The sequence below is a fragment of the Narcine bancroftii genome (assembly GCF_036971445.1).
Source record: "Narcine bancroftii isolate sNarBan1 chromosome 14 unlocalized genomic scaffold, sNarBan1.hap1 SUPER_14_unloc_1, whole genome shotgun sequence".
Taxonomy (NCBI): Eukaryota; Metazoa; Chordata; class Chondrichthyes; order Torpediniformes; family Narcinidae; genus Narcine; species Narcine bancroftii.
This window is the reverse complement of record NW_027211810.1, coordinates 234,175-306,263: the sequence shown is the minus strand read 5'-3', so window position 1 is coordinate 306,263 and position 72,089 is coordinate 234,175.

Here is a 72,089-nt window from a genome sequence, read left to right as displayed (position 1 = left end):
GTTTATGGATCTACATTTTATTTTCTTGTAGAAAGGTACTTTTAAAACCTCTGACAAACTTTTTACATGTGCTGTTAAGCTGTATACAATGTACTTCATAACTGAGAAAACTGTTTAATCTTTTGCTAAAAAAACATTTATTTCAATGTTTCTAGCTTTATATTAGCATTTATTTCCATGTTTTGAGATTGAAATTTAAAAGCGAATTTCTTTATCTACATTTTGCTTTCTGTGTGTAAAGTACATTTTCCAACTTCTTTAAACTTTAACGTGGTCTTAATAGTTAAACATGCAAATTCATAGATGTGAAACCATGTTTAAATATTTCTCAAAAAACATTTATTTCTATGTATCTAATTTAATTTTACCATTTATATTATTCTTTTCAAAATTGAAATCTATATGTGAATTTCAAGTCTACATTATAGTTGCTTGTAGAAAACTACTTTTACAACCTCTGACAAACTTTTTACATGTGCTGTTAAACTGTATACAATGTACTTCATAGCTGAGAAAACTGTTTATTCATTTGCTAAAAAACATTTATTTCAATGTTTCTAGCTCCATATTAGCATTTATTTCCGTTTTGCGATTGAAATTTAAATGGAAATTTCTTTATCTACATTTTGCTTTTTGCATGTAAAGTACATTTTCCAACTTCTTCAAACTTTTTACGTGGTCTTAATATTTAAACATGAAAATTCATAGATGTGAAACAAAGTTGAAATATTTCTCTGAAAAGCATTTCTTTTTATATTTGAAGTTTCATTTTAGCATTTAATTATTCATGAAGAAATTGAAATTTACATGCGAATTTCCTAATCTACAGTTTGTTTTCTGGTTCTAAAGTATATTTTTAAACTTCTTCAAATGTTTTACAATGAAAATAAATAGATATGAAACTATGTTTAAACGTTTCCAAAAAAGCTTTTACATTAATGTTTGTAGCTTCATTTTAGAAATTACATTATGCTTTTTAAATTAAAAATGGTGAATTTACTGTTCTACTTTTAATTTCCTTTTGGAAAAGTATTTTTACAACTCACAATTGTTCTTTTTATATATATAAACAACGCAGTTCATGTTGAGAAACATATGTTTAATCTTTTACTGAAAAGCAATTATGTCAATGTTTTCAGCTTCATTTTAGCATTTCTTTATTTAATCTTGGTCAAATTGTAATTTAAAAGAAATATTTCTCAGAAAAGCATTTCTTTTTATGTTTCTAGTTTCATTTTAGCATTTATATTATTCTTTTTATAATTGAAATGTAGATGTGAATTTGCTTGCTTGTAGAAAAGTACCTAACAACCTCTGACAGACGTTTTACATGTGCTGTTGAACTATAAACAACGTAGTGTAAAGCTGAAAAATCTAAGTTTAAACTTTTTCTGAAACACATTTATTTCAATGTTTGCAGTTTTATATTAGCATTTAAATATTTCACAAAAAAATCATTTATTTTTATGTTTTAGCATTTATATCATTCTTTTTGAAATTGAAATTTAAATGCATATTTCTTTTTCTACAATTTGTTTTCTGATTGTAAAGCATATATTTTAACCTCTCAACGTTTTACAAGAGGTATTAATATTTAAACATGAAAAAACGTACTGAGAAAAATATGTTTAATCTTTTTCTGAAAAGGATTTCTTTCAATATTTTTAGCACCATTTTAGCATTTATTTATTTATTCATGATGTAATTGAGATATTAAAGCGAATTTCATAAACTACACTTCGTTTTCTGGTTGTAAAGTATATTTTTAAACTTCTTCAAACGTTTTCAATGAACATAAATAGATGTGAATCAATGTTTAAACATTTCCAAAAAAGTAGTGATATCAATGTTTGTAGCTTCATTTTAGAAATTAGATTAGGCTTTTTTAAATTAGAAATGGAGATGTGAATTTACTGTTCAACTTTTTAATTCCTTTTAGAAAAGTGTTTTTACAACTCACAATCGTTCATTTTATATATAAACAACGCAGTTCATGTTGAGAAAAATATGTTTAATATTTTACTGAAAAGCGATTATGTCAATGTTTTCAGCTTCATTTTAGCATTTATTTAACCTTGAAAATATTGATATTAAAAGCGCATTTCCTTATCTACGGTTTGTTTTCTTGTTGAAAAGTATATAGATCAACTTCTTTAAATGTTTACAAAGAGTTATTAATATTAAAACATGAAAATTCATAGATGTGGAAAAAATACAGTAATATTTGTCAAAAAGGCATTTCTTTTTATGTTTTTGGTTTCATTTTAGCATTTTTCAAATTGAAATTAAAATGCATATTTCTTTTTCTACAATGGTTTCTGGTTGTAAAGTATATATTTTAACCTCTCAACGTTTTACGTTATTAATATTTAAACATGAAAATACATACTGAGAAAAATATGTCTAATCTTTTTATGAGAAATTATTATTTCAATATTTTAACTTCATTTTAGCATTTATTCATGGTGAAATTGAAATATAAAAGCGAATTTCCTAATCTACAGTTCGTTTTCTTGCTGTAAAGTATATTTTATAAATTTCTTTCAACGTTTTCCAATGAAAATAAATAGACGTGAATCAACGTTTAAACTTTTCCAAAAAAGCATTTTTAGTCATGTTTATAGCTTCATTTTAGAAATTTGATCATGCTGTTTTAATTTGAAAATGGAGATGTGAATTTACTGTTCTACTTTTTAATTCCTTTTAGAAAATTTTTACAACTCGCAATCGTTCTTTTTACATATAAAAAACGCAGTTAATGCTGAGAAAAATATGTTTAATCATTTACTGAAAAGCGATTATGTCAATGTTTTCAGCTTCATTTTAGCATTTATTTAACCTTGGTGAAATTGTAATATAAAAGCGAATTCCCTTATGTACGGTTCGTTCTCTGGTTGTAAAGTGTATATTTCAACTTCTTTAAACGCTTTACAAGTGTCATTAATATTTAAACATGAAAATTCATAGATGTGAACCAAAGTTGAAATATTTCTCTGAAAAGCATTTCTTTTTATATTTGAAGTTTCATTTTAGCATTTAATTATTCATGAAGAAATTGAAATTTACATTTACGTTTTTCATGTACTGTTTATATATTAACAAGTAAGTTCATAGATGAGAAACCTATGTTTTATCTTTCCATAAAATGCATTTATTTCAATGTGTGAACGTTTATTTTAGCAGTTATTTTTACTTTTTCTAATTGAAATTTAAACGTGTATTTCTTTATCTACATTTTCTTTTCAGGTTGTAAACTATAATTTTAAACTTTGTTAAAAGTTTTACAAAAACTATTAATACTTAAACATGAAAATTCATAGATGTGAAACTATGTTTAAACATTTCTCAAAAATGCATTTATTTTAATGATTGTCGGTTCAATTTAACATTTATGTTATTGTTTTTAAAATTGATATGTAGTAGTGAATTTATGGATCTAAATTTTATTTTCTTGTAGCAAGGTACTATTAAAACCTCTGACAAACTTTTTACATGTGCTGTTAAACTGTATGCATTGTACTTCATAGCTGAGAAAACCAAGTTTAATCTTTTGCTGAAAAAGATTTATTTCAATGTTTTAGCTCCATATTAGCATTTATTTCCATGTTTTAAGATTGTAATATAAATGCGAATTTCTTTATCTACATTTTGCTTTCTGCATGAAAAGTACATTTTCCAACTTCTTTAAACTTTTAACGTGGTCTTAATATTTAAACATGATAATTCATAGATTAAAAACCATGTTTAAACAATTCTCAAAAAAAGCATTTCTTTTAACGTTTGTAGTTTCATTTTAGCATTTAAGTTATTGTTTTTAAAATTACAATGTAGTAGTGAGTTTATGGATCTACATTTTATTTTCTTGTAGAAAGGTACTTTAAAAACCTCATACAAACTTTTTACATGTGCTGTTAAACTGTACACAATGTACTTCATAACTGAGAAAACTATGTTTAATCTTTTGCTAAAAAAACATTTATTTCAATGTTTCTAGCTTTATATTAGCATTTATTTCCATGCTTTGAGATTGAAATTTAAAAGCGAATTTCTTTATCTACATTTTGCTTTCTGTGTGTAAAGTACATTTTCCAACTTCTTTAAACTTTAACGTGGTCTTAATAGTTAAACATGCAAATTCATAGATGTGAAACCATGTTTAAATATTTCTCAAAAAACATTTATTTTTATGTATCTAATTTAATTTTACCATTTATATTATTCTTTTCAAAATTGAAATCTATATGTGAATTTCAAGTCTACATTATAGTTGCTTGTAGAAAACTACTTTTACAACCTCTGACAAACTTTTTACATGTGCTGTTAAACTGTATACAATGTACTTCATAGCTGAGAAAACTGTTTATTCATTTGCTAAAAAACATTTATTTCAATGTTTCTAGCTCCATATTAGCATTTATTTCCGTTTTGCGATTGAAATTTAAATGGAAATTTCTTTATCTACATTTTGCTTTTTGCATGTAAAGTATATTTTCCAACTTCTTCAAACTTTTTACGTGGTCTTAATATTTAAACATGAAAATTCATAGATGTGAAACCATGTTTAATCATTTCTCAAAAAAGCATTTATCTTTATGTTTGTAATTTCATTTCACCATTTATATTATTCTTTTGATTTCTTGTAGAAAAGTACTTTTTTGCATTTCTCAAAAAAGCTTTTCTTTCTATGTTTGTAATTTCCTTTTACCATTTATTTTATGCTTTTCAAAATTGAAATCTGGATGTGAATTTTAAGTCTACATTTTAGATGCTTGTAGAAATATACTTTACAACCTCTGAAGAACGTTTTTCATGTACTGTTTATATATTAACAAGTAAGTTCATAGATGAGAAACCTATGTTTTATCTTTCCATAAAATGCATTTATTTCAATGTGTGAACATTTATTTTAGCAGTTATTTTTACTTTTTCTAATTGAAATTTAAACGTGTATTTCTTTATCTACATTTTCTTTTCAGGTTGTAAACTATATTTTTAAACTTTGTTAAAGTTTTACAAAAACTATTAATACTTAAACATGAAAATTCATAGATGTGAAACTATGTTTAAACATTTCTCAAAAATGCATTTATTTTAATGATTGTCGGTTCAATTTAACATTTATGTTATTGTTTTTAAAATTGACATGTAGTAGTGAATTTATGGATCTAAATTTTATTTTCTTGTAGCAAGGTACTATTAAAACCTCTGACAAACTTTTTACATGTGCTGTTAAACTGTATGCATTGTACTTCATAGCTGAGAAAACCAAGTTTAATCTTTTGCTGAAAAAGATTTATTTCAATGTTTTAGCTCCATATTAGCATTTATTTCCATGTTTTAAGATTTTAATATAAATGCGAATTTCTTTATCTACATTTTGCTTTCTGCATGAAAAGTACATTTTCCAACTTCTTTAAACTTTTAACGTGGTCTTAATATTTAAACATGATAATTCATAGATTAAAAACCATGTTTAAACAATTATCAAAAAAGCATTTATTTTAACGTTTGTAGTTTCATTTTAGCATTTAAGTTATTGTTTTTAAAATTACAATGTAGTAGTGAGTTTATGGATCTACATTTTATTTTCTTGTAGAAAGGTACTTTTAAAACCTCTGACAAACTTTTTACATGTGCTGTTAAGCTGTATACAATGTACTTCATAACTGAGAAAACTGTTTAATCTTTTGCTAAAAAAACATTTATTTCAATGTTTCTAGCTTTATATTAGCATTTATTTCCATGTTTTGAGATTGAAATTTAAAAGCGAATTTCTTTATCTACATTTTGCTTTCTGTGTGTAAAGTACATTTTCCAACTTCTTTAAACTTTAACGTGGTCTTAATAGTTAAACATGCAAATTCATAGATGTAAAACCATGTTTAAATATTTCTCAAAAAACATTTATTTCTATGTATCTAATTTAATTTTACCATTTATATTATTCTTTTCAAAATTGAAATCTATATGTGAATTTCAAGTCTACATTATAGTTGCTTGTAGAAAACTACTTTTACAACCTCTGACAAACTTTTTACATGTGCTGTTAAACTGTATACAATGTACTTCATAGCTGAGAAAACTGTTTATTCATTTGCTAAAAAACATTTATTTCAATGTTTCTAGCTCCATATTAGCATTTATTTCCGTTTTGCGATTGAAATTTAAATGGAAATTTCTTTATCTACATTTTGCTTTTTGCATGTAAAGTACATTTTCCAACTTCTTCAAACTTTTTACGTGGTCTTAATATTTAAACATGAAAATTCATAGATGTGAAACAAAGTTGAAATATTTCTCTGAAAAGCATTTCTTTTTATATTTGAAGTTTCATTTTAGCATTTAATTATTCATGAAGAAATTGAAATTTACATGCGAATTTCCTAATCTACAGTTTGTTTTCTGGTTCTAAAGTATATTTTTAAACTTCTTCAAATGTTTTACAATGAAAATAAATAGATATGAAACTATGTTTAAACGTTTCCAAAAAAGCTTTTACATTAATGTTTGTAGCTTCATTTTAGAAATTACATTATGCTTTTTAAATTAAAAATGGTGAATTTACTGTTCTACTTTTAATTTCCTTTTGGAAAAGTATTTTTACAACTCACAATTGTTCTTTTTATATATATAAACAACGCAGTTCATGTTGAGAAACATATGTTTAATCTTTTACTGAAAAGCAATTATGTCAATGTTTTCAGCTTCATTTTAGCATTTCTTTATTTAATCTTGGTCAAATTGTAATTTAAAAGAAATATTTCTCAGAAAAGCATTTCTTTTTATGTTTCTAGTTTCATTTTAGCATTTATATTATTCTTTTTATAATTGAAATGTAGATGTGAATTTGCTTGCTTGTAGAAAAGTACCTAACAACCTCTGACAGACGTTTTACATGTGCTGTTGAACTATAAACAACGTAGTGTAAAGCTGAAAAATCTAAGTTTAAACTTTTTCTGAAACACATTTATTTCAATGTTTGCAGTTTTATATTAGCATTTAAATATTTCACAAAAAAATCATTTATTTTTATGTTTTAGCATTTATATCATTCTTTATGAAATTGAAATTTAAATGCATATTTCTTTTTCTACAATTTGTTTTCTGATTGTAAAGCATATATTTTAACCTCTCAACGTTTTACAAGAGCTATTAATATTTAAACATGAAAAAACGTACTGAGAAAAATATGTTTAATCTTTTTCTGAAAAGGATTTCTTTCAATATTTTTAGCACCATTTTAGCATTTATTTATTTATTCATGATGTAATTGAGATATTAAAGCGAATTTCATAAACTACACTTCGTTTTCTGGTTGTAAAGTATATTTTTAAACTTCTTCAAACGTTTTCAATGAACATAAATAGATGTGAATCAATGTTTAAACATTTCCAAAAAAGTAGTGATATCAATGTTTGTAGCTTCATTTTAGAAATTAGATTAGGCTTTTTTAAATTAGAAATGGAGATGTGAATTTACTGTTCAACTTTTTAATTCCTTTTAGAAAAGTGTTTTTACAACTCACAATCGTTCATTTTATATATAAACAACGCAGTTCATGTTGAGAAAAATATGTTTAATATTTTACTGAAAAGCGATTATGTCAATGTTTTCAGCTTCATTTTAGCATTTATTTAACCTTGAAAATATTGATATTAAAAGCGCATTTCCTTATCTACGGTTTGTTTTCTTGTTGAAAAGTATATAGATCAACTTCTTTAAATGTTTACAAAGAGTTATTAATATTAAAACATGAAAATTCATAGATGTGGAAAAAATACAGTAATATTTGTCAAAAAGGCATTTCTTTTTATGTTTTTGGTTTCATTTTAGCATTTTTCAAATTGAAATTAAAATGCATATTTCTTTTTCTACAATGGTTTCTGGTTGTAAAGTATATATTTTAACCTCTCAACGTTTTACGTTATTAATATTTAAACATGAAAATACATACTGAGAAAAATATGTCTAATCTTTTTATGAGAAATTATTATTTCAATATTTTAACTTCATTTTAGCATTTATTCATGGTGAAATTGAAATATAAAAGCGAATTTCCTAATCTACAGTTCGTTTTCTTGCTGTAAAGTATATTTTATAAATTTCTTTCAACGTTTTCCAATGAAAATAAATAGACGTGAATCAACGTTTAAACTTTTCCAAAAAAGCATTTTTAGTCATGTTTATAGCTTCATTTTAGAAATTTGATCATGCTGTTTTAATTTGAAAATGGAGATGTGAATTTACTGTTCTACTTTTTAATTCCTTTTAGAAAATTTTTACAACTCGCAATCGTTCTTTTTACATATAAAAAACGCAGTTAATGCTGAGAAAAATATGTTTAATCATTTACTGAAAAGCGATTATGTCAATGTTTTCAGCTTCATTTTAGCATTTATTTAACCTTGGTGAAATTGTAATATAAAAGCGAATTCCCTTATGTACGGTTCGTTCTCTGGTTGTAAAGTATATATTTCAACTTCTTTAAACGCTTTACAAGTGTCATTAATATTTAAACATGAAAATTCATAGATGTGAACCAAAGTTGAAATATTTCTCTGAAAAGCATTTCTTTTTATATTTGAAGTTTCATTTTAGCATTTAATTATTCATGAAGAAATTGAAATTTACATTTACGTTTTTCATGTACTGTTTATATATTAACAAGTAAGTTCATAGATGAGAAACCTATGTTTTATCTTTCCATAAAATGCATTTATTTCAATGTGTGAACGTTTATTTTAGCAGTTATTTTTACTTTTTCTAATTGAAATTTAAACGTGTATTTCTTTATCTACATTTTCTTTTCAGGTTGTAAACTATAATTTTAAACTTTGTTAAAAGTTTTACAAAAACTATTAATACTTAAACATGAAAATTCATAGATGTGAAACTATGTTTAAACATTTCTCAAAAATGCATTTATTTTAATGATTGTCGGTTCAATTTAACATTTATGTTATTGTTTTTAAAATTGATATGTAGTAGTGAATTTATGGATCTAAATTTTATTTTCTTGTTGCAAGGTACTATTAAAACCTCTGACAAACTTTTTACATGTGCTGTTAAACTGTATGCATTGTACTTCATAGCTGAGAAAACCAAGTTTAATCTTTTGCTGAAAAAGATTTATTTCAATGTTTTAGCTCCATATTAGCATTTATTTCCATGTTTTAAGATTTTAATATAAATGCGAATTTCTTTATCTACATTTTGCTTTCTGCATGAAAAGTACATTTTCCAACTTCTTTAAACTTTTAACGTGGTCTTAATATTTAAACATGATAATTCATAGATTAAAAACCATGTTTAAACAATTCTCAAAAAAAGCATTTCTTTTAACGTTTGTAGTTTCATTTTAGCATTTAAGTTATTGTTTTTAAAATTACAATGTAGTAGTGAGTTTATGGATCTACATTTTATTTTCTTGTAGAAAGGTACTTTAAAAACCTCATACAAACTTTTTACATGTGCTGTTAAACTGTACACAATGTACTTCATAACTGAGAAAACTATGTTTAATCTTTTGCTAAAAAAACATTTATTTCAATGTTTCTAGCTTTATATTAGCATTTATTTCCATGCTTTGAGATTGAAATTTAAAAGCGAATTTCTTTATCTACATTTTGCTTTCTGTGTGTAAAGTACATTTTCCAACTTCTTTAAACTTTAACGTGGTCTTAATAGTTAAACATGCAAATTCATAGATGTGAAACCATGTTTAAATATTTCTCAAAAAACATTTATTTTTATGTATCTAATTTAATTTTACCATTTATATTATTCTTTTCAAAATTGAAATCTATATGTGAATTTCAAGTCTACATTATAGTTGCTTGTAGAAAACTACTTTTACAACCTCTGACAAACTTTTTACATGTGCTGTTAAACTGTATACAATGTACTTCATAGCTGAGAAAACTGTTTATTCATTTGCTAAAAAACATTTATTTCAATGTTTCTAGCTCCATATTAGCATTTATTTCCGTTTTGCGATTGAAATTTAAATGGAAATTTCTTTATCTACATTTTGCTTTTTGCATGTAAAGTACATTTTCCAACTTCTTCAAACTTTTTACGTGGTCTTAATATTTAAACATGAAAATTCATAGATGTGAAACCATGTTTAATCATTTCTCAAAAAAGCATTTATCTTTATGTTTGTAATTTCATTTCACCATTTATATTATTCTTTTGATTTCTTGTAGAAAAGTACTTTTTTGCATGTGTTGTTTCATAGTTGTGAAACCATGTTTAAACATTTCTCAAAAAAGCTTTTCTTTCTATGTTTGTAATTTCCTTTTACCATTTATTTTATGCTTTTCAAAATTGAAATCTGGATGTGAATTTTAAGTCTACATTTTAGATGCTTGTAGAAATATACTTTACAACCTCTGAAGAACGTTTTTCATGTACTGTTTATATATTAACAAGTAAGTTCATAGATGAGAAACCTATGTTTTATCTTTAAATAAAATGCATTTATTTCAATGTGTGAACATTTATTTTAGCAGTTATTTTTACTTTTTCTAATTGAAATTTAAACGTGTATTTCTTTATCTACATTTTCTTTTCAGGTTGTAAACTATAATTTTAAACTTTGTTAAAAGTTTTACAAAAACTATTAATACTTAAACATGAAAATTCATAGATGTGAAACTATGTTTAAACATTTCTCAAAAATGCATTTATTTTAATGATTGTCGGTTCAATTTAACATTTATGTTATTGTTTTTAAAATTGATATGTAGTAGTGAATTTATGGATCTAAATTTTATTTTCTTGTAGCAAGGTACTATTAAAACCTCTGACAAACTTTTTACATGTGCTGTTAAACTGTATGCATTGTACTTCATAGCTGAGAAAACCAAGTTTAATCTTTTGCTGAAAAAGATTTATTTCAATGTTTTAGCTCCATATTAGCATTTATTTCCATGTTTTAAGATTGTAATATAAATGCGAATTTCTTTATCTACATTTTGCTTTCTGCATGAAAAGTACATTTTCCAACTTCTTTAAACTTTAACGTGGTCTTAATAGTTAAACATGCAAATTCATAGATGTGAAACCATGTTTAAATATTTCTCAAAAAACATTTATTTTTATGTATCTAATTTAATTTTACCATTTATATTATTCTTTTCAAAATTGAAATCTACATGTGAATTTCAAGTCTACATTATAGTTGCTTGTAGAAAACTACTTTTACAACCTCTGACAAACTTTTTACATGTGCTGTTAAACTGTATACAATGTACTTCATAGCTGAGAAAACTGTTTATTCATTTGCTACAAAACATTTATTTCAATGTTTCTAGCTCCATATTAGCATTTATTTCCGTTTTGCGATTGAAATTTAAATGGAAATTTCTTTATCTACATTTTGCTTTTTGCATGTAAAGTACATTTTCCAACTTCTTCAAACTTTTTACGTGGTCTTAATATTTAAACATGAAAATTCATAGATGTGAAACCATGTTTAATCATTTCTCAAAAAAGCATTTATCTTTATGTTTGTAATTTCATTTCACCATTTATATTATTCTTTTGATTTCTTGTAGAAAAGTACTTTTTTGCATTTCTCAAAAAAGCTTTTCTTTCTATGTTTGTAATTTCCTTTTACCATTTATTTTATGCTTTTCAAAATTGAAATCTGGATGTGAATTTTAAGTCAACATTTTAGATGCTTGTAGAAATATACTTTACAACCTCTGAAGAACGTTTTTCATGTACTGTTTATATATTAACAAGTAAGTTCATAGATGAGAAACCTATGTTTTATCTTTCCATAAAATGCATTTATTTCAATGTGTGAACATTTATTTTAGCAGTTATTTTTACTTTTTCTAATTGAAATTTAAACGTGTATTTCTTTATCTACATTTTCTTTTCAGGTTGTAAACTATATTTTTAAACTTTGTTAAAGTTTTACAAAAACTATTAATACTTAAACATGAAAATTCATAGATGTGAATCTATGTTTAAACATTTCTCAAAAATGCATTTATTTTAATGATTGTCGGTTCAATTTAACATTTATATTATTGTTTTTAAAATTGACATGTAGTAGTGAATTTATGGATCTAAATTTTATTTTCTTGTTGCAAGGTACTATTAAAACCTCTGACAAACTTTTTACATGTGCTGTTAAACTGTATGCATTGTACTTCATAGCTGAGAAAACCAAGTTTAATCTTTTGCTGAAAAAGATTTATTTCAATGTTTTAGCTCCATATTAGCATTTATTTCCATGTTTTAAGATTTTAATATAAATGCGAATTTCTTTATCTACATTTTGCTTTCTGCATGAAAAGTACATTTTCCAACTTCTTTAAACTTTTAACGTGGTCTTAATATTTAAACATGATAATTCATAGATTAAAAACCATGTTTAAACAATTCTCAAAAAAGCATTTATTTTAACGTTTGTACTTTCATTTTAGCATTTAAGTTATTGTTTTTAAAATTACAATGTAGTAGTGAGTTTATGGATCTACATTTTATTTTCTTGTAGAAAGATACTTTTAAAACCTCTGACAAACTTTTTACATGTGCTGTTAAACTGTATACAATGTACTTCATAACTGAGAAAACTATGTTTAATCTTTTGCTAAAAAAACATTTATTTCAATGTTTCTAGCTTTATATTAGCATTTATTTTCATGCTTTGAGATTGAAATTTAAAAGCGAATTTCTTTATCTACATTTTGCTTTCTGTGTGTAAAGTACATTTTCCAACTTCTTTAAACTTTAACGTGGTCTTAATAGTTAAACATGCAAATTCATAGATGTGAAACCGTTTAAATATTTCTCAAAAAACATTTATTTTTATGTATCTAATTTAATTTTACCATTTATATTATTCTTTTCAAAATTGAAATCTATATGTGAATTTCAAGTCTACATTATAGTTGCTTATAGAAAACTACTTTTACAACCTCTGACAAACTTTTTACATGTGCTGTTAAACTGTATACAATGTACTTCATAGCTGAGAAAACTGTTTATTCATTTGCTAAAAAACATTTATTTCAATGTTTCTAGCTCCATATTAGCATTTATTTCCGTTTTGCGATTGAAATTTAAATGGAAATTTCTTTATCTACATTTTGCTTTTTGCATGTAAAGTACATTTTCCAACTTCTTCAAACTTTTTACGTGGTCTTAATATTTAAACATGAAAATTCATAGATGTGAAACCATGTTTAATCATTTCTCAAAAAAGCATTTATCTTTATGTTTGTAATTTCATTTCACCATTTATATTATTCTTTTGATTTCTTGTAGAAAAGTACTTTTTTGCATTTCTCAAAAAAGCTTTTCTTTCTATGTTTGTAATTTCCTTTTACCATTTATTTTATGCTTTTCAAAATTGAAATCTGGATGTGAATTTTAAGTCTACATTTTAGATGCTTGTAGAAATATACTTTACAACCTCTGAAGAACGTTTTTCATGTACTGTTTATATATTAACAAGTAAGTTCATAGATGAGAAACCTATGTTTTATCTTTCCATAAAATGCATTTATTTCAATGTGTGAACATTTATTTTAGCAGTTATTTTTACTTTTTCTAATTGAAATTTAAACGTGTATTTCTTTATCTACATTTTCTTTTCAGGTTGTAAACTATATTTTTAAACTTTGTTAAAGTTTTACAAAAACTATTAATACTTAAACATGAAAATTCATAGATGTGAAACTATGTTTAAACATTTCTCAAAAATGCATTTATTTTAATGATTGTCGGTTCAATTTAACATTTATGTTATTGTTTTTAAAATTGACATGTGGTAGTGAATTTATGGATCTAAATTTTATTTTCTTGTTGCAAGGTACTATTAAAACCTCTGACAAACTTTTTACATGTGCTGTTAAACTGTATGCATTGTACTTCATAGCTGAGAAAACCAAGTTTAATCTTTTGCTGAAAAAGATTTATTTCAATGTTTTAGCTCCATATTAGCATTTATTTCCATGTTTTAAGATTTTAATATAAATGCGAATTTCTTTATCTACATTTTGCTTTCTGCATGAAAAGTACATTTTCCAACTTCTTTAAACTTTTAACGTGGTCTTAATATTTAAACATGATAATTCATAGATTAAAAACCATGTTTAAACAATTATCAAAAAAGCATTTATTTTAACGTTTGTAGTTTCATTTTAGCATTTAAGTTATTGTTTTTAAAATTACAATGTAGTAGTGAGTTTATGGATCTACATTTTATTTTCTTGTAGAAAGGTACTTTTAAAACCTCTGACAAACTTTTTACATGTGCTGTTAAGCTGTATACAATGTACTTCATAACTGAGAAAACTGTTTAATCTTTTGCTAAAAAAACATTTATTTCAATGTTTCTAGCTTTATATTAGCATTTATTTCCATGTTTTGAGATTGAAATTTAAAAGCGAATTTCTTTATCTACATTTTGCTTTCTGTGTGTAAAGTACATTTTCCAACTTCTTTAAACTTTAACGTGGTCTTAATAGTTAAACATGCAAATTCATAGATGTGAAACCATGTTTAAATATTTCTCAAAAAACATTTATTTTTATGTATCTAATTTAATTTTACCATTTATATTATTCTTTTCAAAATTGAAATCTATATGTGAATTTCAAGTCTACATTATAGTTGCTTGTAGAAAACTACTTTTACAACCTCTGACAAACTTTTTACATGTGCTGTTAAACTGTATACAATGTACTTCATAGCTGAGAAAACTGTTTATTCATTTGCTAAAAAACATTTATTTCAATGTTTCTAGCTCCATATTAGCATTTATTTCCGTTTTGCGATTGAAATTTAAATGGAAATTTCTTTATCTACATTTTGCTTTTTGCATGTAAAGTACATTTTCCAACTTCTTCAAACTTTTTACGTGGTCTTAATATTTAAACATGAAAATTCATAGATGTGAAACAAAGTTGAAATATTTCTCTGAAAAGCATTTCTTTTTATATTTGAAGTTTCATTTTAGCATTTAATTATTCATGAAGAAATTGAAATTTACATGCGAATTTCCTAATCTACAGTTTGTTTTCTGGTTCTAAAGTATATTTTTAAACTTCTTCAAATGTTTTACAATGAAAATAAATAGATATGAAACTATGTTTAAACGTTTCCAAAAAAGCTTTTACATTAATGTTTGTAGCTTCATTTTAGAAATTACATTATGCTTTTTAAATTAAAAATGGTGAATTTACTGTTCTACTTTTAATTTCCTTTTGGAAAAGTATTTTTACAACTCACAATTGTTCTTTTTATATATATAAACAACGCAGTTCATGTTGAGAAACATATGTTTAATCTTTTACTGAAAAGCAATTATGTCAATGTTTTCAGCTTCATTTTAGCATTTCTTTATTTAATCTTGGTCAAATTGTAATTTAAAAGAAATATTTCTCAGAAAAGCATTTCTTTTTATGTTTCTAGTTTCATTTTAGCATTTATATTATTCTTTTTATAATTGAAATGTAGATGTGAATTTGCTTGCTTGTAGAAAAGTACCTAACAACCTCTGACAGACGTTTTACATGTGCTGTTGAACTATAAACAACGTAGTGTAAAGCTGAAAAATCTAAGTTTAAACTTTTTCTGAAACACATTTATTTCAATGTTTGCAGTTTTATATTAGCATTTAAATATTTCACAAAAAAATCATTTATTTTTATGTTTTAGCATTTATATCATTCTTTTTGAAATTGAAATTTAAATGCATATTTCTTTTTCTACAATTTGTTTTCTGATTGTAAAGCATATATTTTAACCTCTCAACGTTTTACAAGAGGTATTAATATTTAAACATGAAAAAACGTACTGAGAAAAATATGTTTAATCTTTTTCTGAAAAGGATTTCTTTCAATATTTTTAGCACCATTTTAGCATTTATTTATTTATTCATGATGTAATTGAGATATTAAAGCGAATTTCATAAACTACACTTCGTTTTCTGGTTGTAAAGTATATTTTTAAACTTCTTCAAACGTTTTCAATGAACATAAATAGATGTGAATCAATGTTTAAACATTTCCAAAAAAGTAGTGATATCAATGTTTGTAGCTTCATTTTAGAAATTAGATTAGGCTTTTTTAAATTAGAAATGGAGATGTGAATTTACTGTTCAACTTTTTAATTCCTTTTAGAAAAGTGTTTTTACAACTCACAATCGTTCATTTTATATATAAACAACGCAGTTCATGTTGAGAAAAATATGTTTAATATTTTACTGAAAAGCGATTATGTCAATGTTTTCAGCTTCATTTTAGCATTTATTTAACCTTGAAAATATTGATATTAAAAGCGCATTTCCTTATCTACGGTTTGTTTTCTTGTTGAAAAGTATATAGATCAACTTCTTTAAATGTTTACAAAGAGTTATTAATATTAAAACATGAAAATTCATAGATGTGGAAAAAATACAGTAATATTTGTCAAAAAGGCATTTCTTTTTATGTTTTTGGTTTCATTTTAGCATTTTTCAAATTGAAATTAAAATGCATATTTCTTTTTCTACAATGGTTTCTGGTTGTAAAGTATATATTTTAACCTCTCAACGTTTTACGTTATTAATATTTAAACATGAAAATACATACTGAGAAAAATATGTCTAATCTTTTTATGAGAAATTATTATTTCAATATTTTAACTTCATTTTAGCATTTATTCATGGTGAAATTGAAATATAAAAGCGAATTTCCTAATCTACAGTTCGTTTTCTTGCTGTAAAGTATATTTTATAAATTTCTTTCAACGTTTTCCAATGAAAATAAATAGACGTGAATCAACGTTTAAACTTTTCCAAAAAAGCATTTTTAGTCATGTTTATAGCTTCATTTTAGAAATTTGATCATGCTGTTTTAATTTGAAAATGGAGATGTGAATTTACTGTTCTACTTTTTAATTCCTTTTAGAAAATTTTTACAACTCGCAATCGTTCTTTTTACATATAAAAAACGCAGTTAATGCTGAGAAAAATATGTTTAATCATTTACTGAAAAGCGATTATGTCAATGTTTTCAGCTTCATTTTAGCATTTATTTAACCTTGGTGAAATTGTAATATAAAAGCGAATTCCCTTATGTACGGTTCGTTCTCTGGTTGTAAAGTATATATTTCAACTTCTTTAAACGCTTTACAAGTGTCATTAATATTTAAACATGAAAATTCATAGATGTGAACCAAAGTTGAAATATTTCTCTGAAAAGCATTTCTTTTTATATTTGAAGTTTCATTTTAGCATTTAATTATTCATGAAGAAATTGAAATTTACATTTACGTTTTTCATGTACTGTTTATATATTAACAAGTAAGTTCATAGATGAGAAACCTATGTTTTATCTTTCCATAAAATGCATTTATTTCAATGTGTGAACGTTTATTTTAGCAGTTATTTTTACTTTTTCTAATTGAAATTTAAACGTGTATTTCTTTATCTACATTTTCTTTTCAGGTTGTAAACTATAATTTTAAACTTTGTTAAAAGTTTTACAAAAACTATTAATACTTAAACATGAAAATTCATAGATGTGAAACTATGTTTAAACATTTCTCAAAAATGCATTTATTTTAATGATTGTCGGTTCAATTTAACATTTATGTTATTGTTTTTAAAATTGATATGTAGTAGTGAATTTATGGATCTAAATTTTATTTTCTTGTAGCAAGGTACTATTAAAACCTCTGACAAACTTTTTACATGTGCTGTTAAACTGTATGCATTGTACTTCATAGCTGAGAAAACCAAGTTTAATCTTTTGCTGAAAAAGATTTATTTCAATGTTTTAGCTCCATATTAGCATTTATTTCCATGTTTTAAGATTGTAATATAAATGCGAATTTCTTTATCTACATTTTGCTTTCTGCATGAAAAGTACATTTTCCAACTTCTTTAAACTTTTAACGTGGTCTTAATATTTAAACATGATAATTCATAGATTAAAAACCATGTTTAAACAATTCTCAAAAAAAGCATTTCTTTTAACGTTTGTAGTTTCATTTTAGCATTTAAGTTATTGTTTTTAAAATTACAATGTAGTAGTGAGTTTATGGATCTACATTTTATTTTCTTGTAGAAAGGTACTTTAAAAACCTCATACAAACTTTTTACATGTGCTGTTAAACTGTACACAATGTACTTCATAACTGAGAAAACTATGTTTAATCTTTTGCTAAAAAAACATTTATTTCAATGTTTCTAGCTTTATATTAGCATTTATTTCCATGCTTTGAGATTGAAATTTAAAAGCGAATTTCTTTATCTACATTTTGCTTTCTGTGTGTAAAGTACATTTTCCAACTTCTTTAAACTTTAACGTGGTCTTAATAGTTAAACATGCAAATTCATAGATGTGAAACCATGTTTAAATATTTCTCAAAAAACATTTATTTTTATGTATCTAATTTAATTTTACCATTTATATTATTCTTTTCAAAATTGAAATCTATATGTGAATTTCAAGTCTACATTATAGTTGCTTGTAGAAAACTACTTTTACAACCTCTGACAAACTTTTTACATGTGCTGTTAAACTGTATACAATGTACTTCATAGCTGAGAAAACTGTTTATTCATTTGCTAAAAAACATTTATTTCAATGTTTCTAGCTCCATATTAGCATTTATTTCCGTTTTGCGATTGAAATTTAAATGGAAATTTCTTTATCTACATTTTGCTTTTTGCATGTAAAGTACATTTTCCAACTTCTTCAAACTTTTTACGTGGTCTTAATATTTAAACATGAAAATTCATAGATGTGAAACCATGTTTAATCATTTCTCAAAAAAGCATTTATCTTTATGTTTGTAATTTCATTTCACCATTTATATTATTCTTTTGATTTCTTGTTGAAAAGTACTTTTTTGCATGTGTTGTTTCATAGTTGTGAAACCATGTTTAAACATTTCTCAAAAAAGCTTTTCTTTCTATGTTTGTAATTTCCTTTTACCATTTATTTTATGCTTTTCAAAATTGAAATCTGGATGTGAATTTTAAGTCTACATTTTAGATGCTTGTAGAAATATACTTTACAACCTCTGAAGAACGTTTTTCATGTACTGTTTATATATTAACAAGTAAGTTCATAGATGAGAAACCTATGTTTTATCTTTAAATAAAATGCATTTATTTCAATGTGTGAACATTTATTTTAGCAGTTATTTTTACTTTTTCTAATTGAAATTTAAACGTGTATTTCTTTATCTACATTTTCTTTTCAGGTTGTAAACTATAATTTTAAACTTTGTTAAAAGTTTTACAAAAACTATTAATACTTAAACATGAAAATTCATAGATGTGAAACTATGTTTAAACATTTCTCAAAAATGCATTTATTTTAATGATTGTCGGTTCAATTTAACATTTATGTTATTGTTTTTAAAATTGATATGTAGTAGTGAATTTATGGATCTAAATTTTATTTTCTTGTAGCAAGGTACTATTAAAACCTCTGACAAACTTTTTACATGTGCTGTTAAACTGTATGCATTGTACTTCATAGCTGAGAAAACCAAGTTTAATCTTTTGCTGAAAAAGATTTATTTCAATGTTTTAGCTCCATATTAGCATTTATTTCCATGTTTTAAGATTGTAATATAAATGCGAATTTCTTTATCTACATTTTGCTTTCTGCATGAAAAGTACATTTTCCAACTTCTTTAAACTTTAACGTGGTCTTAATAGTTAAACATGCAAATTCATAGATGTGAAACCATGTTTAAATATTTCTCAAAAAACATTTATTTTTATGTATCTAATTTAATTTTACCATTTATATTATTCTTTTCAAAATTGAAATCTACATGTGAATTTCAAGTCTACATTATAGTTGCTTGTAGAAAACTACTTTTACAACCTCTGACAAACTTTTTACATGTGCTGTTAAACTGTATACAATGTACTTCATAGCTGAGAAAACTGTTTATTCATTTGCTAAAAAACATTTATTTCAATGTTTCTAGCTCCATATTAGCATTTATTTCCGTTTTGCGATTGAAATTTAAATGGAAATTTCTTTATCTACATTTTGCTTTTTGCATGTAAAGTACATTTTCCAACTTCTTCAAACTTTTTACGTGGTCTTAATATTTAAACATGAAAATTCATAGATGTGAAACCATGTTTAATCATTTCTCAAAAAAGCATTTATCTTTATGTTTGTAATTTCATTTCACCATTTATATTATTCTTTTGATTTCTTGTAGAAAAGTACTTTTTTGCATTTCTCAAAAAAGCTTTTCTTTCTATGTTTGTAATTTCCTTTTACCATTTATTTTATGCTTTTCAAAATTGAAATCTGGATGTGAATTTTAAGTCAACATTTTAGATGCTTGTAGAAATATACTTTACAACCTCTGAAGAACGTTTTTCATGTACTGTTTATATATTAACAAGTAAGTTCATAGATGAGAAACCTATGTTTTATCTTTCCATAAAATGCATTTATTTCAATGTGTGAACATTTATTTTAGCAGTTATTTTTACTTTTTCTAATTGAAATTTAAACGTGTATTTCTTTATCTACATTTTCTTTTCAGGTTGTAAACTATATTTTTAAACTTTGTTAAAGTTTTACAAAAACTATTAATACTTAAACATGAAAATTCATAGATGTGAAACTATGTTTAAACATTTCTCAAAAATGCATTTATTTTAATGATTGTCGGTTCAATTTAACATTTATATTATTGTTTTTAAAATTGACATGTAGTAGTGAATTTATGGATCTAAATTTTATTTTCTTGTTGCAAGGTACTATTAAAACCTCTGACAAACTTTTTACATGTGCTGTTAAACTGTATGCATTGTACTTCATAGCTGAGAAAACCAAGTTTAATCTTTTGCTGAAAAAGATTTATTTCAATGTTTTAGCTCCATATTAGCATTTATTTCCATGTTTTAAGATTTTAATATAAATGCGAATTTCTTTATCTACATTTTGCTTTCTGCATGAAAAGTACATTTTCCAACTTCTTTAAACTTTTAACGTGGTCTTAATATTTAAACATGATAATTCATAGATTAAAAACCATGTTTAAACAATTCTCAAAAAAGCATTTATTTTAACGTTTGTACTTTCATTTTAGCATTTAAGTTATTGTTTTTAAAATTACAATGTAGTAGTGAGTTTATGGATCTACATTTTATTTTCTTGTAGAAAGATACTTTTAAATCCTCTGACAAACTTTTTACATGTGCTGTTAAACTGTATACAATGTACTTCATAACTGAGAAAACTATGTTTAATCTTTTGCTAAAAAAACATTTATTTCAATGTTTCTAGCTTTATATTAGCATTTATTTTCATGCTTTGAGATTGAAATTTAAAAGCGAATTTCTTTATCTACATTTTGCTTTCTGTGTGTAAAGTACATTTTCCAACTTCTTTAAACTTTAACGTGGTCTTAATAGTTAAACATGCAAATTCATAGATGTGAAACCGTTTAAATATTTCTCAAAAAACATTTATTTTTATGTATCTAATTTAATTTTACCATTTATATTATTCTTTTCAAAATTGAAATCTATATGTGAATTTCAAGTCTACATTATAGTTGCTTATAGAAAACTACTTTTACAACCTCTGACAAACTTTTTACATGTGCTGTTAAACTGTATACAATGTACTTCATAGCTGAGAAAACTGTTTATTCATTTGCTAAAAAACATTTATTTCAATGTTTCTAGCTCCATATTAGCATTTATTTCCGTTTTGCGATTGAAATTTAAATGGAAATTTCTTTATCTACATTTTGCTTTTTGCATGTAAAGTACATTTTCCAACTTCTTCAAACTTTTTACGTGGTCTTAATATTTAAACATGAAAATTCATAGATGTGAAACCATGTTTAATCATTTCTCAAAAAAGCATTTATCTTTATGTTTGTAATTTCATTTCACCATTTATATTATTCTTTTGATTTCTTGTAGAAAAGTACTTTTTTGCATTTCTCAAAAAAGCTTTTCTTTCTATGTTTGTAATTTCCTTTTACCATTTATTTTATGCTTTTCAAAATTGAAATCTGGATGTGAATTTTAAGTCTACATTTTAGATGCTTGTAGAAATATACTTTACAACCTCTGAAGAACGTTTTTCATGTACTGTTTATATATTAACAAGTAAGTTCATAGATGAGAAACCTATGTTTTATCTTTCCATAAAATGCATTTATTTCAATGTGTGAACATTTATTTTAGCAGTTATTTTTACTTTTTCTAATTGAAATTTAAACGTGTATTTCTTTATCTACATTTTCTTTTCAGGTTGTAAACTATATTTTTAAACTTTGTTAAAGTTTTACAAAAACTATTAATACTTAAACATGAAAATTCATAGATGTGAAACTATGTTTAAACATTTCTCAAAAATGCATTTATTTTAATGATTGTCGGTTCAATTTAACATTTATGTTATTGTTTTTAAAATTGACATGTAGTAGTGAATTTATGGATCTAAATTTTATTTTCTTGTTGCAAGGTACTATTAAAACCTCTGACAAACTTTTTACATGTGCTGTTAAACTGTATGCATTGTACTTCATAGCTGAGAAAACCAAGTTTAATCTTTTGCTGAAAAAGATTTATTTCAATGTTTTAGCTCCATATTAGCATTTATTTCCATGTTTTAAGATTTTAATATAAATGCGAATTTCTTTATCTACATTTTGCTTTCTGCATGAAAAGTACATTTTCCAACTTCTTTAAACTTTTAACGTGGTCTTAATATTTAAACATGATAATTCATAGATTAAAAACCATGTTTAAACAATTATCAAAAAAGCATTTATTTTAACGTTTGTAGTTTCATTTTAGCATTTAAGTTATTGTTTTTAAAATTACAATGTAGTAGTGAGTTTATGGATCTACATTTTATTTTCTTGTAGAAAGGTACTTTTAAAACCTCTGACAAACTTTTTACATGTGCTGTTAAGCTGTATACAATGTACTTCATAACTGAGAAAACTGTTTAATCTTTTGCTAAAAAAACATTTATTTCAATGTTTCTAGCTTTATATTAGCATTTATTTCCATGTTTTGAGATTGAAATTTAAAAGCGAATTTCTTTATCTACATTTTGCTTTCTGTGTGTAAAGTACATTTTCCAACTTCTTTAAACTTTAACGTGGTCTTAATAGTTAAACATGCAAATTCATAGATGTGAAACCATGTTTAAATATTTCTCAAAAAACATTTATTTCTATGTATCTAATTTAATTTTACCATTTATATTATTCTTTTCAAAATTGAAATCTATATGTGAATTTCAAGTCTACATTATAGTTGCTTGTAGAAAACTACTTTTACAACCTCTGACAAACTTTTTACATGTGCTGTTAAACTGTATACAATGTACTTCATAGCTGAGAAAACTGTTTATTCATTTGCTAAAAAACATTTATTTCAATGTTTCTAGCTCCATATTAGCATTTATTTCCGTTTTGCGATTGAAATTTAAATGGAAATTTCTTTATCTACATTTTGCTTTTTGCATGTAAAGTACATTTTCCAACTTCTTCAAACTTTTTACGTGGTCTTAATATTTAAACATGAAAATTCATAGATGTGAAACAAAGTTGAAATATTTCTCTGAAAAGCATTTCTTTTTATATTTGAAGTTTCATTTTAGCATTTAATTATTCATGAGGAAATTGAAATTTACATGCGAATTTCCTAATCTACAGTTTGTTTTCTGGTTCTAAAGTATATTTTTAAACTTCTTCAAATGTTTTACAATGAAAATAAATAGATATGAAACTATGTTTAAACGTTTCCAAAAAAGCTTTTACATTAATGTTTGTAGCTTCATTTTAGAAATTACATTATGCTTTTTAAATTAAAAATGGTGAATTTACTGTTCTACTTTTAATTTCCTTTTGGAAAAGTATTTTTACAACTCACAATTGTTCTTTTTATATATATAAACAACGCAGTTCATGTTGAGAAACATATGTTTAATCTTTTACTGAAAAGCAATTATGTCAATGTTTTCAGCTTCATTTTAGCATTTCTTTATTTAATCTTGGTCAAATTGTAATTTAAAAGAAATATTTCTCAGAAAAGCATTTCTTTTTATGTTTCTAGTTTCATTTTAGCATTTATATTATTCTTTTTATAATTGAAATGTAGATGTGAATTTGCTTGCTTGTAGAAAAGTACCTAACAACCTCTGACAGACGTTTTACATGTGCTGTTGAACTATAAACAACGTAGTGTAAAGCTGAAAAATCTAAGTTTAAACTTTTTCTGAAACACATTTATTTCAATGTTTGCAGTTTTATATTAGCATTTAAATATTTCACAAAAAAATCATTTATTTTTATGTTTTAGCATTTATATCATTCTTTTTGAAATTTAAATTTAAATGCATATTTCTTTTTCTACAATTTGTTTTCTGATTGTAAAGCATATATTTTAACCTCTCAACGTTTTACAAGAGGTATTAATATTTAAACATGAAAAAACGTACTGAGAAAAATATGTTTAATCTTTTTCTGAAAAGGATTTCTTTCAATATTTTTAGCACCATTTTAGCATTTATTTATTTATTCATGATGTAATTGAGATATTAAAGCGAATTTCATAAACTACACTTCGTTTTCTGGTTGTAAAGTATATTTTTAAACTTCTTCAAACGTTTTCAATGAACATAAATAGATGTGAATCAATGTTTAAACATTTCCAAAAAAGTAGTGATATCAATGTTTGTAGCTTCATTTTAGAAATTAGATTAGGCTTTTTTAAATTAGAAATGGAGATGTGAATTTACTGTTCAACTTTTTAATTCCTTTTAGAAAAGTGTTTTTACAACTCACAATCGTTCATTTTATATATAAACAACGCAGTTCATGTTGAGAAAAATATGTTTAATATTTTACTGAAAAGCGATTATGTCAATGTTTTCAGCTTCATTTTAGCATTTATTTAACCTTGAAAATATTGATATTAAAAGCGCATTTCCTTATCTACGGTTTGTTTTCTTGTTGAAAAGTATATAGATCAACTTCTTTCAATGTTTGCAAAGAGTTATTAATATTAAAACATGAAAATTCATAGATGTGGAAAAAATACAGTAATATTTGTCAAAAAGGCATTTCTTTTTATGTTTTTGGTTTCATTTTAGCATTTTTCAAATTGAAATTAAAATGCATATTTCTTTTTCTACAATGGTTTCTGGTTGTAAAGTATATATTTTAACCTCTCAACGTTTTACGTTATTAATATTTAAACATGAAAATACATACTGAGAAAAATATGTCTAATCTTTTTATGAGAAATTATTATTTCAATATTTTAACTTCATTTTAGCATTTATTCATGGTGAAATTGAAATATAAAAGCGAATTTCCTAATCTACAGTTCGTTTTCTTGCTGTAAAGTATATTTTATAAATTTCTTTCAACGTTTTCCAATGAAAATAAATAGACGTGAATCAACGTTTAAACTTTTCCAAAAAAGCATTTTTAGTCATGTTTATAGCTTCATTTTAGAAATTTGATCATGCTGTTTTAATTTGAAAATGGAGATGTGAATTTACTGTTCTACTTTTTAATTCCTTTTAGAAAATTTTTACAACTCGCAATCGTTCTTTTTACATATAAAAAACGCAGTTAATGCTGAGAAAAATATGTTTAATCATTTACTGAAAAGCGATTATGTCAATGTTTTCAGCTTCATTTTAGCATTTATTTAACCTTGGTGAAATTGTAATATAAAAGCGAATTCCCTTATGTACGGTTCGTTCTCTGGTTGTAAAGTATATATTTCAACTTCTTTAAACGCTTTACAAGTGTCATTAATATTTAAACATGAAAATTCATAGATGTGAACCAAAGTTGAAATATTTCTCTGAAAAGCATTTCTTTTTATATTTGAAGTTTCATTTTAGCATTTAATTATTCATGAAGAAATTGAAATTTACATTTACGTTTTTCATGTACTGTTTATATATTAACAAGTAAGTTCATAGATGAGAAACCTATGTTTTATCTTTCCATAAAATGCATTTATTTCAATGTGTGAACGTTTATTTTAGCAGTTATTTTTACTTTTTCTAATTGAAATTTAAACGTGTATTTCTTTATCTACATTTTCTTTTCAGGTTGTAAACTATAATTTTAAACTTTGTTAAAAGTTTTACAAAAACTATTAATACTTAAACATGAAAATTCATAGATGTGAAACTATGTTTAAACATTTCTCAAAAATGCATTTATTTTAATGATTGTCGGTTCAATTTAACATTTATGTTATTGTTTTTAAAATTGATATGTAGTAGTGAATTTATGGATATAAATTTTATTTTCTTGTAGCAAGGTACTATTAAAACCTCTGACAAACTTTTTACATGTGCTGTTAAACTGTATGCATTGTACTTCATAGCTGAGAAAACCAAGTTTAATCTTTTGCTGAAAAAGATTTATTTCAATGTTTTAGCTCCATATTAGCATTTATTTCCATGTTTTAAGATTGTAATATAAATGCGAATTTCTTTATCTACATTTTGCTTTCTGCATGAAAAGTACATTTTCCAACTTCTTTAAACTTTTAACGTGGTCTTAATATTTAAACATGATAATTCATAGATTAAAAACCATGTTTAAACAATTCTCAAAAAAAGCATTTCTTTTAACGTTTGTAGTTTCATTTTAGCATTTAAGTTATTGTTTTTAAAATTACAATGTAGTAGTGAGTTTATGGATCTACATTTTATTTTCTTGTAGAAAGGTACTTTAAAAACCTCATACAAACTTTTTACATGTGCTGTTAAACTGTACACAATGTACTTCATAACTGAGAAAACTATGTTTAATCTTTTGCTAAAAAAACATTTATTTCAATGTTTCTAGCTTTATATTAGCATTTATTTCCATGCTTTGAGATTGAAATTTAAAAGCGAATTTCTTTATCTACATTTTGCTTTCTGTGTGTAAAGTACATTTTCCAACTTCTTTAAACTTTAACGTGGTCTTAATAGTTAAACATGCAAATTCATAGATGTGAAACCATGTTTAAATATTTCTCAAAAAACATTTATTTTTATGTATCTAATTTAATTTTACCATTTATATTATTCTTTTCAAAATTGAAATCTATATGTGAATTTCAAGTCTACATTATAGTTGCTTGTAGAAAACTACTTTTACAACCTCTGACAAACTTTTTACATGTGCTGTTAAACTGTATACAATGTACTTCATAGCTGAGAAAACTGTTTATTCATTTGCTAAAAAACATTTATTTCAATGTTTCTAGCTCCATATTAGCATTTATTTCCGTTTTGCGATTGAAATTTAAATGGAAATTTCTTTATCTACATTTTGCTTTTTGCATGTAAAGTACATTTTCCAACTTCTTCAAACTTTTTACGTGGTCTTAATATTTAAACATGAAAATTCATAGATGTGAAACCATGTTTAATCATTTCTCAAAAAAGCATTTATCTTTATGTTTGTAATTTCATTTCACCATTTATATTATTCTTTTGATTTCTTGTTGAAAAGTACTTTTTTGCATGTGTTGTTTCATAGTTGTGAAACCATGTTTAAACATTTCTCAAAAAAGCTTTTCTTTCTATGTTTGTAATTTCCTTTTACCATTTATTTTATGCTTTTCAAAATTGAAATCTGGATGTGAATTTTAAGTCTACATTTTAGATGCTTGTAGAAATATACTTTACAACCTCTGAAGAACGTTTTTCATGTACTGTTTATATATTAACAAGTAAGTTCATAGATGAGAAACCTATGTTTTATCTTTAAATAAAATGCATTTATTTCAATGTGTGAACATTTATTTTAGCAGTTATTTTTACTTTTTCTAATTGAAATTTAAACGTGTATTTCTTTATCTACATTTTCTTTTCAGGTTGTAAACTATAATTTTAAACTTTGTTAAAAGTTTTACAAAAACTATTAATACTTAAACATGAAAATTCATAGATGTGAAACTATGTTTAAACATTTCTCAAAAATGCATTTATTTTAATGATTGTCGGTTCAATTTAACATTTATGTTATTGTTATTAAAATTGACATGTAGTAGTGAATTTATGGATCTAAATTTTATTTTCTTGTTGCAAGGTACTATTAAAACCTCTGACAAACTTTTTACATGTGCTGTTAAACTGTATGCATTGTACTTCATAGCTGAGAAAACCAAGTTTAATCTTTTGCTGAAAAAGATTTATTTCAATGTTTTAGCTCCATATTAGCATTTATTTCCATGTTTTAAGATTGTAATATAAATGCGAATTTCTTTATCTACATTTTGCTTTCTGCATGAAAAGTACATTTTCCAACTTCTTTAAACCTTAACGTGGTCTTAATAGTTAAACATGCAAATTCATAGATGTGAAACCATGTTTAAATATTTCTCAAAAAACATTTATTTTTATGTATCTAATTTAATTTTACCATTTATATTATTCTTTTCAAAATTGAAATCTATATGTGAATTTCAAGTCTACATTATAGTTGCTTGTAGAAAACTACTTTTACAACCTCTGACAAACTTTTTACATGTGCTGTTAAACTGTATACAATGTACTTCATAGCTGAGAAAACTGTTTATTCATTTGCTAAAAAACATTTATTTCAATGTTTCTAGCTCCATATTAGCATTTATTTCCGTTTTGCGATTGAAATTTAAATGGAAATTTCTTTATCTACATTTTGCTTTTTGCATGTAAAGTACATTTTCCAACTTCTTCAAACTTTTTACGTGGTCTTAATATTTAAACATGAAAATTCATAGATGTGAAACAAAGTTGAAATATTTCTCTGAAAAGCATTTCTTTTTATATTTGAAGTTTCATTTTAGCATTTAATTATTCATGAAGAAATTGAAATTTACATGCGAATTTCCTAATCTACAGTTTGTTTTCTGGTTCTAAAGTATATTTTTAAACTTCTTCAAATGTTTTACAATGAAAATAAATAGATATGAAACTATGTTTAAACGTTTCCAAAAAAGCTTTTACATTAATGTTTGTAGCTTCATTTTAGAAATTACATTATGCTTTTTAAATTAAAAATGGTGAATTTACTGTTCTACTTTTAATTTCCTTTTGGAAAAGTATTTTTACAACTCACAATTGTTCTTTTTATATATATAAACAACGCAGTTCATGTTGAGAAACATATGTTTAATCTTTTACTGAAAAGCAATTATGTCAATGCTTTCAGCTTCATTTTAGCATTTCTTTATTTAATCTTGGTCAAATTGTAATTTAAAAGAAATATTTCTCAGAAAAGCATTTCTTTTTATGTTTCTAGTTTCATTTTAGCATTTATATTATTCTTTTTATAATTGAAATGTAGATGTGAATTTGCTTGCTTGTAGAAAAGTACCTAACAACCTCTGACAGACGTTTTACATGTGCTGTTGAACTATAAACAACGTAGTGTAAAGCTGAAAAATCTAAGTTTAAACTTTTTCTGAAACACATTTATTTCAATGTTTGCAGTTTTATATTAGCATTTAAATATTTCACAAAAAAATCATTTATTTTTATGTTTTAGCATTTATATCATTCTTTTTGAAATTGAAATTTAAATGCATATTTCTTTTTCTACAATTTGTTTTCTGATTGTAAAGCATATATTTTAACCTCTCAACGTTTTACAAGAGGTATTAATATTTAAACATGAAAAAACGTACTGAGAAAAATATGTTTAATCTTTTTCTGAAAAGGATTTCTTTCAATATTTTTAGCACCATTTTAGCATTTATTTATTTATTCATGATGTAATTGAGATATTAAAGCGAATTTCATAAACTACACTTCGTTTTCTGGTTGTAAAGTATATTTTTAAACTTCTTCAAACGTTTTCAATGAACATAAATAGATGTGAATCAATGTTTAAACATTTCCAAAAAAGTAGTGATATCAATGTTTGTAGCTTCATTTTAGAAATTAGATTAGGCTTTTTTAAATTAGAAATGGAGATGTGAATTTACTGTTCAACTTTTTAATTCCTTTTAGAAAAGTGTTTTTACAACTCACAATCGTTCATTTTATATATAAACAACGCAGTTCATGTTGAGAAAAATATGTTTAATATTTTACTGAAAAGCGATTATGTCAATGTTTTCAGCTTCATTTTAGCATTTATTTAACCTTGAAAATATTGATATTAAAAGCGCATTTCCTTATCTACGGTTTGTTTTCTTGTTGAAAAGTATATAGATCAACTTCTTTAAATGTTTACAAAGAGTTATTAATATTAAAACATGAAAATTCATAGATGTGGAAAAAATACAGTAATATTTGTCAAAAAGGCATTTCTTTTTATGATTTTGGTTTCATTTTAGCATTTTTCAAATTGAAATTAAAATGCATATTTCTTTTTCTACAATGGTTTCTGGTTGTAAAGTATATATTTTAACCTCTCAACGTTTTACGTTATTAATATTTAAACATGAAAATACATACTGAGAAAAATATGTCTAATCTTTTTATGAGAAATTATTATTTCAATATTTTAACTTCATTTTAGCATTTATTCATGGTGAAATTGAAATATAAAAGCGAATTTCCTAATCTACAGTTCGTTTTTTGCTGTAAAGTATATTTTATAAATTTCTTTCAACGTTTTCCAATGAAAATAAATAGACGTGAATCAACGTTTAAACTTTTCCAAAAAAGCATTTTTAGTCATGTTTGTAGCTTCATTTTAGAAATTTGATAATGCTGTTTTAATTTGAAAATGGAGATGTGAATTTACTGTTCTACTTTTTCATTCCTTTTAGAAAATTTTTACAACTCGCAATCGTTCTTTTTATATATAAAAAACGCAGTTCATGCTGAGAAAAATATGTTTAATCATTTACTGAAAAGCGATTATGTCAATGTTTTCAGCTTCATTTTAGCATTTATTTAACCTTGGTGAAATTGTAATATAAAAGCGAATTCCCTTATGTACGGTTCGTTCTCTGGTTGTAAAGTATATATTTCAACTTCTTTAAACGCTTTACAAGTGTCATTAATATTTAAACATGAAAATTCATAGATGTGAAAGAAAGTTGAAATATTTCTCTGAAAAGCATTTCTTTTTATATTTGAAGTTTCATTTTAGCATTTAATTATTCATGAAGAAATTGAAATTTAAATGCGAATTCCTAATCCACACTTTGTTTTCTGGTTCTAAAGTATATTTTTAAACTTCTTCAAATGTTTTACAATGAAAATAAATAGATATGAAACTATGTTTAAACGTTTCCAAAAAAGCTTTTATATTAATGTTTGTAGCTTCATTTTAGAAATTACATTATGCTCTTTAAATTAAAAATGGTGAATTTACTGTTCTACTTTTAATTTCCTTTTGGAAAAGTATTTTTACAACTCACAATTGTTCTTTTTATATATAAACAACGCAGTTCATGTTGAGAAACATATGTTTAATCTTTTACTGAAAAGCAATTATGTCAATGTTTGCAGCTTCATTTTAGCATTTCTTTATTTAATCTTGGTCAAATTGTAATTTAAAAGAAATATTTCTCAGAAAAGCATTTCTTTTTATGTTTCTAGTTTCATTTTAGCATTTATATTATTCTTTTTATAATTGAAATGTAGATGTGAATTTGCTGATCTACATTGCGCTTGCTTGTAGAAAAGTACCTAACAACCTCTGACAGACGTTTTACATGTGCTGTTGAACTATAAACAACGTAGTTTAAAGCTGAAAAATCTAAGTTTAAACTTTTTCTGAAACACATTTATTTCAATGTTTGCAGTTTTATATTAGCATTTAAATATTTCACAAAAAAATCATTTATTTTTATGTTTTAGCATTTATATCATTCTTTTTGAAATTGAAATTTAAATGCATATTTCTTTTTCTACAATTTGTTTTCTGGTTGTAAAGCATATATTTTAACCTCTCAACGTTTTACAAGAGCTATTAATATTTAAACATGAAAAAACATACTGACAAAAATATGTTTAATCTTTTTCTGAAAAGGATTTATTTCAATATTTTTAGCACCATTTTAGCATTTATTTATTTATTCATGATGTAATTGAGATATTAAAGCGAATTTCATAATCTACAGTTCGTTTTCTGGTTGTAAAGTAAATTTTTAAACTTCAAACGTTTTACAATGAACATAAATAGATGTGAATCAATGTTTAAACATTCCCAAAAAAGTAGTGATATCAATGTTTGTAGCTTCATTTTAGAATTTAGATTAGGCTTTTTTAAATTAGAAATGGAGATGTGAATTTACTGTTCAACTTTTTAATTCCTTTTAGAAAAGTATTTTTACAACTCACAATCGTTCATTTTATATATAAACAACGCAGTTCATGTTGAGAAAAATATGTTTAATCTTTTACTGAAAAGCAATTATGTCAATGTTTTCAGCTTCATTTTAGCATTTATTTAACCTTGAAAATATTGATATTAAAAGCGCATTTCCTTATCTACGGTTTGTTTTCTGGTTGAAAAGTATATAGATCAACTTCTTTAAATGTTTACCAAGAGTTATTAATATTAAAACATGAAAATTCATAGATGTGAAAAAATATAGTAATATTTGTCAAAAAGGCATTTCTTTTTATGTTTGTGGTTTCATTTTAGCATTTATATTATCCTTTTTCAAATTGAAATTAAAATGCATATTTCTTTTTCTACAATGGTTTCTGGTTGTAAAGTATATATTATAACCTCTAAACGTTTTACGTTATTAATATTTAAACATGTAAATACATACTGAGAAAAATATGTCTAATCATTTTATGAGAAATTATTATTTCGATATTTTAGCTTCATTTTAGCATTTCTTCATGGTGAAATTGAAATATAAAAGAGAATTTCCTAATCTACAGTTCGTTTTCTGGTTGTAAAGTATGTTTTATAAATTTCTTTCAACGTTTTCCAATGAAAATAAATAGATGTGAATCAACGTTTAAACATTGCCAAAAAAGCATTTTTAGTCATGCTTGTAGCTTCATTTTAGAAATTTGATCATGCTGTTTTAATTTGATAATGGAGATGTGAATTTAATGTTCTACTTTTTATTTCCTTTTAGAAAATTTTTACAACTCACAATCGTTCTTTTTATATATAAAAAACGCAGTTCATGCTGAGAAAAATATGTTTAATCATTTACTGAAAAGCAATTATGTCAATGTTTTCAGCTTCATTTTAGCATTTATTTAACCTTGGTGAAATTGTAATATAAAAGCGAATTCCCTTATGTACGGTTCGTTCTCTGGTTGTAAAGTATATATTTCAACTTCTTTAAACGCTTTACAAGTGTCATTAATATTTAAACATGAAAATTCATAGATGTGAAACAAAGTTGAAATATTTCTCTGAAAAGCATTTCTTTTTATATTTGAAGTTTCATTTTAGCATTTAATTATTCATGAAGAAATTGAAATTTAAATGCGAATTTCCTAATCTACAGTTTGTTTTCTGGTTCTAAAGTATATTTTTAAACTTCTTCAAATGTTTTACAATGAAAATAAATAGATATGAAACTATGTTTAAACGTTTCCAAAAAAGCTTTTATATTAATGTTTGTAGCTTCATTTTAGAAATTACATTATGCTCTTTAAATTAAAAATGGTGAATTTACTGTTCTACTTTTAATTTCCTTTTGGAAAAGTATTTTTACAACTCACAATTGTTCTTTTTATATATAAACAACGCAGTTCATGTTGAGAAACATATGTTTAATCTTTTACTGAAAAGCAATTATGTCAATGTTTTCAGCTTCATTTTAGCATTTCTTTATTTAATCTTGGTCAAATTGTAATTTAAAAGAAATATTTCTCAGAAAAGCATTTCTTTTTATGTTTCTAGTTTCATTTTAGCATTTATATTATTCTTTTTATAATTGAAATGTAGATGTGAATTTGCTGATCTACATTGCGCTTGCTTGTAGAAAAGTACCTAACAACCTCTGACAGACGTTTTACGTGTGCTGTTGAACTATAAACAACGTAGTTTAAACCTGAAAAATCTAAGTTTAAACTTTTTCTGAAACACATTTATTTCAATGTTTGCAGTTTTATATTAGCATTTAAATATTTCACAAAAAAATCATTTATTTTTATGTTTTAGCATTTATATCATTCTTTTTGAAATTGAAATTTAAATGCATATTTCTTTTTCTACAATTTGTTTTCTGGTTGTAAAGCATATATTTTAACCTCTCAACGTTTTACAAGAGCAATTAATATTTAAACATGAAAAAACATACTGACAAAAATATGTTTAATCTTTTTCTGAAAAGGATTTATTTCAATATTTTTAGCACCATTTTAGCATTTATTTATTTATTCATGATGTAATTGAGATATTAAAGCGAATTTCATAATCTACAGTTCGTTTTCTGGTTGTAAAGTAAATTTTTAAACTTCAAACGTTTTACAATGAACATAAATAGATGTGAATCAATGTTTAAACATTTCCAAAAAAGTAGTGATATCAATGTTTGTAGCTTCATTTTAGAATTTAGATTAGGCTTTTTTAAATTAGAAATGGAGATGTGAATTTACTGTTCAACTTTTTAATTCCTTTTAGAAAAGTATTTTTACAACTCACAATCGTTCATTTTATATATAAACAACGCAGTTCATGTTGAGAAAAATATGTTTAATCTTTTACTGAAAAGCAATTATGTCAATGTTTTCAGCTTCATTTTAGCATTTATTTAACCTTGAAAATATTGATATTAAAAGCGCATTTCCTTATCTACGGTTTGTTTTCTGGTTGAAAAGTATATAGATCAACTTCTTTAAATGTTTACCAAGAGTTATTAATATTAAAACATGAAAATTCATAGATGTGAAAAAATATAGTAATATTTGTCAAAAAGGCATTTCTTTTTATGTTTGTGGTTTCATTTTAGCATTTATATTATCCTTTTTCAAATTGAAATTAAAATGCATATTTCTTTTTCTACAATGGTTTCTGGTTGTAAAGTATATATTATAACCTCTAAACGTTTTACGTTATTCATATTTAAACATGAAAATACATACTGAGAAAAATATGTCTAATCTTTTTATGAGAAATTATTATTTCAATATTTTAATTTCATTTTAGCATTTATTCATGGTGAAATTGAAATATAAAAGAGAATTTCCTAATCTACAGTTCGTTTTCTGGTTGTAAAGTATATTTTATAAACTTCTTTCAACGTTTTCCAATGAAAATAAATAGATGTAAATCAACGTTTAAACATTGCCAAAAAAGCATTTTTAGTCATGCTTGTAGCTTCATTTTAGAAATTTGATCATGCTGTTTTAATTTGATAATGGAGATGTGAATTTAATGTTCTACTTTTTATTTCCTTTTAAAAAATTTTTACAACTCACAATCGTTCTTTTTATATATAAAAAACGCAGTTCATGCTGAGAAAAATATGTTTAATCATTTACTGAAAAGCGATTATGTCAATGTTTTCAGCTTCATTTTAGCATTTATTTAACCTTGGTGAAATTGTAATATAAAAGCGAATTCCCTTATGTACGGTTCATTCTCTGGTTGTAAAGTATATATTTCAACTTCTTTAAACGCTTTACAAGTGTCATTAATATTTAAACATGAAAATTCATAGATGTGAAATAAAGTTGAAATATTTCTCTGAAAAGCATTTCTTTTTATATTTGAAGTTTCATTTTAGCATTTAATTATTCATGAAGAAATTGAAATTTAAATGCGAATTTCCTAATCTACAGTTTGTTTTCTGGTTCTAAAGTATATTTTTAAACTTCTTCAAATGTTTTACAATGAAAATAAATAGATATGAAACTATGTTTAAACGTTTCCAAAAAAGCTTTTATATTAATGTTTGTAGCTTCATTTTAGAAATTACATTATGCTTTTTAAATTAAAAATGGTGAATTTACTGTTCTACTTTTAATTTCCTTTTGGAAAAGTATTTTTACAACTCACAATTTTTCTTTTTATATATAAACAACGCAGTTCATGTTGAGAAACATATGTTTAATCTTTTACTGAAAAGCAATTATGTCAATGTTTGCAGCTTCATTTTAGCATTTCTTTATTTAATCTTGGTCAAATTGTAATTTAAAAGAAATATTTCTCAGAAAAGCATTTCTTTTTATGTTTCTAGTTTCATTTTAGCATTTATATTATTCTTTTTATAATTGAAATGTAGATGTGAATTTGCTGATCTACATTGCGCTTGCTTGTAGAAAAGTACCTAACAACCTCTGACAGACGTTTTACATGTGCTGTTGAACTATAAACAACGTAGTTTAAAGCTGAAAAATCTAAGTTTAAACTTTTTCTGAAACACATTTATTTCAATGTTTGCAGTTTTATATTAGCATTTAAATATTTCACAAAAAAATCATTTATTTTTATGTTTTAGCATTTATATCATTCTTTTTGAAATTGAAATTTAAATGCATATTTCTTTTTCTACAATTTGTTTTCTGGTTGTAAAGCATATATTTTAACCTCTCAACGTTTTACAAGAGCTATTAATATTTAAACATGAAAAAACATACTGACAAAAATATGTTTAATCTTTTTCTGAAAAGGATTTATTTCAATATTTTTAGCACCATTTTAGCATTTATTTATTTATTCATGATGTAATTGAGATATTAAAGCGAATTTCATAATCTACAGTTCGTTTTCTGGTTGTAAAGTAAATTTTTAAACTTCAAACGTTTTACAATGAACATAAATAGATGTGAATCAATGTTTAAACATTTCCAAAAAAGTAGTGATATCAATGTTTGTAGCTTCATTTTAGAATTTAGATTAGGCTTTTTTAAATTAGAAATGGAGATGTGAATTTACTGTTCAACTTTTTAATTCCTTTTAGAAAAGTATTTTTACAACTCACAATCGTTCATTTTATATATAAACAACGCAGTTCATGTTGAGAAAAATATGTTTAATCTTTTACTGAAAAGCAATTATGTCAATGTTTTCAGCTTCATTTTAGCATTTATTTAACCTTGAAAATATTGATATTAAAAGCGCATTTCCTTATCTACGGTTTGTTTTCTGGTTGAAAAGTATATAGATCAACTTCTTTAAATGTTTACCAAGAGTTATTAATATTAAAACATGAAAATGCATAGATGTGAAAAAATATAGTAATATTTGTCAAAAAGGCATTTCTTTTTATGTTTGTGGTTTCATTTTAGCATTTATATTATCCTTTTTCAAATTGAAATTAAAATGCATATTACTTTTTCTACAATGGTTTCTGGTTGTAAAGTATATATTATAACCTCTAAACGTTTTACGTTATTAATATTTAAACATGAAAATACATACTGAGAAAAATATGTCTAATCTTTTTATGAGAAATTATTATTTCAATATTTTAACTTCATTTTAGCATTTATTCATGTTGAAATTGAAATATAAAAGAGAATTTCCTAATCTACAGTTCGTTTTCTGGTTGTAAAGTATATTTTATAAACTTCTTTCAACGTTTTCCAATGAAAATAAATAGATGTAAATCAACGTTTAAACATTGCCAAAAAAGCATTTTTAGTCATGTTTGTAGCTTCATTTTAGAAATTTGATCATGCTGTTTTAATTTGATAATGGAGATGTGAATTTAATGTTCTACTTTTTATTTCCTGTTAGAAAATTTTTACAACTCACAATCGTTCTTTTTATATATAAAAAACGCAGTTCATGCTGAGAAAAATATGTTTAATCATTTACTGAAAAGCGATTATGTCAATGTTTTCAGCTTCATTTTAGCATTTATTTAACCTTGAAAATATTGATATTAAAAGCGCATTTCCTTATCTACGGTTTGTTTTCTGGTTGAAAAGTATATAGATCAACTTCTTTAAATGTTTACCAAGAGTTATTAATATTAAAACATGAAAATGCATAGATGTGAAAAAATATAGTAATATTTGTCAAAAAGGCATTTCTTTTTATGTTTGTGGTTTCATTTTAGCATTTATATTATCCTTTCACCTTGGTGAAATTGTAATATAAAAGCGAATTCCCTTATGTACGGTTCGTTCTCTGGTTGTAAAGTATATATTTCAACTTCTTTAAACGCTTTACAAGTGTCATTAATATTTAAACATGAAAATTCATAGATGTGAAACAAAGTTGAAATATTTCTCTGAAAAGCATTTCTTTTTATATTTGAAGTTTCATTTTAGCATTTAATTATTCATGAAGAAATTGAAATTTAAATGCGAATTCCTAATCCACACTTTGTTTTCTGGTTCTAAAGTATATTTTTAAACTTCTTCAAATGTTTTACAATGAAAATAAATAGATATGAAACTATGTTTAAACGTTTCCAAAAAAGCTTTTATATTAATGTTTGTAGCTTCATTTTAGAAATTACATTATGCTCTTTAAATTAAAAATGGTGAATTTACTGTTCTACTTTTAATTTCCTTTTGGAAAAGTATTTTTACAACTCACAATTGTTCTTTTTATATATAAACAACGCAGTTCATGTTGAGAAACATATGTTTAATCTTTTACTGAAAAGCAATTATGTCAATGTTTGCAGCTTCATTTTAGCATTTCTTTATTTAATCTTGGTCAAATTGTAATTTAAAAGAAATATTTCTCAGAAAAGCATTTCTTTTTATGTTTCTAGTTTCATTTTAGCATTTATATTATTCTTTTTATAATTGAAATGTAGATGTGAATTTGCTGATCTACATTGCGCTTGCTTGTAGAAAAGTACCTAACAACCTCTGACAGACGTTTTACATGTGCTGTTGAACTATAAACAACGTAGTTTAAAGCTGAAAAATCTAAGTTTAAACTTTTTCTGAAACACATTTATTTCAATGTTTGCAGTTTTATATTAGCATTTAAATATTTCACAAAAAAATCATTTATTTTTATGTTTTAGCATTTATATCATTCTTTTTGAAATTGAAATTTAAATGCATATTTCTTTTTCTACAATTTGTTTTCTGGTTGTAAAGCATATATTTTAACCTCTCAACGTTTTACAAGAGCTATTAATATTTAAACATGAAAAAACATACTGACAAAAATATGTTTAATCTTTTTCTGAAAAGGATTTATTTCAATATTTTTAGCACCATTTTAGCATTTATTTATTTATTCATGATGTAATTGAGATATTAAAGCGAATTTCATAATCTACAGTTCGTTTTCTGGTTGTAAAGTAAATTTTTAAACTTCAAACGTTTTACAATGAACATAAATAGATGTGAATCAATGTTTAAACATTCCCAAAAAAGTAGTGATATCAATGTTTGTAGCTTCATTTTAGAATTTAGATTAGGCTTTTTTAAATTAGAAATGGAGATGTGAATTTACTGTTCAACTTTTTAATTCCTTTTAGAAAAGTATTTTTACAACTCACAATCGTTCATTTTATATATAAACAACGCAGTTCATGTTGAGAAAAATATGTTTAATCTTTTACTGAAAAGCAATTATGTCAATGTTTTCAGCTTCATTTTAGCATTTATTTAACCTTGAAAATATTGATATTAAAAGCGCATTTCCTTATCTACGGTTTGTTTTCTGGTTGAAAAGTATATAGATCAACTTCTTTAAATGTTTACCAAGAGTTATTAATATTAAAACATGAAAATTCATAGATGTGAAAAAATATAGTAATATTTGTCAAAAAGGCATTTCTTTTTATGTTTGTGGTTTCATTTTAGCATTTATATTATCCTTTTTCAAATTGAAATTAAAATGCATATTTCTTTTTCTACAATGGTTTCTGGTTGTAAAGTATATATTATAACCTCTAAACGTTTTACGTTATTAATATTTAAACATGTAAATACATACTGAGAAAAATATGTCTAATCATTTTATGAGAAATTATTATTTCGATATTTTAGCTTCATTTTAGCATTTCTTCATGGTGAAATTGAAATATAAAAGAGAATTTCCTAATCTACAGTTCGTTTTCTGGTTGTAAAGTATGTTTTATAAATTTCTTTCAACGTTTTCCAATGAAAATAAATAGATGTGAATCAACGTTTAAACATTGCCAAAAAAGCATTTTTAGTCATGCTTGTAGCTTCATTTTAGAAATTTGATCATGCTGTTTTAATTTGATAATGGAGATGTGAATTTAATGTTCTACTTTTTATTTCCTTTTAGAAAATTTTTACAACTCACAATCGTTCTTTTTATATATAAAAAACGCAGTTCATGCTGAGAAAAATATGTTTAATCATTTACTGAAAAGCGATTATGTCAATGTTTTCAGCTTCATTTTAGCATTTATTTAACCTTGGTGAAATTGTAATATAAAAGCGAATTCCCTTATGTACGGTTCGTTCTCTGGTTGTAAAGTATATATTTCAACTTCTTTAAACGCTTTACAAGTGTCATTAATATTTAAACATGAAAATTCATAGATGTGAAACAAAGTTGAAATATTTCTCTGAAAAGCATTTCTTTTTATATTTGAAGTTTCATTTTAGCATTTAATTATTCATGAAGAAATTGAAATTTAAATGCGAATTTCCTAATCTACAGTTTGTTTTCTGGTTCTAAAGTATATTTTTAAACTTCTTCAAATGTTTTACAATGAAAATAAATAGATATGAAACTATGTTTAAACGTTTCCAAAAAAGCTTTTATATTAATGTTTGTAGCTTCATTTTAGAAATTACATTATGCTCTTTAAATTAAAAATGGTGAATTTACTGTTCTACTTTTAATTTCCTTTTGGAAAAGTATTTTTACAACTCACAATTGTTCTTTTTATATATAAACAACGCAGTTCATGTTGAGAAACATATGTTTAATCTTTTACTGAAAAGCAATTATGTCAATGTTTTCAGCTTCATTTTAGCATTTCTTTATTTAATCTTGGTCAAATTGTAATTTAAAAGAAATATTTCTCAGAAAAGCATTTCTTTTTATGTTTCTAGTTTCATTTTAGCATTTATATTATTCTTTTTATAATTGAAATGTAGATGTGAATTTGCTGATCTACATTGCGCTTGCTTGTAGAAAAGTACCTAACAACCTCTGACAGACGTTTTACATGTGCTGTTGAACTATAAACAATGTAGTTTAAACCTGAAAAATCTAAGTTTAAACTTTTTCTGAAACACATTTATTTCAATGTTTGCAGTTTTATATTAGCATTTAAATATTTCACAAAAAAATCATTTATTTTTATGTTTTAGCATTTATATCATTCTTTTTGAAATTGAAATTTAAATGCATATTTCTTTTTCTACAATTTGTTTTCTGGTTGTAAAGCATATATTTTAACCTCTCAACGTTTTACAAGAGCAATTAATATTTAAACATGAAAAAACATACTGACAAAAATATGTTTAATCTTTTTCTGAAAAGGATTTATTTCAATATTTTTAGCACCATTTTAGCATTTATTTATTTATTCATGATGTAATTGAGATATTAAAGCGAATTTCATAATCTACAGTTCGTTTTCTGGTTGTAAAGTAAATTTTTAAACTTCAAACGTTTTACAATGAACATAAATAGATGTGAATCAATGTTTAAACATTTCCAAAAAAGTAGTGATATCAATGTTTGTAGCTTCATTTTAGAATTTAGATTAGGCTTTTTTAAATTAGAAATGGAGATGTGAATTTACTGTTCAACTTTTTAATTCCTTTTAGAAAAGTATTTTTACAACTCACAATCGTTCATTTTATATATAAACAACGCAGTTCATGTTGAGAAAAATATGTTTAATCTTTTACTGAAAAGCAATTATGTCAATGTTTTCAGCTTCATTTTAGCATTTATTTAACCTTGAAAATATTGATATTAAAAGCGCATTTCCTTATCTACGGTTTGTTTTCTGGTTGAAAAGTATATAGATCAACTTCTTTAAATGTTTACCAAGAGTTATTAATATTAAAACATGAAAATTCATAGATGTGAAAAAATATAGTAATATTTGTCAAAAAGGCATTTCTTTTTATGTTTGTGGTTTCATTTTAGCATTTATATTATCCTTTTTCAAATTGAAATTAAAATGCATATTTCTTTTTCTACAATGGTTTCTGGTTGTAAAGTATATATTATAACCTCTAAACGTTTTACGTTATTCATATTTAAACATGAAAATACATACTGAGAAAAATATGTCTAATCTTTTTATGAGAAATTATTATTTCAATATTTTAATTTCATTTTAGCATTTATTCATGGTGAAATTGAAATATAAAAGAGAATTTCCTAATCTACAGTTCGTTTTCTGGTTGTAAAGTATATTTTATAAACTTCTTTCAACGTTTTCCAATGAAAATAAATAGATGTAAATCAACGTTTAAACATTGCCAAAAAAGCATTTTTAGTCATGCTTGTAGCTTCATTTTAGAAATTTGATCATGCTGTTTTAATTTGATAATGGAGATGTGAATTTAATGTTCTACTTTTTATTTCCTTTTAAAAAATTTTTACAACTCACAATCGTTCTTTTTATATATAAAAAACGCAGTTCATGCTGAGAAAAATATGTTTAATCATTTACTGAAAAGCGATTATGTCAATGTTTTCAGCTTCATTTTAGCATTTATTTAACCTTGGTGAAATTGTAATATAAAAGCGAATTCCCTTATGTACGGTTCATTCTCTGGTTGTAAAGTATATATTTCAACTTCTTTAAACGCTTTACAAGTGTCATTAATATTTAAACATGAAAATTCATAGATGTGAAATAAAGTTGAAATATTTCTCTGAAAAGCATTTCTTTTTATATTTGAAGTTTCATTTTAGCATTTAATTATTCATGAAGAAATTGAAATTTAAATGCGAATTTCCTAATCTACAGTTTGTTTTCTGGTTCTAAAGTATATTTTTAAACTTCTTCAAATGTTTTACAATGAAAATAAATAGATATGAAACTATGTTTAAACGTTTCCAAAAAAGCTTTTATATTAATGTTTGTAGCTTCATTTTAGAAATTACATTATGCTTTTTAAATTAAAAATGGTGAATTTACTGTTCTACTTTTAATTTCCTTTTGGAAAAGTATTTTTACAACTCACAATTTTTCTTTTTATATATAAACAACGCAGTTCATGTTGAGAAACATATGTTTAATCTTTTACTGAAAAGCAATTATGTCAATGTTTGCAGCTTCATTTTAGCATTTCTTTATTTAATCTTGGTCAAATTGTAATTTAAAAGAAATATTTCTCAGAAAAGCATTTCTTTTTATGTTTCTAGTTTCATTTTAGCATTTATATTATTCTTTTTATAATTGAAATGTAGATGTGAATTTGCTGATCTACATTGCGCTTGCTTGTAGAAAAGTACCTAACAACCTCTGACAGACGTTTTACATGTGCTGTTGAACTATAAACAACGTAGTTTAAAGCTGAAAAATCTAAGTTTAAACTTTTTCTGAAACACATTTATTTCAATGTTTGCAGTTTTATATTAGCATTTAAATATTTCACAAAAAAATCATTTATTTTTATGTTTTAGCATTTATATCATTCTTTTTGAAATTGAAATTTAAATGCATATTTCTTTTTCTACAATTTGTTTTCTGGTTGTAAAGCATATATTTTAACCTCTCAACGTTTTACAAGAGCTATTAATATTTAAACATGAAAAAACATACTGACAAAAATATGTTTAATCTTTTTCTGAAAAGGATTTATTTCAATATTTTTAGCACCATTTTAGCATTTATTTATTTATTCATGATGTAATTGAGATATTAAAGCGAATTTCATAATCTACAGTTCGTTTTCTGGTTGTAAAGTAAATTTTTAAACTTCAAACGTTTTACAATGAACATAAATAGATGTGAATCAATGTTTAAACATTTCCAAAAAAGTAGTGATATCAATGTTTGTAGCTTCATTTTAGAATTTAGATTAGGCTTTTTTAAATTAGAAATGGAGATGTGAATTTACTGTTCAACTTTTTAATTCCTTTTAGAAAAGTATTTTTACAACTCACAATCGTTCATTTTATATATAAACAACGCAGTTCATGTTGAGAAAAATATGTTTAATCTTTTACTGAAAAGCAATTATGTCAATGTTTTCAGCTTCATTTTAGCATTTATTTAACCTTGAAAATATTGATATTAAAAGCGCATTTCCTTATCTACGGTTTGTTTTCTGGTTGAAAAGTATATAGATCAACTTCTTTAAATGTTTACCAAGAGTTATTAATATTAAAACATGAAAATGCATAGATGTGAAAAAATATAGTAATATTTGTCAAAAAGGCATTTCTTTTTATGTTTGTGGTTTCATTTTAGCATTTATATTATCCTTTTTCAAATTGAAATTAAAATGCATATTACTTTTTCTACAATGGTTTCTGGTTGTAAAGTATATATTATAACCTCTAAACGTTTTACGTTATTAATATTTAAACATGAAAATACATACTGAGAAAAATATGTCTAATCTTTTTATGAGAAATTATTATTTCAATATTTTAACTTCATTTTAGCATTTATTCATGTTGAAATTGAAATATAAAAGAGAATTTCCTAATCTACAGTTCGTTTTCTGGTTGTAAAGTATATTTTATAAACTTCTTTCAACGTTTTCCAATGAAAATAAATAGATGTAAATCAACGTTTAAACATTGCCAAAAAAGCATTTTTAGTCATGTTTGTAGCTTCATTTTAGAAATTTGATCATGCTGTTTTAATTTGATAATGGAGATGTGAATTTAATGTTCTACTTTTTATTTCCTGTTAGAAAATTTTTACAACTCACAATCGTTCTTTTTATATATAAAAAACGCAGTTCATGCTGAGAAAAATATGTTTAATCATTTACTGAAAAGCGATTATGTCAATGTTTTCAGCTTCATTTTAGCATTTATTTAACCTTGAAAATATTGATATTAAAAGCGCATTTCCTTATCTACGGTTTGTTTTCTGGTTGAAAAGTATATAGATCAACTTCTTTAAATGTTTACCAAGAGTTATTAATATTAAAACATGAAAATGCATAGATGTGAAAAAATATAGTAATATTTGTCAAAAAGGCATTTCTTTTTATGTTTGTGGTTTCATTTTAGCATTTATATTATCCTTTCACCTTGGTGAAATTGTAATATAAAAGCGAATTCCCTTATGTACGGTTCGTTCTCTGGTTGTAAAGTATATATTTCAACTTCTTTAAACGATTTACAAGTGTCATTAATATTTAAACATGAAAATTCATAGATGTGAAACAAAGTTGAAATATTTCTCTGAAAAGCATTTCTTTTTATATTTGAAGTTTCATTTTAGCATTTAATTATTCATGAAGAAATTGAAATTTAAATGCGAATTCCTAATCTACAGTTTGTTTTCTGGTTCTAAAGTATATTTTTAAACTTCTTCAAATGTTTTACAATGAAAATAAATAGATATGAAACTATGTTTAAACGTTTCCAAAAAAGCTTTTATATTAATGTTTGTAGCTTCATTTTAGAAATTACATTATGCTCTTTAAATTAAAAATGATGAATTTACTGTTCTACTTTTAATTTCCTTTTGGAAAAGTATTTTTACAACTCACAGTTGTTCTTTTTATATATAAACAACGCAGTTCATGTTGAGAAACATATGTTTAATCTTTTACTGAAAAGCAATTATGTCAATGTTTTCAGCTTCATTTTAGCATTTCTTTATTTAATCTTGGTCAAATTGTAATTTAAAAGAAATATTTCTCAGAAAAGCATTTCTTTTTATGTTTCTAGTTTCATTTTAGCATTTATATTATTCTTTTTATAATTGAAATGTAGATGTGAATTTGCTGATCTACATTGCGCTTGCTTGTAGAAAAGTACCTAACAACCTCTGACAGACGTTTTACATGTGCTGTTGAACTATAAACAACGTAGTTTAAAGCTGAAAAATCTAAGTTTAAACTTTTTCTGAAACACATTTATTTCAATGTTTGCAGTTTTATATTAGCATTTAAATATTTCACAAAAAAATCATTTATTTTTATGTTTTAGCATTTATATCATTCTTTTTGAAATTGAAATTTAAATGCATATTTCTTTTTCTACAATTTGTTTTCTGGTTGTAAAGCATATATTTTAACCTCTCAACGTTTTACAAGAGCTATTAATATTTAAACATGAAAAAACATACTGACAAAAATATGTTTAATCTTTTTCTGAAAAGGATTTATTTCAATATTTTTAGCACCATTTTAGCATTTATTTATTTATTCATGATGTAATTGAGATATTAAAGCGAATTTCATAATCTACAGTTCGTTTTCTGGTTGTAAAGTAAATTTTTAAACTTCAAACGTTTTACAATGAACATAAATAGATATGAATCAATGTTTAAACATTTCCAAAAAAGTAGTGATATCAATGTTTGTAGCTTCATTTTAGAATTTAGATTAGGCTTTTTTAAATTAGAAATGGAGATGTGAATTTACTGTTCAACTTTTTAATTCCTTTTAGAAAAGTATTTTTACAACTCACAATCGTTCATTTTATATATAAACAACGCAGTTCATGTTGAGAAAAATATGTTTAATCTTTTACTGAAAAGCAATTATGTCAATGTTTTCAGCTTCATTTTAGCATTTATTTAACCTTGAAAATATTGATATTAAAAGCGCATTTCCTTATCTACGGTTTGTTTTCTGGTTGAAAAGTATATAGATCAACTTCTTTAAATGTTTACCAAGAGTTATTAATATTAAAACATGAAAATTCATAGATGTGAAAAAATATAGTAATATTTGTCAAAAAGGCATTTCTTTTTATGTTTGTGGTTTCATTTTAGCATTTATATTATCCTTTTTCAAATTGAAATTAAAATGCATATTACTTTTTCTACAATGGTTTCTGGTTGTAAAGTATATATTATAACCTCTAAACGTTTTACGTTATTAATATTTAAACATGAAAATACATACTGAGAAAAATATGTCTAATCTTTTTATGAGAAATTATTATTTCAATATTTTAACTTCATTTTAGCATTTATTCATGGTGAAATTGAAACATAAAAGAGAATTTCCTAATCTACAGTTCGTTTTCTGGTTGTAAAGTATATTTTATAAACTTCTTTCAACGTTTTCCAATGAAAATAAATAGATGTAAATCAACGTTTAAACATTGCCAAAAAAGCATTTTTAGTCATGTTTGTAGCTTCATTTTAGAAATTTGATCATGCTGTTTTAATTTGATAATGGAGATGTGAATTTAATGTTCTACTTTTTATTTCCTTTTAGAAAATTTTTACAACTCACAATCGTTCTTTTTATATATAAAAAACGCAGTTCATGCTGAGAAAAATATGTTTAATCATTTACTGAAAAGCGATTATGTCAATGTTTTCAGCTTCATTTTAGCATTTATTTAACCTTGGTGAAATTGTAATATAAAAGCGAATTCCCTTATGTACGGTTCGTTCTCTGGTTGTAAAGTATATATTTCAACTTCTTTAAACGATTTACAAGTGTCATTAATATTTAAACATGAAAATTCATAGATGTGAAACAAAGTTGAAATATTTCTCTGAAAAGCATTTCTTTTTATATTTGAAGTTTCATTTTAGCATTTAATTATTCATGAAGAAATTGAAATTTAAATGCGAATTCCTAATCTACAGTTTGTTTTCTGGTTCTAAAGTATACTTTTAAACTTCTTCAAATGTTTTACAATGAAAATAAATAGATATGAAACTATGTTTAAACGTTTCCAAAAAAGCTTTTATATTAATGTTTGTAGTTTTATTTTAGAAATTACATTATGCTTTTTAAATTAAAAATGATGAATTTACTGTTCTACTTTTAATTTCCTTTTGGAAAAGTATTTTTACAACTCACAGTTGTTCTTTTTATATATAAACAACGCAGTTCATGTTGAGAAACATATGTTTAATCTTTTACTGAAAAGCAATTATGTCAATGTTTTCAGCTTCATTTTAGCATTTCTTTATTTAATCTTGGTCAAATTGTAATTTAAAAGAAATATTTCTCAGAAAAGCATTTCTTTTTATGTTTCTAGTTTCATTTTAGCATTTATATTATTCTTTTTATAATTGAAATGTAGATGTGAATTTGCTGATCTACATTGCGCTTGCTTGTAGAAAAGTACCTAACAACCTCTGACAGACGTTTTACATGTGCTGTTGAACTATAAACAACGTAGTTTAAAGCTGAAAAATCTAAGTTTAAACTTTTTCTGAAACACATTTATTTCAATGTTTGCAGTTTTATATTAGCATTTAAATATTTCACAAAAAAATCATTTATTTTTATGTTTTAGCATTTATATCATTCTTTTTGAAATTGAAATTTAAATGCATATTTCTTTTTCTACAATTTGTTTTCTGGTTGTAAAGCATATATTTTAACCTCTCAACGTTTTACAAGAGCTATTAATATTTAAACATGAAAAAACATACTGACAAAAATATGTTTAATCTTTTTCTGAAAAGGATTTATTTCAATATTTTTAGCACCATTTTAGCATTTATTTATTTATTCATGATGTAATTGAGATATTAAAGCGAATTTCATAATCTACAGTTCGTTTTCTGGTTGTAAAGTAAATTTTTAAACTTCAAACGTTTTACAATGAACATAAATAGATGTGAATCAATGTTTAAACATTTCCAAAAAAGTAGTGATATCAATGTTTGTAGCTTCATTTTAGAATTTAGATTAGGCTTTTTTAAATTAGAAATGGAGATGTGAATTTACTGTTCTACTTTTTAATTCCTTTTAGAAAAGTATTTTTACAACTCACAATCGTTCATTTTATATATAAACAACGCAGTTCATGTTGAGGAAAATATGTTTAATCTTTCACTGAAAAGCAATTATGTCAATGTTTTCAGCTTCATTTTAGCATTTATTTAACCTTGGTGAAATTGTAATATAAAAGCGAATTCCCTTATGTACGGTTCGTTCTCTGGTTGTAAAGTATATATTTCAACTTCTTTAAATGATTTACAAGTGTCATTAATATTTAAACATGAAAATTCATAGATGTGAAACAAAGTTGAAATATTTTTCTGAAAAGCATTTCTTTTTATATTTGAAGTTTCATTTTAGCATTTAATTATTCATGAAGAAATTGAAATTTAAATTCGAATTCCTAATCTACAGTTTGTTTTCTGGTTCTAAAGTATATTTTTAAACTTCTTCAAATGTTTTACAATGAAAATAAATAGATATGAAACTATGTTTAAACGTTTCCAAAAAAGCTTTTATATTAATGTTTGTAGCTTCATTTTAGAAATTACATTATGCTCTTTAAATTAAAAATGGTGAATTTACTGTTCTACTTTTAATTTCCTTTTGGAACAGTATTTTTACAACTCACAATTGTTCTTTTTATATATAAACAACGCAGTTCATGTTGAGAAACATATGTTTAATCTTTTACTGAAAAGCAATTATGTCAATGTTTTCAGCTTCATTTTAGCATTTCTTTATTTAATCTTGGTCAAATTGTAATTTAAAAGAAATATTTCTCAGAAAAGCATTTCTTTTTATGTTTCTAGTTTCATTTTAGCATTTATATTATTCTTTTTATAATTGAAATGTAGATGTGAATTTGCTGATCTACATTGCGCTTGCTTGTAGAAAAGTACCTAACAACCTCTGACAGACGTTTTACATGTGCTGTTGAACTATAAACAACGTAGTTTAAAGCTGAAAAATCTAAGTTTAAACTTTTTCTGAAACACATTTATTTCAATGTTTGCAGTTTTATATTAGCATTTAAATATTTCACAAAAAAATCATTTATTTTTATGTTTTAGCATTTATATCATTCTTTTTGAAATTGAAATTTAAATGCATATTTCTTTTTCTACAATTTGTTTTCTGGTTGTAAAGCATATATTTTAACCTCTCAACGTTTTACAAGAGCTATTAATATTTAAACATGAAAAAACATACTGACAAAAATATGTTTAATCTTTTTCTGAAAAGGATTTATTTCAATATTTTTAGCACCATTTTAGCATTTATTTATTTATTCATGATGTAATTGAGATATTAAAGCGAATTTCATAATCTACAGTTCGTTTTCTGGTTGTAAAGTAAATTTTTAAACTTCAAACGTTTTACAATGAACATAAATAGATGTGAATCAATGTTTAAACATTTCCAAAAAAGTAGTGATATCAATGTTTGTAGCTTCATTTTAGAATTTAGATTAGGCTTTTTTAAATTAGAAATGGAGATGTGAATTTACTGTTCAACTTTTTAATTCCTTTTAGAAAAGTATTTTTACAACTCACAATCGTTCATTTTATATATAAACAACGCAGTTCATGTTGAGAAAAATATGTTTAATCTTTTACTGAAAAGCAATTATGTCAATGTTTTCAGCTTCATTTTAGCATTTATTTAACCTTGAAAATATTGATATTAAAAGCGCATTTCCTTATCTACGGTTTGTTTTCTGGTTGAAAAGTATATAGATCAACTTCTTTAAATGTTTACCAAGAGTTATTAATATTAAAACATGAAAATTCATAGATGTGAAAAAATATAGTAATATTTGTCAAAAAGGCATTTCTTTTTATGTTTGTGGTTTCATTTTAGCATTTATATTATCCTTTTTCAAATTGAAATTAAAATGCATATTACTTTTTCTACAATGGTTTCTGGTTGTAAAGTATATATTATAACCTCTAAACGTTTTACGTTATTAATATTTAAACATGAAAATACATACTGAGAAAAATATGTGTAATCTTTTTATGAGAAATTATTATTTCAATATTTTAACTTCATTTTAGCATTTATTCATGGTGAAATTGAAACATAAAAGAGAATTTCCTAATCTACAGTTCGTTTTCTGGTTGTAAAGTATATTTTATAAACTTCTTTCAACGTTTTCCAATGAAAATAAATAGATGTAAATCAACGTTTAAACATTGCCAAAAAAGCATTTTTAGTCATGTTTGTAGCTTCATTTTAGAAATTTGATCATGCTGTTTTAATTTGATAATGGAGATGTGAATTTAATGTTCTACTTTTTATTTCCTTTTAGAAAATTTTTACAACTCACAATCGTTCTTTTTATATATAAAAAACGCAGTTCATGCTGAGAAAAATATGTTTAATCATTTACTGAAAAGCGATTATGTCAATGTTTTCAGCTTCATTTTAGCATTTATTTAACCTTGGTGAAATTGTAATATAAAAGCGAATTCCCTTATGTACGGTTCGTTCTCTGGTTGTAAAGTATATATTTCAACTTCTTTAAACGATTTACAAGTGTCATTAATATTTAAACATGAAAATTCATAGATGTGAAACAAAGTTGAAATATTTCTCTGAAAAGCATTTCTTTTTATATTTGAAGTTTCATTTTAGCATTTAATTATTCATGAAGAAATTGAAATTTAAATGCGAATTCCTAATCTACAGTTTGTTTTCTGGTTCTAAAGTATATTTTTAAACTTCTTCAAATGTTTTACAATGAAAATAAATAGATATGAAACTATGTTTAAACGTTTCCAAAAAAGCTTTTATATTAATGTTTGTAGCTTCATTTTAGAAATTACATTATGCTCTTTAAATTAAAAATGGTGAATTTACTGTTCTACTTTTAATTTCCTTTTGGAAAAGTATTTTTACAACTCACAATTGTTCTTTTTATATATAAACAACGCAGTTCATGTTGAGAAACATATGTTTAATCTTTTACTGAAAAGCAATTATGTCAATGTTTTCAGCTTCATTTTAGCATTTCTTTATTTAATCTTGGTCAAATTGTAATTTAAAAGAAATATTTCTCAGAAAAGCATTTCTTTTTATGTTTCTAGTTTCATTTTAGCATTTATATTATTCTTTTTATAATTGAAATGTAGATGTGAATTTGCTGATCTACATTGCGCTTGCTTGTAGAAAAGTACCTAACAACCTCTGACAGACGTTTTACATGTGCTGTTGAACTATAAACAACGTAGTTTAAAGCTGAAAAATCTAAGTTTAAACTTTTTCTGAAACACATTTATTTCAATGTTTGCAGTTTTATATTAGCATTTAAATATTTCACAAAAAAATCATTTATTTTTATGTTTTAGCATTTATATCATTCTTTTTGAAATTGAAATTTAAATGCATATTTCTTTTTCTACAATTTGTTTTCTGGTTGTAAAGCATATATTTTAACCTCTCAACGTTTTACAAGAGCTATTAATATTTAAACATGAAAAAACATACTGACAAAAATATGTTTAATCTTTTTCTGAAAAGGATTTATTTCAATATTTTTAGCACCATTTTAGCATTTATTTATTTATTCATGATGTAATTGAGATATTAAAGCGAATTTCATAATCTACAGTTCGTTTTCTGGTTGTAAAGTAAATTTTTAAACTTCAAACGTTTTACAATGAACATAAATAGATGTGAATCAATGTTTAAACATTTCCAAAAAAGTAGTGATATCAATGTTTGTAGCTTCATTTTAGAATTTAGATTAGGCTTTTTTAAATTAGAAATGGAGATGTGAATTTACTGTTCAACTTTTTAATTCCTTTTAGAAAAGTATTTTTACAACTCACAATCGTTCATTTTATATATAAACAACGCAGTTCATGTTGAGAAAAATATGTTTAATCTTTTACTGAAAAGCAATTATGTCAATGTTTTCAGCTTCATTTTAGCATTTATTTAACCTTGAAAATATTGATATTAAAAGCGCATTTCCTTATCTACGGTTTGTTTTCTGGTTGAAAAGTATATAGATCAACTTCTTTAAATGTTTACCAAGAGTTATTAATATTAAAACATGAAAATTCATAGATGTGAAAAAATATAGTAATATTTGTCAAAAAGGCATTTCTTTTTATGTTTGTGGTTTCATTTTAGCATTTATATTATCCTTTTTCAAATTGAAATTAAAATGCATATTACTTTTTCTACAATGGTTTCTGGTTGTAAAGTATATATTATAACCTCTAAACGTTTTACGTTATTAATATTTAAACATGAAAATACATACTGAGAAAAATATGTCTAATCTTTTTATGAGAAATTATTATTTCAATATTTTAACTTCATTTTAGCATTTATTCATGGTGAAATTGAAACATAAAAGAGAATTTCCTAATCTACAGTTCGTTTTCTGGTTGTAAAGTATATTTTATAAACTTCTTTCAACGTTTTCCAATGAAAATAAATAGATGTAAATCAACGTTTAAACATTGCCAAAAAAGCATTTTTAGTCATGTTTGTAGCTTCATTTTAGAAATTTGATCATGCTGTTTTAATTTGATAATGGAGATGTGAATTTAATGTTCTACTTTTTATTTCCTTTTAGAAAATTTTTACAACTCACAATCGTTCTTTTTATATATAAAAAACGCAGTTCATGCTGAGAAAAATATGTTTAATCATTTACTGAAAAGCGATTATGTCAATGTTTTCAGCTTCATTTTAGCATTTATTTAACCTTGGTGAAATTGTAATATAAAAGCGAATTCCCTTATGTACGGTTCGTTCTCTGGTTGTAAAGTATATATTTCAACTTCTTTAAACGATTTACAAGTGTCATTAATATTTAAACATGAAAATTCATAGATGTGAAACAAAGTTGAAATATTTCTCTGAAAAGCATTTCTTTTTATATTTGAAGTTTCATTTTAGCATTTAATTATTCATGAAGAAATTGAAATTTAAATGCGAATTCCTAATCTACAGTTTGTTTTCTGGTTCTAAAGTATATTTTTAAACTTCTTCAAATGTTTTACAATGAAAATAAATAGATATGAAACTATGTTTAAACGTTTCCAAAAAAGCTTTTATATTAATGTTTGTAGCTTCATTTTAGAAATTACATTATGCTCTTTAAATTAAAAATGGTGAATTTACTGTTCTACTTTTAATTTCCTTTTGGAAAAGTATTTTTACAACTCACAATTGTTCTTTTTATATATAAACAACGCAGTTCATGTTGAGAAACATATGTTTAATCTTTTACTGAAAAGCAATTATGTCAATGTTTTCAGCTTCATTTTAGCATTTCTTTATTTAATCTTGGTCAAATTGTAATTTAAAAGAAATATTTCTCAGAAAAGCATTTCTTTTTATGTTTCTAGTTTCATTTTAGCATTTATATTATTCTTTTTATAATTGAAATGTAGATGTGAATTTGCTGATCTACATTGCGCTTGCTTGTAGAAAAGTACCTAACAACCTCTGACAGACGTTTTACATGTGCTGTTGAACTATAAACAACGTAGTTTAAAGCTGAAAAATCTAAGTTTAAACTTTTTCTGAAACACATTTATTTCAATGTTTGCAGTTTTATATTAGCATTTAAATATTTCACAAAAAAATCATTTATTTTTATGTTTTAGCATTTATATCATTCTTTTTGAAATTGAAATTTAAATGCATATTTCTTTTTCTACAATTTGTTTTCTGGTTGTAAAGCATATATTTTAACCTCTCAACGTTTTACAAGAGCTATTAATATTTAAACATGAAAAAACATACTGACAAAAATATGTTTAATCTTTTTCTGAAAAGGATTTATTTCAATATTTTTAGCACCATTTTAGCATTTATTTATTTATTCATGATGTAATTGAGATATTAAAGCGAATTTCATAATCTACAGTTCGTTTTCTGGTTGTAAAGTAAATTTTTAAACTTCAAACGTTTTACAATGAACATAAATAGATGTGAATCAATGTTTAAACATTTCCAAAAAAGTAGTGATATCAATGTTTGTAGCTTCATTTTAGAATTTAGATTAGGCTTTTTTAAATTAGAAATGGAGATGTGAATTTACTGTTCAACTTTTTAATTCCTTTTAGAAAAGTATTTTTACAACTCACAATCGTTCATTTTATATATAAACAACGCAGTTCATGTTGAGAAAAATATGTTTAATCTTTTACTGAAAAGCAATTATGTCAATGTTTTCAGCTTCATTTTAGCATTTATTTAACCTTGAAAATATTGATATTAAAAGCGCATTTCCTTATCTACGGTTTGTTTTCTGGTTGAAAAGTATATAGATCAACTTCTTTAAATGTTTACCAAGAGTTATTAATATTAAAACATGAAAATTCATAGATGTGAAAAAATATAGTAATATTTGTCAAAAAGGCATTTCTTTTTATGTTTGTGGTTTCATTTTAGCATTTATATTATCCTTTTTCAAATTGAAATTAAAATGCATATTACTTTTTCTACAATGGTTTCTGGTTGTAAAGTATATATTATAACCTCTAAACGTTTTACGTTATTAATATTTAAACATGAAAATACATACTGAGAAAAATATGTCTAATCTTTTTATGAGAAATTATTATTTCAATATTTTAACTTCATTTTAGCATTTATTCATGGTGAAATTGAAATATAAAAGAGAATTTCCTAATCTACAGTTCGTTTTCTGGTTGTAAAGTATATTTTATAAACTTCTTTCAACGTTTTCCAATGAAAATAAATAGATGTAAATCAACGTTTAAACATTGCCAAAAAAGCATTTTTAGTCATGTTTGTAGCTTCATTTTAGAAATTTGATCATGCTGTTTTAATTTGATAATGGAGATGTGAATTTAATGTTCTACTTTTTATTTCCTTTTAGAAAATTTTTACAACTCACAATCGTTCTTTTTATATATAAAAAACGCAGTTCATGCTGAGAAAAATATGTTTAATCATTTACTGAAAAGCGATTATGTCAATGTTTTCAGCTTCATTTTAGCATTTATTTAACCTTGGTGAAATTGTAATATAAAAGCGAATTCCCTTATGTACGGTTCGTTCTCTGGTTGTAAAGTATATATTTCAACTTCTTTAAACGATTTACAAGTGTCATTAATATTTAAACATGAAAATTCATAGATGTGAAACAAAGTTGAAATATTTCTCTGAAAAGCATTTCTTTTTATATTTGAAGTTTCATTTTAGCATTTAATTATTCATGAAGAAATTGAAATTTAAATGCGAATTCCTAATCTACAGTTTGTTTTCTGGTTCTAAAGTATACTTTTAAACTTCTTCAAATGTTTTACAATGAAAATAAATAGATATGAAACTATGTTTAAACGTTTCCAAAAAAGCTTTTATATTAATGTTTGTAGTTTCATTTTAGAAATTACATTATGCTCTTTAAATTAAAAATGATGAATTTACTGTTCTACTTTTAATTTCCTTTTGGAAAAGTATTTTTACAACTCACAGTTGTTCTTTTTATATATAAACAACGCAGTTCATGTTGAGAAACATATGTTTAATCTTTTACTGAAAAGCAATTATGTCAATGTTTTCAGCTTCATTTTAGCATTTCTTTATTTAATCTTGGTCAAATTGTAATTTAAAAGAAATATTTCTCAGAAAAGCATTTCTTTTTATGTTTCTAGTTTCATTTTAGCATTTATATTATTCTTTTTATAATTGAAATGTAGATGTGAATTTGCTGATCTACATTGCGCTTGCTTGTAGAAAAGTACCTAACAACCTCTGACAGACGTTTTACATGTGCTGTTGAACTATAAACAACGTAGTTTAAAGCTGAAAAATCTAAGTTTAAACTTTTTCTGAAACACATTTATTTCAATGTTTGCAGTTTTATATTAGCATTTAAATATTTCACAAAAAAATCATTTATTTTTATGTTTTAGCATTTATATCATTCTTTTTGAAATTGAAATTTAAATGCATATTTCTTTTTCTACAATTTGTTTTCTGGTTGTAAAGCATATATTTTAACCTCTCAACGTTTTACAAGAGCTATTAATATTTAAACATGAAAAAACATACTGACAAAAATATGTTTAATCTTTTTCTGAAAAGGATTTATTTCAATATTTTTAGCACCATTTTAGCATTTATTTATTTATTCATGATGTAATTGAGATATTAAAGCGAATTTCATAATCTACAGTTCGTTTTCTGGTTGTAAAGTAAATTTTTAAACTTCAAACGTTTTACAATGAACATAAATAGATGTGAATCAATGTTTAAACATTTCCAAAAAAGTAGTGATATCAATGTTTGTAGCTTCATTTTAGAATTTAGATTAGGCTTTTTTAAATTAGAAATGGAGATGTGAATTTACTGTTCAACTTTTTAATTCCTTTTAGAAAAGTATTTTTACAACTCACAATCGTTCATTTTATATATAAACAACGCAGTTCATGTTGAGAAAAATATGTTTAATCTTTTACTGAAAAGCAATTATGTCAATGTTTTCAGCTTCATTTTAGCATTTATTTAACCTTGGTGAAATTGTAATATAAAAGCGAATTCCCTTATGTACGGTTCGTTCTCTGGTTGTAAAGTATATATTTCAACTTCTTTAAATGATTTACAAGTGTCATTAATATTTAAACATGAAAATTCATAGATGTGAAACAAAGTTGAAATATTTTTCTGAAAAGCATTTCTTTTTATATTTGAAGTTTCATTTTAGCATTTAATTATTCATGAAGAAATTGAAATTTAAATGCGAATTCCTAATCTACACTTTGTTTTCTGGTTCTAAAGTATATTTTTAAACTTCTTCAAATGTTTTACAATGAAAATAAATAGATATGAAACTATGTTTAAACGTTTCCAAAAAAGCTTTTATATTAATGTTTGTAGCTTCATTTTAGAAATTACATTATGCTCTTTAAATTAAAAATGGTGAATTTACTGTTCTACTTTTAATTTCCTTTTGGAAAAGTATTTTTACAACTCACAATTGTTCTTTTTATATATAAACAACGCAGTTCATGTTGAGAAACATATGTTTAATCTTTTACTGAAAAGCAATTATGTCAATGTTTGCAGCTTCATTTTAGCATTTCTTTATTTAATCTTGGTCAAATTGTAATTTAAAAGAAATATTTCTCAGAAAAGCATTTCTTTTTATGTTTCTAGTTTCATTTTAGCATTTATATTATTCTTTTTATAATTGAAATGTAGATGTGAATTTGCTGATCTACATTGCGCTTGCTTGTAGAAAAGTACCTAACAACCTCTGACAGACGTTTTACATGTGCTGTTGAACTATAAACAACGTAGTTTAAAGCTGAAAAATCTAAGTTTAAACTTTTTCTGAAACACATTTATTTCAATGTTTGCAGTTTTATATTAGCATTTAAATATTTCACAAAAAAATCATTTATTTTTATGTTTTAGCATTTATATCATTCTTTTTGAAATTGAAATTTAAATGCATATTTCTTTTTCTACAATTTGTTTTCTGGTTGTAAAGCATATATTTTAACCTCTCAACGTTTTACAAGAGCTATTAATATTTAAACATGAAAAAACATACTGACAAAAATATGTTTAATCTTTTTCTGAAAAGGATTTATTTCAATATTTTTAGCACCATTTTAGCATTTATTTATTTATTCATGATGTAATTGAGATATTAAAGCGAATTTCATAATCTACAGTTCGTTTTCTGGTTGTAAAGTAAATTTTTAAACTTCAAACGTTTTACAATGAACATAAATAGATGTGAATCAATGTTTAAACATTTCCAAAAAAGTAGTGATATCAATGTTTGTAGCTTCATTTTAGAATTTAGATTAGGCTTTTTTAAATTAGAAATGGAGATGTGAATTTACTGTTCAACTTTTTAATTCCTTTTAGAAAAGTATTTTTACAACTCACAATCGTTCATTTTATATATAAACAACGCAGTTCATGTTGAGAAAAATATGTTTAATCTTTTACTGAAAAGCAATTATGTCAATGTTTTCAGCTTCATTTTAGCATTTATTTAACCTTGAAAATATTGATATTAAAAGCGCATTTCCTTATCTACGGTTTGTTTTCTGGTTGAAAAGTATATAGATCAACTTCTTTAAATGTTTACCAAGAGTTATTAATATTAAAACATGAAAATTCATAGATGTGGAATAAATACAGTAATATTTGTCAAAAAGGCATTTCTTTTTATGTTTTTGGTTTCATTTTAGCATTTTTCAAATTGAAATTAAAATGCATATTTCTTTTTCTACAATGGTTTCTGGTTGTAAAGTATATATTTTAACCTCTAAACGTTTTACGTTATTAATATTTAAACATGAAAATACATACTGAGAAAAATATGTCTAATCTTTTTATGAGAAATTATTATTTCAATATTTTAACTTCATTTTAGCATTTATTCATGGTGAAATTGAAATATAAAAGCGAATTTCCTAATCTACAGTTCGTTTTCTGGTTGTAAAGTATATTTTATAAATTTCTTTCAACGTTTTCCAATGAAAATAAATAGATGTGAATCAACGTTTAAACTTTTCCAAAAAAGCATTTTTAGTCATGTTTGTAGCTTCATTTTAGAAATTTGATCATGCTGTTTTAATTTGAAAATGGAGATGTGAATTTACTGTTCTACTTTTTAATTCCTTTTAGAAAATTTTTACAACTCACAATCGTTCTTTTTATATATAAAAAACGCAGTTCATGCTGAGAAAAATATGTTTAATCATTTACTGAAAAGCGATTATGTCAATGTTTTCAGCTTCATTTTAGCATTTATTTAATCTTGGTGAAATTGTAATTTAAAAGCGAATTCCCTTATGTACGGTTCGTTCTCTGGTTGTAAAGTATATATTTCAACTTCTTTAAACGCTTTACAAATGTCATTAATATTTAAACATGAAAATTCATAGATGTGAAACAAAGTTGAAATATTTCTCTGAAATGCATTTCTTTTTATATTTGAAGTTTCATTTTAGCATTTAATTATTCATGACGAATTTGAAATTTAAATGCGAATTTCCTAATCTACAGTTTGTTTTCTGGTTCTAAAGTATATTTTTAAACTTCTTCAAATGTTTTACAATGAAAATAAATAGATATGACACTATGTTTAAACATTTCCAAAAAAGCTTTTATATTAATGTTTGTAGCTTCATTTTAGAAATTACATTATGTTTTTTAAATTAAAAATGGTGAATTTACTGTTCTACTTTTAATTTCCTTTGGAAAAGTATTTTTACGACTCACAATTGTTCTTTTTATATATAAACAACGCAGTTCATGTTGAGAAAAAATATGTTTAATCTTTTACTGAAAAGCGATTATGTCAATGTTTTCAGCTTCATTTTAGCATTTATTTAACCTTGAAAATATTGATATTAAAAGCGCATTTCCTTATCTATGGTTTGTTTTCTGGTTGAAAAGTATATAGATCAACTTCTTTAAATGTTTACAAAGAGTTATTAATATTAAAACATGAAAATTCATAGATGTGAAAAAATATAGTAATATTTGTCAAAAAGGCATTTCTTTTTATGTTTCTAGTTTCATTTTAGCATTTATATTATTCTTTTTATAATTGAAATGTAGATGTGAATTTGCTGATCTACATTGTGCTTGCTTGTAGAAAAGTACCTAACAACCTCTGACAGAAGTTTTACATGTGCTGTTGAACTATAAACAACGTAGTTTAAAGCTGAAAAATCTAAGTTTAAACTTATTCTGAAACACATTTATTTCAATGTTTGCAGTTTTATATTAGCATTTAAATATTTCACAAAAAAATCATTTATTTTTATGTTTTAGCATTTATATCATTCTTTTTGAAATTGAAATTTAAATGCATATTTCTTTTTCTACAATTTGTTTTCTGGTTGTAAAGCATATATTTTAACCTCTCAACGTTTTACAAGAGCTATTAATATTTAAACATGAAAAAACATACTGACAAAAATATGTTTAATCTTTTTCTGAAAAGGATTTATTTCAATATTTTTAGCACCATTTTAGCATTTATTTATTTATTCATGATGTAATTGAGATATTAAAGCGAATTTCATAATCTACAGTTCGTTTTCTGGTTGTAAAGTAAATTTTTAAACTTCAAACGTTTTACAATGAACATAAATAGATGTGAATCAATGTTTAAACATTTCCAAAAAAGTAGTGATATCAATGTTTGTAGCTTCATTTTAGAATTTAGATTAGGCTTTTTTAAATTAGAAATGGAGATGTGAATTTACTGTTCTACTTTTTAATTCCTTTTAGAAAAGTATTTTTACAACTCACAATCGTTCATTTTATATATAAACAACGCAGTTCATGTTGAGAAAAATATGTTTAATCTTTTACTGAAAAGCAATTATGTCAATGTTTTCAGCTTCATTTTAGCATTTATTTAACCTTGAAAATATTGATATTAAAAGCACATTTCCTTATCTACGGTTTGTTTTCTGGTTGAAAAGTATATAGATCAACTTCTTTAAATGTTTACCAAGAGTTATTAATATTAAAACATGAAAATTCATAGATGTGAAAAAATATAGTAATATTTGTCAAAAAGGCATTTCTTTTTATGTTTGTGGTTTCATTTTAGCATTTATATTATCCTTTTTCAAATTGAAATTAAAATGCATATTACTTTTTCTACAATGGTTTCTGGTTGTAAAGTATATATCATAACCTCTAAACGTTTTACGTTATTAATATTTAAACATGAAAATACATACTGAGAAAAATATGTCTAATCTTTTTATGAGAAATTATTATTTCAATATTTTAACTTCATTTTAGCATTTATTCATGGTGAAATTGAAATATAAAAGAGAATTTCCTAATCTACAGTTCGTTTTCTGGTTGTAAAGTATATTTTATAAACTTCTTTCAACGTTTTCCAATGAAAATAAATAGATGTAAATCAACGTTTAAACATTGCCAAAAAAGCATTTTTAGTCATGTTTGTAGCTTCATTTTAGAAATTTGATCATGCTGTTTTAATTTGATAATGGAGATGTGAATTTAATGTTCTACTTTTTATTTCCTTTTAGAAAATTTTTACAACTCACAATCGTTCTTTTTATATATAAAAAACGCAGTTCATGCTGAGAAAAATATGTTTAATCATTTACTGAAAAGCGATTATGTCAATGTTTTCAGCTTCATTTTAGCATTTATTTAACCTTGGTGAAATTGTAATATAAAAGCGAATTCCCTTATGTACGGTTCGTTCTCTTGTTGTAAAGTATATATTTCAACTTCTTTAAACGATTTACAAGTGTCATTAATATTTAAACATGAAAATTCATAGATGTGAAACAAAGTTGAAATATTTCTCTGAGAACAAAACAAAGGACTCTACATCACCTTTGTTGACCTCACCAAAGCCTTCGACACCGTGAGCAGGAAAGGGCTTTGGCAAATACTAGAGCGCATCGGATGTCCCCCAAAGTTCCTCAACATGATTATCCAACTGCACGAAAACCAACAAGGTCGGGTCAGATACAGCAATGAGCTCTCTGAACCCTTCTCCATTAACAATGGCGTGAAGCAAGGCTGTGTTCTCGCACCAACCCTCTTTTCAATCTTCTTCAGCATGATGCTGAACCAAGCCATGAAAGTCCCCAACAATGAAGACGCTGTTTACATCCGGTACCGCACGGATGGCAGTCTCTTCAATCTGAGGCGCCTGCAAGCTCACACCAAGACACAAGAGAAACTTGTCCGTGAACTACTCTTTGCAGATGATGCCGCTTTAGTTGCCCATTCAGAGCCAGCTCTTCAGCGCTTGATGTCCTGCTTTGCGGAAACTGCCAAAATGTTTGGCCTGGAAGTCAGCCTGAAGAAAACTGAGGTCCTCCATCAGCAGGCTCCCCACCATGACTACCAGCCCCCCCACATCTCCATCGGGCACACAAAACTCAAAACGGTCAACCAGTTTACCTATCTCGGCTGCACCATTTCATCAGATGCAAGGATCGACAATGAGATAGACAACAGACTCGCCAAGGCAAATAGCGCCTTTGGAAGACTACACAAAAGAGTCTGGAAAAACAACCAACTGAAAAACCTCACAAAGATAAGCGTATACAGAGCCGTTGTCATACCCACACTCCTGTTCGGCTCCGAATCATGGGTCCTCTACCGGCACCACCTACGGCTCCTAGAACGCTTCCACCAGCGTTGTCTCCGCTCCATCCTCAACATCCATTGGAGCGCTCACACCCCTAACGTCGAGGTACTCGAGATGGCAGAGGTCGACAGCATCGAGTCCACGCTGCTGAAGATCCAGCTGCGCTGGATGGGTCACGTCTCCAGAATGGAGGACCATCGCCTTCCCAAGATCGTATTATATGGCGAGCTCTCCAGTGGCCACCGTGACAGAGGTGCACCAAAGAAAAGGTACAAGGACTGCCTAAAGAAATCTCTTGGTGCCTGCCACATTGACCACCGCCAGTGGGCTGATAACGCCTCAAACCGTGCATCTTGGCGCCTCACAGTTTGGCGGGCAGCAGCCTCCTTTGAAGAAGACCGCAGAGCCCACCTCACTGACAAAAGGCAAAGGAGGAAAAACCCAACACCCAACCCCAACCAACCAATTTTCCCTTGCAACCGCTGCAATCGTGTCTGCCTGTCCCGCATCGGACTGGTCAGCCACAAACGAGCCTGCAGCTGACGTGGACTTTTTACCCCCTCCATAAATCTTCGTCCGTGAAGCCAAGCCAAAGAAAGAAAAAAAATTTCTCTGAAAAGCATTTCTTTTTATATTTGAAGTTTCATTTTAGCATTTAATTATTCATGAAGAAATTGAAATTTAAATGCGAATTCCTAATCTACAGTTTGTTTTCTGGTTCTAAAGTATACTTTTAAACTTCTTCAAATGTTTTACAATGAAAATAAATAGATATGAAACTATGTTTAAACGTTTCCAAAAAAGCTTTTATATTAATGTTTGTAGCTTCATTTTAGAAATTACATTATGCTCTTTAAATTAAAAATGGTGAATTTACTGTTCTACTTTTAATTTCCTTTTGGAAAAGTATTTTTACAACTCACAATTGTTCTTTTTATATATAAACAACGCAGTTCATGTTGAGAAACATATGTTTAATCTTTTACTGAAAAGCAATTATGTCAATGTTTTCAGCTTCATTTTAGCATTTCTTTATTTAATCTTGGTCAAATTGTAATTTAAAAGAAATATTTCTCAGAAAAGCATTTCTTTTTATGTTTCTAGTTTCATTTTAGCATTTATATTATTCTTTTTATAATTGAAATGTAGATGTGAATTTGCTGATCTACATTGCGCTTGCTTGTAGAAAAGTACCTAACAACCTCTGACAGACGTTTTACATGTGCTGTTGAACTATAAACAACGTAGTTTAAAGCTGAAAAATCTAAGTTTAAACTTTTTCTGAAACACATTTATTTCAATGTTTGCAGTTTTATATTAGCATTTAAATATTTCACAAAAAAATCATTTATTTTTATGTTTTAGCATTTATATCATTCTTTTTGAAATTGAAATTTAAATGCATATTTCTTTTTCTACAATTTGTTTTCTGGTTGTAAAGCATATATTTTAACCTCTCAACGTTTTACAAGAGCTATTAATATTTAAACATGAAAAAACATACTGACAAAAATATGTTTAATCTTTTTCTGAAAAGGATTTATTTCAATATTTTTAGCACCATTTTAGCATTTATTTATTTATTCATGATGTAATTGAGATATTAAAGCGAATTTCATAATCTACAGTTCGTTTTCTGGTTGTAAAGTAAATTTTTAAACTTCAAACGTTTTACAATGAACATAAATAGATGTGAATCAATGTTTAAACATTTCCAAAAAAGTAGTGATATCAATGTTTGTAGCTTCATTTTAGAATTTAGATTAGGCTTTTTTAAATTAGAAATGGAGATGTGAATTTACTGTTCAACTTTTTAATTCCTTTTAGAAAAGTATTTTTACAACTCACAATCGTTCATTTTATATATAAACAACGCAGTTCATGTTGAGAAAAATATGTTTAATCTTTTACTGAAAAGCAATTATGTCAATGTTTTCAGCTTCATTTTAGCATTTATTTAACCTTGAAAATATTGATATTAAAAGCGCATTTCCTTATCTACGGTTTGTTTTCTGGTTGAAAAGTATATAGATCAACTTCTTTAAATGTTTACCAAGAGTTATTAATATTAAAACATGAAAATTCATAGATGTGAAAAAATATAGTAATATTTGTCAAAAAGGCATTTCTTTTTATGTTTGTGGTTTCATTTTAGCATTTATATTATCCTTTTTCAAATTGAAATTAAAATGCATATTACTTTTTCTACAATGGTTTCTGGTTGTAAAGTATATATTATAACCTCTAAACGTTTTACGTTATTAATATTTAAACATGAAAATACATACTGAGAAAAATATGTCTAATCTTTTTATGAGAAATTATTATTTCAATATTTTAACTTCATTTTAGCATTTATTCATGGTGAAATTGAAATATAAAAGAGAATTTCCTAATCTACAGTTCGTTTTCTGGTTGTAAAGTATATTTTATAAACTTCTTTCAACGTTTTCCAATGAAAATAAATAGATGTAAATCAACGTTTAAACATTGCCAAAAAAGCATTTTTAGTCATGTTTGTAGCTTCATTTTAGAAATTTGATCATGCTGTTTTAATTTGATAATGGAGATGTGAATTTAATGTTCTACTTTTTATTTCCTTTTAGAAAATTTTTACAACTCACAATCGTTCTTTTTATATATAAAAAACGCAGTTCATGCTGAGAAAAATATGTTTAATCATTTACTGAAAAGCGATTATGTCAATGTTTTCAGCTTCATTTTAGCATTTATTTAACCTTGGTGAAATTGTAATATAAAAGCGAATTCCCTTATGTACGGTTCGTTCTCTGGTTGTAAAGTATATATTTCAACTTCTTTAAACGATTTACAAGTGTCATTAATATTTAAACATGAAAATTCATAGATGTGAAACAAAGTTGAAATATTTCTCTGAAAAGCATTTCTTTTTATATTTGAAGTTTCATTTTAGCATTTAATTATTCATGAAGAAATTGAAATTTAAATGCGAATTCCTAATCTACAGTTTGTTTTCTGGTTCTAAAGTATACTTTTAAACTTCTTCAAATGTTTTACAATGAAAATAAATAGATATGAAACTATGTTTAAACGTTTCCAAAAAAGCTTTTATATTAATGTTTGTAGTTTCATTTTAGAAATTACATTATGCTCTTTAAATTAAAAATGATGAATTTACTGTTCTACTTTTAATTTCCTTTTGGAAAAGTATTTTTACAACTCACAGTTGTTCTTTTTATATATAAACAACGCAGTTCATGTTGAGAAACATATGTTTAATCTTTTACTGAAAAGCAATTATGTCAATGTTTTCAGCTTCATTTTAGCATTTCTTTATTTAATCTTGGTCAAATTGTAATTTAAAAGAAATATTTCTCAGAAAAGCATTTCTTTTTATGTTTCTAGTTTCATTTTAGCATTTATATTATTCTTTTTATAATTGAAATGTAGATGTGAATTTGCTGATCTACATTGCGCTTGCTTGTAGAAAAGTACCTAACAACCTCTGACAGACGTTTTACATGTGCTGTTGAACTATAAACAACGTAGTTTAAAGCTGAAAAATCTAAGTTTAAACTTTTTCTGAAACACATTTATTTCAATGTTTGCAGTTTTATATTAGCATTTAAATATTTCACAAAAAAATCATTTATTTTTATGTTTTAGCATTTATATCATTCTTTTTGAAATTGAAATTTAAATGCATATTTCTTTTTCTACAATTTGTTTTCTGGTTGTAAAGCATATATTTTAACCTCTCAACGTTTTACAAGAGCTATTAATATTTAAACATGAAAAAACATACTGACAAAAATATGTTTAATCTTTTTCTGAAAAGGATTTATTTCAATATTTTTAGCACCATTTTAGCATTTATTTATTTATTCATGATGTAATTGAGATATTAAAGCGAATTTCATAATCTACAGTTCGTTTTCTGGTTGTAAAGTAAATTTTTAAACTTCAAACGTTTTACAATGAACATAAATAGATGTGAATCAATGTTTAAACATTTCCAAAAAAGTAGTGATATCAATGTTTGTAGCTTCATTTTAGAATTTAGATTAGGCTTTTTTAAATTAGAAATGGAGATGTGAATTTACTGTTCAACTTTTTAATTCCTTTTAGAAAAGTATTTTTACAACTCACAATCGTTCATTTTATATATAAACAACGCAGTTCATGTTGAGAAAAATATGTTTAATCTTTTACTGAAAAGCAATTATGTCAATGTTTTCAGCTTCATTTTAGCATTTATTTAACCTTGGTGAAATTGTAATATAAAAGCGAATTCCCTTATGTACGGTTCGTTCTCTGGTTGTAAAGTATATATTTCAACTTCTTTAAATGATTTACAAGTGTCATTAATATTTAAACATGAAAATTCATAGATGTGAAACAAAGTTGAAATATTTTTCTGAAAAGCATTTCTTTTTATATTTGAAGTTTCATTTTAGCATTTAATTATTCATGAAGAAATTGAAATTTAAATGCGAATTCCTAATCTACACTTTGTTTTCTGGTTCTAAAGTATATTTTTAAACTTCTTCAAATGTTTTACAATGAAAATAAATAGATATGAAACTATGTTTAAACGTTTCCAAAAAAGCTTTTATATTAATGTTTGTAGCTTCATTTTAGAAATTACATTATGCTCTTTAAATTAAAAATGGTGAATTTACTGTTCTACTTTTAATTTCCTTTTGGAAAAGTATTTTTACAACTCACAATTGTTCTTTTTATATATAAACAACGCAGTTCATGTTGAGAAACATATGTTTAATCTTTTACTGAAAAGCAATTATGTCAATGTTTGCAGCTTCATTTTAGCATTTCTTTATTTAATCTTGGTCAAATTGTAATTTAAAAGAAATATTTCTCAGAAAAGCATTTCTTTTTATGTTTCTAGTTTCATTTTAGCATTTATATTATTCTTTTTATAATTGAAATGTAGATGTGAATTTGCTGATCTACATTGCGCTTGCTTGTAGAAAAGTACCTAACAACCTCTGACAGACGTTTTACATGTGCTGTTGAACTATAAACAACGTAGTTTAAAGCTGAAAAATCTAAGTTTAAACTTTTTCTGAAACACATTTATTTCAATGTTTGCAGTTTTATATTAGCATTTAAATATTTCACAAAAAAATCATTTATTTTTATGTTTTAGCATTTATATCATTCTTTTTGAAATTGAAATTTAAATGCATATTTCTTTTTCTACAATTTGTTTTCTGGTTGTAAAGCATATATTTTAACCTCTCAACGTTTTACAAGAGCTATTAATATTTAAACATGAAAAAACATACTGACAAAAATATGTTTAATCTTTTTCTGAAAAGGATTTATTTCAATATTTTTAGCACCATTTTAGCATTTATTTATTTATTCATGATGTAATTGAGATATTAAAGCGAATTTCATAATCTACAGTTCGTTTTCTGGTTGTAAAGTAAATTTTTAAACTTCAAACGTTTTACAATGAACATAAATAGATGTGAATCAATGTTTAAACATTTCCAAAAAAGTAGTGATATCAATGTTTGTAGCTTCATTTTAGAATTTAGATTAGGCTTTTTTAAATTAGAAATGGAGATGTGAATTTACTGTTCAACTTTTTAATTCCTTTTAGAAAAGTATTTTTACAACTCACAATCGTTCATTTTATATATAAACAACGCAGTTCATGTTGAGAAAAATATGTTTAATCTTTTACTGAAAAGCAATTATGTCAATGTTTTCAGCTTCATTTTAGCATTTATTTAACCTTGAAAATATTGATATTAAAAGCGCATTTCCTTATCTACGGTTTGTTTTCTGGTTGAAAAGTATATAGATCAACTTCTTTAAATGTTTACCAAGAGTTATTAATATTAAAACATGAAAATTCATAGATGTGGAATAAATACAGTAATATTTGTCAAAAAGGCATTTCTTTTTATGTTTTTGGTTTCATTTTAGCATTTTTCAAATTGAAATTAAAATGCATATTTCTTTTTCTACAATGGTTTCTGGTTGTAAAGTATATATTTTAACCTCTAAACGTTTTACGTTATTAATATTTAAACATGAAAATACATACTGAGAAAAATATGTCTAATCTTTTTATGAGAAATTATTATTTCAATATTTTAACTTCATTTTAGCATTTATTCATGGTGAAATTGAAATATAAAAGCGAATTTCCTAATCTACAGTTCGTTTTCTGGTTGTAAAGTATATTTTATAAATTTCTTTCAACGTTTTCCAATGAAAATAAATAGATGTGAATCAACGTTTAAACTTTTCCAAAAAAGCATTTTTAGTCATGTTTGTAGCTTCATTTTAGAAATTTGATCATGCTGTTTTAATTTGAAAATGGAGATGTGAATTTACTGTTCTACTTTTTAATTCCTTTTAGAAAATTTTTACAACTCACAATCGTTCTTTTTATATATAAAAAACGCAGTTCATGCTGAGAAAAATATGTTTAATCATTTACTGAAAAGCGATTATGTCAATGTTTTCAGCTTCATTTTAGCATTTATTTAATCTTGGTGAAATTGTAATTTAAAAGCGAATTCCCTTATGTACGGTTCGTTCTCTGGTTGTAAAGTATATATTTCAACTTCTTTAAACGCTTTACAAATGTCATTAATATTTAAACATGAAAATTCATAGATGTGAAACAAAGTTGAAATATTTCTCTGAAATGCATTTCTTTTTATATTTGAAGTTTCATTTTAGCATTTAATTATTCATGACGAATTTGAAATTTAAATGCGAATTTCCTAATCTACAGTTTGTTTTCTGGTTCTAAAGTATATTTTTAAACTTCTTCAAATGTTTTACAATGAAAATAAATAGATATGACACTATGTTTAAACATTTCCAAAAAAGCTTTTATATTAATGTTTGTAGCTTCATTTTAGAAATTACATTATGTTTTTTAAATTAAAAATGGTGAATTTACTGTTCTACTTTTAATTTCCTTTGGAAAAGTATTTTTACGACTCACAATTGTTCTTTTTATATATAAACAACGCAGTTCATGTTGAGAAAAAATATGTTTAATCTTTTACTGAAAAGCGATTATGTCAATGTTTTCAGCTTCATTTTAGCATTTATTTAACCTTGAAAATATTGATATTAAAAGCGCATTTCCTTATCTATGGTTTGTTTTCTGGTTGAAAAGTATATAGATCAACTTCTTTAAATGTTTACAAAGAGTTATTAATATTAAAACATGAAAATTCATAGATGTGAAAAAATATAGTAATATTTGTCAAAAAGGCATTTCTTTTTATGTTTCTAGTTTCATTTTAGCATTTATATTATTCTTTTTATAATTGAAATGTAGATGTGAATTTGCTGATCTACATTGTGCTTGCTTGTAGAAAAGTACCTAACAACCTCTGACAGAAGTTTTACATGTGCTGTTGAACTATAAACAACGTAGTTTAAAGCTGAAAAATCTAAGTTTAAACTTATTCTGAAACACATTTATTTCAATGTTTGCAGTTTTATATTAGCATTTAAATATTTCACAAAAAAATCATTTATTTTTATGTTTTAGCATTTATATCATTCTTTTTGAAATTGAAATTTAAATGCATATTTCTTTTTCTACAATTTGTTTTCTGGTTGTAAAGCATATATTTTAACCTCTCAACGTTTTACAAGAGCTATTAATATTTAAACATGAAAAAACATACTGACAAAAATATGTTTAATCTTTTTCTGAAAAGGATTTATTTCAATATTTTTAGCACCATTTTAGCATTTATTTATTTATTCATGATGTAATTGAGATATTAAAGCGAATTTCATAATCTACAGTTCGTTTTCTGGTTGTAAAGTAAATTTTTAAACTTCAAACGTTTTACAATGAACATAAATAGATGTGAATCAATGTTTAAACATTTCCAAAAAAGTAGTGATATCAATGTTTGTAGCTTCATTTTAGAATTTAGATTAGGCTTTTTTAAATTAGAAATGGAGATGTGAATTTACTGTTCTACTTTTTAATTCCTTTTAGAAAAGTATTTTTACAACTCACAATCGTTCATTTTATATATAAACAACGCAGTTCATGTTGAGAAAAATATGTTTAATCTTTTACTGAAAAGCAATTATGTCAATGTTTTCAGCTTCATTTTAGCATTTATTTAACCTTGAAAATATTGATATTAAAAGCACATTTCCTTATCTACGGTTTGTTTTCTGGTTGAAAAGTATATAGATCAACTTCTTTAAATGTTTACCAAGAGTTATTAATATTAAAACATGAAAATTCATAGATGTGAAAAAATATAGTAATATTTGTCAAAAAGGCATTTCTTTTTATGTTTGTGGTTTCATTTTAGCATTTATATTATCCTTTTTCAAATTGAAATTAAAATGCATATTACTTTTTCTACAATGGTTTCTGGTTGTAAAGTATATATCATAACCTCTAAACGTTTTACGTTATTAATATTTAAACATGAAAATACATACTGAGAAAAATATGTCTAATCTTTTTATGAGAAATTATTATTTCAATATTTTAACTTCATTTTAGCATTTATTCATGGTGAAATTGAAATATAAAAGAGAATTTCCTAATCTACAGTTCGTTTTCTGGTTGTAAAGTATATTTTATAAACTTCTTTCAACGTTTTCCAATGAAAATAAATAGATGTAAATCAACGTTTAAACATTGCCAAAAAAGCATTTTTAGTCATGTTTGTAGCTTCATTTTAGAAATTTGATCATGCTGTTTTAATTTGATAATGGAGATGTGAATTTAATGTTCTACTTTTTATTTCCTTTTAGAAAATTTTTACAACTCACAATCGTTCTTTTTATATATAAAAAACGCAGTTCATGCTGAGAAAAATATGTTTAATCATTTACTGAAAAGCGATTATGTCAATGTTTTCAGCTTCATTTTAGCATTTATTTAACCTTGGTGAAATTGTAATATAAAAGCGAATTCCCTTATGTACGGTTCGTTCTCTTGTTGTAAAGTATATATTTCAACTTCTTTAAACGATTTACAAGTGTCATTAATATTTAAACATGAAAATTCATAGATGTGAAACAAAGTTGAAATATTTCTCTGAGAACAAAACAAAGGACTCTACATCACCTTTGTTGACCTCACCAAAGCCTTCGACACCGTGAGCAGGAAAGGGCTTTGGCAAATACTAGAGCGCATCGGATGTCCCCCAAAGTTCCTCAACATGATTATCCAACTGCACGAAAACCAACAAGGTCGGGTCAGATACAGCAATGAGCTCTCTGAACCCTTCTCCATTAACAATGGCGTGAAGCAAGGCTGTGTTCTCGCACCAACCCTCTTTTCAATCTTCTTCAGCATGATGCTGAACCAAGCCATGAAAGTCCCCAAC